Below are 71,170 nucleotides of genomic sequence, written 5' to 3' on the forward strand. Positions count from 1 at the left end.
TCATCTTCATCTTTGGAAAAGTTTGCTTCATCCTTCTCATCTTTGTTCTAGCAATAACAATCTCTTTGAGAGTGGTTAGGATTTCTGCATCTCTTGCATTTGTAGAAGCAATCATTTGTTTCATGATTTGATTTTCTGCAAATTTTGCAAAAAATATTTGCATTTCCAGCTTGACGATTTGGATTTCCGTCATAGTTTTTTGATTGGTTGCCTTGTGCTCTTCCTTTTCCTCTTCCTCAAAATGATCCTCCTCGTCCTCGTGATAATTCTCCTCTTCGTTGGAAAGAACCTCCTCTTCCTTGGGAAGATACTCTTATGTCTTCTTGCCGCTGTTTAGAATTTGAATTATAAAATTTCATTTTGGACTCAAATGCTTGCTGAAGTGGCTGATTTGAGAACCTGCCAATTCTTTCTTCGTGTACTTGCAGGGAACTCATCAAATCGTTAAAAGTATATTTAGACAAATCTTTTGATTCTTCAATAGCGGCGACAATATAATCATATTTCGCGGGAAGGCTTCGAAGGACTTTTTGAACAACTTTTTTTTCTTCAATTGTGTCGCCAAGGCTTCTGATTTGATTTACTATTTCGGAGATTCGAGTTAGATAGAATTGCATAATTTCATTATCTTTTTTTGATAAATTGTCGAACTCCCTCCAAAGAGATTGAAGCTTTAGAGATGTCACCTTGTCATTGCCATGAAATCCCTCATTTAAGATATTCCAAGCTTGCTTGGCTCTCTTGACACCGTGAATTCGAGGATATATGGTCTTACTTAATCCTTGTTGTATAAATCTAAGAGCACTTGGATCTCTCCGTAAATTTTTCTTGTAATCTTTTTGTTGAGCCTCCGTCCATTCTTCTTCTTCTTCTTCATTATCATCAGGTTCCGAAAATCCATCTTCAACAACTTCCCACAAATCTTGCGAAATGAAGTGTGTCTCCATTTGACTACTCCAATAATCAAAATGCTCTCCTTCAAATATGGGAACTTGGTTAGGAGTATAGGAAAACATGGATGTAGAAACATGATTTGCTGCCATGCTTTGGAGAGGGGAAATAAAATTTGAGATACGTATAGAGAACTAAGCTCTGATACCAAAAATTTGTTGGGGATTGATTAAAAACCGAATGAAAAAGAAGGAATATCGAATGCTCGAAATTATACGTAATATAGCACTGCTGCACTTTTTTATGATTGTAGAAGAGAAGATATTATATTGTAAATTTTTGTGACTTCGATACTTTTAATGGCTTGAGTTACATGGGTATTTATAGATAAGATTTAACATGTATCTAGCCTAACTCATGAACCAACATTGAATAGATACATTTCTCCTCCTCTAGTACATTAATGGACAAATGCATGTATAATTATAATTCATGAATCTAGATAATAATTGCAAATTACGTTTCCAACAATATCTACATCCTTTTATCTACTCAATTAATACCATTTGGGTATCTACTCTAATGGAATAGTTTGTTGTTCCCAGCTGATTTCTGTTTCCTCGTATTGTTCGTCCTCCACAGTGCCAAATCTATTGATTCTGGTACAAATTTAAGACTAGTCAATTTTTATTAGTAAAATAGTCATGTTTCTTGAGCCTGAATTTTCATCTTGAAATTTCTTTTACTTGTCAGTGCAATGATCTCCTCATACCGTTCGTCATCTACAATGCCAAATCTATTGATTCTTCTACAAATTTAAGACGAGTGAAGTTTTAGTTGTCAATTGTCATGTTTCTTGCGCCTGAATTTTCATCTTTATATTTCTTTTACTTATCAGTGCAATGATGCAGGTGGATATCTTAAATGGGATTACTATGGGCGGTGGTGCTGGAATTTCAATCCCCTGGGTCATTCCGAGTTGCTACTGATAAAACTGTATTAAACTTCCATGAAATTTAACAATCTCGATTTCTTCTTTAATTTCATCTACTAAGAGATACTTCCTATGCGTTTCGAGTTAATGCAATTATTTTGCAGAACTACTGATAGATGTGAAAGTGCCGTTCTGCTCTTAATTAGTTAAGAAACAATGTGAATATATATCAATTAAACAGTATAAAGAACTACTTATTTATTTCTTCCATTGATTTAAAAGGTTGAAAAGAGAGGAGATTGAATGTGAAGTTTTTAGGAGGACCAGCATATTTAGTACAATTGGTTCAGGACACTGTTTAGATATTTACCTCTGTTTCTCACCCCTGAGTATGCTGCTAAGTGACACCCAATGCTTCTGATTTGAAATTCAAGATCCAAACTCCCTCTGTCTCTTATGTCTACTGCTTATTTTTAATGCCTTGTTACCCAAAAAATTTCTTTGCTACACACAAATTGCCGACGACAGCAATTTCTTTTAATAAAATCCTCAACATTTCTGATCTACCCATTGCGTTTGCCATGGTCAAGAAGTTCAAGCTTCTTGTATGGTTAATGATTAGTTTTGTGCAAATAAATTTGCCTTCTTATAATGGCCGACTGCGTGTGTTTAATCTTGAGAGAATGTTGCCAATAGTATTGGATAACATGTTTTTTTTCTTTGGAAAAATTTAAACGTCAATTGCTATACTTACAATTCGAAGTTAAAATTTTGCTAGAAAAATGAGGTTGCCAAAAAAATGATGCGTGGTGCACGTCAACTTTGATGAAACTTAAAGAGCTGCACCGTTAAGTTTGAGGGTTTCCTTGACATCGGTAAGTTCATAGAACACCACTATGATTTCATTTGAGCTCACCTCATGTTTGGTCCAGATACTATACTAGAAGGGAGATTTCAAACTCTTGACCAGTGCCTTATTCGTGAGTACAGAATGTCCCGACAAGGAATATCCGTGACGTATAAAATGTTTCTCTGTTTCACACTTTCACTTGTTTATTTATTAGCTGCTCCAAATTTGAAATTGTTTATAATCCACTAATGATTTTGGAAAACGAATAGTGGGACCCTCCAACCTTGGAACAAGTATCTCAAGACATGATAGATCAGTACTTTGCTCCGATCACGGCACTTGAGCCTGAACTCGAACTACCCACAAAGCAGCGAGAAGCATTTGCTTAGTTTTGGGTGAAATGTTGGAATGCATTTATTCCCCCCAGATGCAGAACTTGCACTGAGCTTATGGTGGACAGATACACAGGCTGAATAAACAATTTCACCAGCTAACGACAATGAAAGATTTAAGGAGTATATCACACGAAGTTATGACTTCTTTAGGAATAATGAAATCTTGGAAGTATGTTTATGTGCAGTATTTTGCATTTGCTGCATCCCCCTTGTAAACCCAGTTTTTACTGGTTTTTGGGCGTATAATATTTTCTATATTTTTCTCTTCACTGAATAGGTCATAATTGAATCTAGCTATTTTGATCCTGGTCATGATCATCTTGTCTGGCCAATCAGTTCATTCACAGTCGTCAACCGCTTAATACGATGCTAAGGATGCCTACTTTTTACAAGCCTATTCGTTCGGAGAGGACTATACAGATCCACCAAAGGTGCACCACGTATTATGACACGACAGGACCTGGCTTCCTCATCCTATTTAGCTGAATTTTCACAAAAAAATTACATTTGACTTGCTCGCAGCTAAAAGCCCACCAACTGCAAATTACACATCTTCGCTACAAAGATTGTGCGTTCCTCGTGAACCACGAGGGACAAGGCAAACATTCCTAATTCCACTGCGACTATGGTCAGTGAAGATTAATATGATAAATAAAGCATTAGCAGAGCAATTTCGAGAATATATTACTTTAAATCATACAAGTTTTTTGGAGTAATAGTTCAATCAATACAGAGAACTTATTCTTGTGGAAAAATATTAATTTATGGTACCTTATTTCAGGATTTTCAAAATTGGATGACTAAATATGGAATCAATAAATATGTATAACCTATTGCCTTGCCTAAGTGAAAGAAATAATACAAGTGGGTTTCCACATGGAAATAAATAAATAAAAGAAGCCCCGTGTTTCAAAAACATACCAGCTATTCGACACCCTTTGAAGCCTTGTACGTGTTCACCAGTTGCATCTGCACATCTTGAGAAACTTGTGCATGCTGCAAATATTCCATTGTGAATTCACCTTTCCCCTGCAAAATCAAAAGAAGAGTAACTTGTATTGGTGACTTCAATTTCAGAAATGTGGAACTCCATGATTTACACATTCAGATTTCACTTCACATAAACCATATTTTTTTATTATTTATGAAATAAGTATAGAGTAGTCTGTTATCTCACCTGAGTCATTGAACGAAGAGCTGTCGAGTATCCAAACATATTGTTGAGAGGTACCTGAGAAGCCAATACAATGATCAATGAACTTGCACACCAGCGTGGGAGGGGAAGATTGAAAGAAAGTGCACAGATTTCAAAGGACAAATCTCCGTGCCACTAGTGGTATTAGATGCACCAGGCAAGTTATTTGTAGCGGAGACTAACCGGTCATCATTTAACAGAACTTTATACATCTGGTGTAGCTGGGAATGATAAATACAGATGTCCCTCCATTGATACAATATTGTATTTTAAATTTCCATTGAAGGAAACTTAAGAAAATAATATTAAATGGAATGGTGATCATCATAGGACAATAAAGATTGTAGCTTTTTTCCCAACAGAAATCATGCTGTATAAGTAGAGAAAGTCCCTAGAAAGAGTTACGAGAAAGAATAAGGAAAAACAGCACACTAATGTTAAAAGTCCTGTAAAGATGCATTATTCTCAATATACCTTCATATGCATTTGTAAACCATGTATTTTAAAAGGCCTTCTCACAATGGTCACGGTGAAAATAGCTTACTTTGTAATTGTTAGTTTAAGGGACCTCGCACTGTAGAATAAATCTGAAATAATCTTATTGGAAAATGGCTTTTTGGATTGGTCAAAATCAACCCGTCCAAGTAAAGGTCAGGGGTCACAACAAATGCACCTCACTTCGGGTCTACCCCAACTCGAGCACGATTGTCCCCAATTAAAAATGAACAAGTTAATTTACCAAGGCTTACAAGGTTTGGAATAGAATCAGAAAGGCATTTTTGTTCTCACCTTGAACATAACTTCTTAGGGAAATTCCTCCCTGTAAACTAACTTGATTGTCTTCTTCAATTGGGGTTCAATAGGGGTACTTGACCTGCAGTCAGCTTGACCCGGATAGGGTACATATCCCCCTCCATCCTACTTTATTTTTATCATTAATCTACAGGTAGAGGTCCACCAAGCCCCCCACTCAGGCACAAGTGGTGTTAGACGAAAAAGAGAACAATGCAAGGGGAAGACCAAGCGGTTGATAGAAAGAATCTTTATAAAACAGAAACCTGCAATAAATTTTGAAAAACAACCAAGCTACATACGAGACTGAGTAACTAAAACCGACAGGAACAAAACTGAACTTTCAATTTCACTTTACTTCAACCTTCACCAATGTGCACTATTATTAGAGCACTAATCATTTAGTAGACTGCTCATCAGGTATCCTGTAGTGTTCTAAGCTTTTCTTTAAAAATGAAATCCTACTTTAAAATGCTAAGCCCCACATTCATATATAGCCTATTTACTTGCAATAGAGCAGCTGCTTTTGCTAACTGCATATGTTCACCAAAAGTATAGTTCGTACACTGCACACAACCAAAGTTCCCGACAAGATCAGAAAAGAATGATTATATCATATGACCTATAAACACAAGCATACAATGTATAAGATATGAGAAGTGAATGAGGGAAAACCCCAAATTCCGCTGTGAGATGCGAATTGAAACCAAACTCAGCAATTGTCACAATCTGTAACCAATTCAATCAAGATGGCCATCTGATGCTCAAACTCAAGCAAACAAGAAAAAGGGGGGGGAGCTACGAGTAGAAGTGATACTTACGTGAGCAGTAATAACACAATCATCTCCCTCCTGGTCATTCCCAACAATCATTCCTTTCCTCCTATAACATGTTAAATATAAGAATTAAACCCATATTGCTCTTTAGAACCAGGTCTCAATTTCCAAAGAATAATGACAGAAAAATAATAATAACCATAACCAAATGAAGTACTGACTTGTTGATATCACCAGTGACAGTGCCCTGAAATTCTGTGGGGGCCTTTAATTCCACCATCATCACAGGCTCCAATATAACAGGCTTGGCAGGTGCATAACACTGTTTAACATAATGAAGACTATGAAAATCTGATAAAGATGAAATATATTAAGAGTAAAAAAGAAAAAAAAAAAACCTTTCAGTCCCATTAGTAAAGAACGGTAAAAATTGGAAGAAAGCTTTTCAGCCTGTACAGTATGCAAGACGCACCTGTCTGAAAGCATATATTGCAGCTAACTTAAAAGCAAGTTCACTGGAATCCACAGTATGGGCTGCACCATCATTGAGAACAATACGGATATTTTCAACAGGGTGGCCAATAAGAGAGCCCCTACACAAACACATCCGCATTTTGGTTATATATCTCATGCGCACACACTAACAAAGAGCAAGAAAGAAGAAATTAATGAGTGTCACAAAACTCATCTGTGCAAAGACTTCGACTATCAAGTGTTGATAGTAGAACTCATGCAGTGTTAAAAGTTTTTACGTAACAGAAAAGAAATTAGGGTTTCTTTGCTTCCTATATTGTAGTTTTCAGTTTAATTAATTGAAAAGGTTGTTCCTGCAAAGCTTTACATGTTGGATACTTAATTTATGTGACAACAGAAACACAAGAAATGATCAAAGAATCAGTGGGAAGGGGGGAAGAGGAGGGAGGGGGGGAGCTCTTGCAAATTTATTCATTAATAATGTGTTGATGAATATAAAGCATATAGGCTTAACACGTTAGTTAAGCTGGGAAATATGGGGTCACTTTCCTGAGGTGTGAATTAGTCAAAAATAAAACATTTCTCCCCATTCCCCAGTGAATTAAGAACACTGGGCTGTCCATTTCTCTGCTATTCGAATTTCTGAGCCATATCTAAATACATTGTAAGTCCAGTAATTTTTATCTTTTTATTGTGAGAGAACAATTTGTTACAGGAAACTCTTCAAGTGAAATAACTAAGGAATTTTCTTAGATGGTTCTTCCTTTAGAAAATTTTCTCTTTATCATTGAACTGGAACAAGGTCAACAGTCTCGCAGCACATGCAATCTCATAGAAATTCATTTATAAGCATAACTGAATTCTATTTAAATGAAAACATACATACATACATATATATACACACACACATACAGAGAGAGAGAGAGAGAGAGAACAATCTGGATAACTCTCAACTGAGATGATATAAAAGCTCCACTTACGAGTTTGCAGCTTCTTTAAATCCCTTCTCAATAGCTGGTACGAAATTTGAAGGTATAGCTTGTCCTACAAGCATGTTTTGGAATTCAAACTTAGTTGGTGAGCCTGGAGGAAGTGGTTCCACATACCTGTCAACAGATGAGATTAGGATGGTGTAAAACCATGGAGGATGCTAGTGCAGAAAATTCCAAATATTTTGAACGTCAAAACTCTTCCCCATTTTATGTCTTGTTCTTTTCTATGTATATGGTGCAATTGTTCGTTGCAACTTCTTGCAACAGAAATAAAAAAATTTAATTTCTCTTTTTGGCCCAAAGGAAAAAAATAAAAATCTTTCATTTTCCTCTTATCATTAACCACTAAGGTAAAACTTCAGTACACCAACTCTTTGCAACTAAAAAATAAATGTAAAACAATATGAATGAGGTAATAAGCCTAGCACCAGATTTGAGAACTTCAGTAAGGATTATTGTCATGACATAAGAAAAAAATGTTATGGAAACCATTAAAACATTTACCATGGCAGTTGCTTCTAAGCTAAAAAAGCTGACTAAGATCCATCAAACACCAATCAAAACAATGTCCTAACTGGAAAAAAGGGTGGGTAAGACAGTACTGCATTTTGGCCTGCTAGTGGCAAAGCGGAAACAAGTAAAATTTGCCAACTAAAAGCCAAAAGTACACTTACCCAATAACCCTTCCATATTGACCTTGTCCTCCACTCTGCTTCTTATGTAAATAATCAAATTCAGCACGCTGAGTGATCGTTTCTCTGAAGTTGACACGAGGTTTCCCAACTGTCGCATCAACCTTTACAATGGCAAATAAGGTTAGAATGGTCATTGAAAAGATTGCATATTTCATAGCTGAAGGTTCAAACTCTGTACTACAATTAAAAGGAGGAAATACCTTGTATTCCCTTCGCATGCGCTCAACATATATATCCAAATGGAGCTCTCCCATCCCAGAGATTATTGTCTGCACAAGATATCATTCGATGACTGGACAAAGATTCTTTGAAATGAAATCCAACATCAAGGTGCAGTGAGGAATGCAAGAACTACCAAAAGTGAGGGACAAGTATAAGAAAGTCAAACCTGGCCACTCTCGGGGTCTAATCCCACACGGAAAGTTGGATCCTCCCTCTGAAAGCGATTCAAGGCTTTTGAAAACTGTCAATCAACGAAACCAAATATCACTATGTAAGAATCCAAACACCACTGCTTACAACCATCTAGCTGAAGCAGACCAAAGAGAAGATTTTTCATTGATCACTCACACTGCCTCCAGAATCCTTTGAAACAGCTGAAACAGCTAATGACATCACTGGCTCAGGTACACTCATAGATGTCATGGTATATCTAACTGACCCATCAGTAAATGTATCCCCTAGAAAATAGAAGTCGTCAAAATTTGCAAGAAAGAATGTACACTTCATGTGTTCATACAGTTGAAGCAAAGATCGCAAAATTTCATGTCCATTTGCATGTGATACCTGAAGCACAATCAACACCAAATACAGCCACTATCTGTCCAGCATGTGCCTGTTGAATGTCCTGTAATATAAAATAAGGAGAAAAGGGATTAATTACCAAAATATTCTAAGCTGTCAGAACAAAATTGAAAAGTACATAAGAACTGAAAAAGACAGAGTATGCCCCTCTTTGGGCTCCATTAAAATGTGTTTTGAGGGAAAATGTATTTTGAAATAGTTATTTTAGGAAGAATGTGTAGTTAAAAAAGAAAGAAAACTTTTGAGTTTATGTGTAATATTATTTTATCGAATAATGTGTGGTAAAAGAGAGGAAAGAGAAAATTGCATTTTGGATAAAATGGAATCCAAACAGGGGCTATGTTTGGCAACACTTGATAAAAGTCAAACTACTTTTATCTACATATTTCGTGGGATCCACGATACTATCCATTTATTCATCACTCCTTTCTACCAGTGTATAAACAGTTGCCAAACATTTGCTAAAGTATAAACAAGGATAGAGGCGGTCCAGTTAGGGATGCTTCTTTCATGGAGGAGAGAGAAAGTTGAAACTGGCCGAACCTGTCTATTCAGGAGTTAAGCATTTAGAAATTTTAATCAAATTTAGAAAATCAAGACTGCTTGCTCTATAATTAAATTACCTAACACTAGATATCCTATATTTATTCAAAAAGAACAAAAAACTGATCAGGTTTTCAGTTTTTCCTACTAAACCTGAGAAGCGAATAGTCCTGTTTTAGTGAATTTTGCTAACCCTAGGTTATGCAGAAACAAAAAGTCATCAGAATAAAAATAAAAAGCATGCTAACAGAAGGGAAAGGGGGGCACTTGACTAACCTCCATTTCATTTGAATGCATCCTAACTAGGCGAGGAACCTGTAATACAAATAATATGGAATCATATCTGAATAACCCAAGAGAACAAAAGCTACCTAATGGTTTTTTTCAAGTTCCCCACAAGCATCCTAATATAGACTACATTTATACCAGATCGAAACAGTCTGAAAATAATTTTGGTAAGCAGCATAGACAACACAAGGATGTCCAGATCAGGTCACTGGAATTCTATATGCATATCCATGAATTGTTTAACAGCTATTATTAAGATATTTAAGCGAAATTAAGAACAATGTCCATATTTTATTTTCATCTTCTTCGACAAAAAGGGAGGAGTAATAATAATGATGGTCAAACTATTTTAGCATCATAACTCACCTTAACCTTCTTGCCTGTGTTCACATTGATAATAAAATCACCCTTCTTGACGATGCCTTCATAGATTCTTCAGCAAACACGGAAGTTAGTACAACAATTCGATCAAATGTGATTATTGATACATAAATTATGGCAAATGAACTAAAAATATTATTCAGAACTTTTAAAATACCTTAGAAATGTTAACTGACCAAAACGCCCTTCTTCCAATTTGAAAGCAAGGGCAACCAGAGGACCAGCAGGACTTCCAGATAACATAACCTGGTAAAAGTTTCAAGCCATTGAAAAATAGTTCCTTGATTGGTTACAATATAAGAAGTACTAACACGCTGATGTAGAAGAAAGCGATAGAAAAGAGACGAACACAAGAACAATCCTGAAAACGCATTGCTTCACAAAGAATTCCGCTAGTTTTGGAATCAATTATTTATTGAGTGGTGCACAAATACTAAATAATTGATGTTGAACAACAAAATTGTCAATTCCATAGAATGCTGATATTGGACCGAAATTGGATTTAGAAAAACCAAGTTCTACAATTTTTATTTCAATAACAACCAAAAGACAACTAAGTTCTTATGAGATTAATTGGTAAAAAAGGCCAAAAAAACCCTACAAATCAATATTCACTAAGATACTCCCAACAATAATTACCAAATGACGACGATACCCCTTTTTGGCCCTCGTTTTCTAAAAATTATTTTTCGTCACACTTCTATTTTTATTTTTTATTTTTTTGGGTTAAGGTGGTCAAATATTTTATCAATCAATAGAAAATACACATGAAGTGGATTATCAATTTAAACCAGAAAGCAACAACATGAACTTGGACAACCCGTCTATATGCCTAGTTGTCGGAGTATTAAACCAAATATACATTGTCAAATAAAACAATTCTCTAATCTGCTATATTGTTCGTGTTTGATTATTAAAACAGTGGTTGTTACTTTCTCTCCACATACCATACGATGTAACTCAAAATAAGGTCCAATACAAGTTTGCCATCTTTATCGCGAAACTTTCCCCTCCATGCCTTTAACACGTCCTCCATACGCCTCAGCAACACCCAATCCAAGTGTTGAGACACCAAATTATTGTTCTACGTCAAACGAGCAGCATTACAATGAAGGAAAAAGAAGTAAATCAACTCCTCATCCTTCCTACACATATAGCACCACTCTTGAATATCTGCCACTAACACCTATCCCCTGACAACCGTCCATAATAAGTGTCAACTTTGGAGGCAATTTACATTTCCATACTATCTTCCAATTGAATGAACTCTCCACAGGTCGCAATAAGGATCTCAAATAAGTGCGGACTGAGAAGATACCATCTCGTGTCAACCTATACCTGTTACAATCACCATCTCCTACCCTAATGTGCACCTCATACAAAAATGTCAGAAGCAGCGCATAATCATCCACTGCCCAGTTTGCAACCAAAAACATTGTTCCAACTGAAACTTCCATTATGTATATCTAAGCCCTCATTCACAGCATTAAACAACGTCAAAGCAATATGATACAAAGAAGGAATCTCCACCCTGATTAGTTGCTCTCTGCACCAACAATTATCCCAAAAACTAATAGTATTACTATTCCCACCACAAAAATCAATCTACCCCGAAAATCATTCCACCCTCATCGAATATACCGCCACAAACTCACCCCATAAGAACCACGACCCTCGACTGAGCAACCCTGTAACCCAATATAGCAACGACCTCCTCCCCGTTCTCGACCTCTCCTATTCTAGTATCCTCATATTTCCTCAAATTTATCTTCAATTCATATACAGCCTCAAAGCACAGAAGTAAACGATGTAGTTCCTGAATTGCTCATCATCAGCATCACAGAAGATCAACGTATCATCCACAAACAACAAATGAGATACCTGCAACTGATGAATCATAAAGCTCCTAAACAAACTCTCCGCCATAGCCTTCTCAAGTATCTTGCTGAAAGCCTCCATGGCTCCATCACAATAATAAACAGCAATGGAGACAAAGGATGCCCTTACCTTAATCCTCTGCTATTCTGAAAATGAAAATAACCCTCAGGAGTACCATTCACTATAACTGATAAGGAAACTGTAGAGACAAAATTGAATCAACTAGTACCATCTATCCATGAAGCCATATTGCCTGAGCATGTACAAAAGAAATCCCCAATTTACATGATCATAAACCTTTTGAATGTCAAGCTAACATAACATCCCTGGAACCCCTAGACGCATTATTAAGTCGATGCATTCATTTGCTATAAGTACGGAATCCAAAAATTGATGCCCTTCGACAAAAGTATTCTGAAATTTAGATACCACTTTTCTCAGCACCTCCTTTAATTTGTTTTAGCTTTGTAATGATCTTGTACACCCCACTAACTAAACTAATGGGACAAAAATCCTTAATATCTGTCACTCCCGATTTCATAGGAATCAGCACACTCATTTACAACTATTCATTTCATAGAATCCACAACTTTTATCAATTTTTCAACCATATATTTCACGAACTTTTATCAAAATCTACTAAATTTCTGGCTAAACCAAACAGGTGTTTAAAATAAAATTAAAAGCAATCAATCACTTTTATCAATCTTCATCACAAGCCGACAAGTTATTTTAAAAAGTAGTACAAAGACACGTCGAGTAATCAGAATTAAATTCTTTAAAATTTTATATTTATTTATTATATCTTTATTTATATAGTTTATACTTTTTAATATAGGAAACAGATGTAGGAATTCCAGAGGACTGCCCCTAAAGCATCCCTCGAGCGTCAAAAATTTAGAAAATATATAAAGGATTGGACACAACACGTGACATGTCGAACACGTCCTAGAGTGTCTGAAGAGTGCCAGTGTTCGGCTAAGTACCTTCTCTTCATTCTTGGTTTGGTCAAGAGCATAGTTGCTAACTTCAGTGGGACTAGGCAAATAGCTCAGAACACCATCAAGAAGTGGTTGAACACCCTGTTATCATTTAGTGAAGAAGTCATTGATTGCAAATCAAAGTAAAGAACAGAGCAACAAGAATAATTTTGAAAATCATCCCAACTGACAAAAGAAGAAAAAACAGATCGGAGATAAGAGTGTAAGATCATTCAGAAAGTTGCCCACTAAAGGCATACTTAGGAAACAAATGGAATAATTAGAAGAAACAAAGGTCAACAAACTAACTCCTGTTCACTCAAGCATATAAAAAAGTTACACAATAGATTATTAGTAACTTTTTGGGAGGAATACTAGTTGCAACAATGAATTGTGTTGTTAATTAGTAGTAATTTTAATTGTGTAGTTGAAAATAACTAATACAATCATATCTGGCACAGAGGTGAATATATAGTTAACAAATGAGGCCATTAGTCAATCATCAAAATGTAGAGTAAACCAAAGTAGGAATGCAGGCGAACTAAAAGCAACAATATCGTAAACGTATACTCAATACAAGAGACCCCACCTTGTTCTTGAAGGCGCTACCCATGAACACAGGCACAAATTTCTGTGCTATAGTGGCCCTTCGGATAGCCTCCTGTACATGGACCAAAAATAGTGCAGAAAATTGATAAACTGGGCATAAAGTGGCAGTCACAAGGTTGTGCAATAATTAAAAAATGCAACCAAAATCTCGCAAAGTCAAAACCAAGATGGAAGATGGAAAACATTGGTTAAGTGCTAAATACTTATAAAGAATCAGGCCATGTTTGATCCACATTATTCGGAAAAAAGATACATTCTTAAACAGTAATTTAACATCATTTCAACCACACATTCTTTAATAAAATAATATTACATACAAATCCAAAACTTTTTCTAATTTTTTAACCACACATTTCCCATCCATAAACTGTTCAAAAATGCATTTTTATGAAAATAATGTGGCTCAAACAAGGGCTAAATTAGATCCTATAAACCTAACAATTCACGGATAGCCAATAGTAGATTGAAATTGTTAAAAAAATGGCACAAGTCATGAAAAATTAATACTAATATATAGAGATTGCAATGAAGGGAATTGTTATTGTCTCTTTATTCTCACGCTTTGTTCTCTGTGTTCTCTAATATTTTGTGCATTGACGCATTTCTTCATTTGTCGACAAATGGTACGCGGTTGTTTGTTCTCTTTCATTCTTATTTACAAAGAAACAGGGGCTGGTTCTATTTCTCGTAAGAATTCGTACTCATTTGCCCATTACAGTAGCAAATATCTTACCTTGTGATTCATGATACCCAAAATCCTACTAAAGGAATTGAGATAATGAAAATACATTCTAGCCCCACAACACCTTTACAGCTTAATAATATAAATGCATAACGTGTGTGAGAATCCGCATATACAGAGTCATGCCTTCCCTCACATACTAAATCAGCAATTTAAACAGCTGCTCTTATCTTGAAAAAAAATAAATACAAAAAAGCAATTCAACTTAACAGGTAGTAGAAATGGGCCTGAAGTTAGATTTTTTTCTGTTGCAAACAAAATTTAAATAAATGAATTTGTTGCCACTCTGAGAACTTAAGTTTTACATGTGGTAGCTATGGTTCAAAGTGATATCAAAGTTGATAAAAGTTTTAGGTTCAAGTCCTGCCGCCACCAGTTTTGAAAAAATTGTGCACATATTCGACCTTTGAAGATAAAATGAATTTACCCTGTATGTGTGTGGGTGTTGAAGATAAAATTTAAATAAATAAATTTGTTCTCTTCTAACAACTCAAGCAATTCGATGAGAAGATTCAATAATTTTCATCAATCTTCGTGCAAGTTGGAAGATAAAATACATTGTTACATAAAAAAGAAAAAAGCAATTTGACTTGATAAGGAATTCAAAAAAGACCTAAAGTTAAATGATACCCTTCAATCTTCATGGAAGTTGGAATATAAAAAATTCAAATTGTTTATAATCAAGGTGCTAACAAAGGGAAATGTTGTAACTGAAAAAACCAAAGAGACTCCATGGCCAATTTCAAGGAGATAGTGAAATATCACTAAAAAAAATCTGCCATCATTATTTTGTATAGCTAGATGGATTATGATTTATGCGAACCTCAAGATCGATAGGTGAAATAGGTTCATCACTAAGAAATGCTTCCGCCAGTTTATCGTCAACCTCTGAGACTGCTTCAATAAGTTCACGACGTTTTTCAAGAGCCAACGCTTCAATATTAGCAGGAATATCTTCAATTACAATTTTCTCTCTACAAAGGTAAACAATCAAAATAAGCTGCATTGTATAAGTGTAGAATATTCATTAGCCATCAGCGGTTACACACACCCATTGGAACCATGAAAGTAGTGAGCTTTCATATTGACAAGGTCAATAAGGCCCTTGAAGTCATCCTCTAAACCAATCGGAACTTGCACGGCAGCACTGTGGTGTCGAAGCTTGGATCTTGCCTATATAGAAATAACAAAAAAGAGGAGGCTTCAGCTCATTGGTGTCATATTTCAAACTGCAATGATTGATATTTTTACTCTGTGACCATTCAAAGGAAGATGATAAGGCAATTCAGAAGCATGATGCAAAATACTACGTGAACTGGTTAATGATGAAGACTCCACGACATATTGAATGTCAGCGGCAAGTACAAAGAGAAAACTAATAAAGACCATCTTATCTGAATGCATACCATGACAATGAACTGAAGTGTGGGAAATACTGAGATTAAAGAATTCCAGGGAGGAATCCAGTCCTCTACGAAGAATCTTATTTTCGTGTAAGTTGGAAACTTAAATGCTCAGACGCTCTGAGAAACAACAGATGCATAACAAAACAAAAATTTCTGCTACAGTTAGTATTATTATCTAATTTGGGGGTAATATAATCACCCCACAACTCCATTTTCTCCAGAAGCCTAGCACCCTTGGTTTTCCAGAAGTTAAGGCCCTGTTCTCTTTACCATTTTCGAGCCGTTTTCTGTTTTCGATTTTTCAAAACGGTGAAAACGTGTTCTTTTTCCCATTTTCGAAAACGAATTTTCGAAAACGAAAAAAAAAATTGTGAAGAAAGCACAAAACGACTTTTTTTGTCGTTTTGGGCATTTTCAGTGTAAAACTTGAAAAAATTGAAAACGCGGGAAACACCTTTTTTTATTTATTTATTATATATATATATTTTTTTTTTTTGGTGTTTTGAGGTGGTGTTGTGGCGATTCTCAAAATTTAAAAAAAAAAAAATTTATTTTTTTTGAGAAACTAACAAAAAAAACGCATTTTCAACAATTTCAAAACAAACACTCAAAACACAAAACTCAAAATGAATTCAAAACTCAAAACACAAAACTGAAACACAAAGAGAACACCCCCTAATTGTCATACTATTTACACTTTCTGCAAAACTCAAGTCTTTATTTTGTTTCAGATTTTGAAAAGGGAGGCTAAATTTTTAAGTAGTTTCGATTTCCTGTCTTAACATGGTAACATTTGTTTCGGGATATATTTTATACCAAAATTAATTCTATAGATTATAAAACATGATAGACATGAAAAGGAGAAAATGGTAATCTGGGAGACAAAACAAATTAACCTGGTTAAGTACTTTCCATGGATCGGCCCCCATGCGGTCTAGTTTGTTTATAAAAGCAAGTCTTGGAACCTCGTATCTTCGCATTTGTCTGTCAACAGTGATTGATTGACTCTGTACACCGCCAACACTACAGAGAACAAGAACGGCACCATCAAGTACACGCAAAGCTCTCTCAACTTCAATGGTGAAATCTACGTGACCTGGAGTGTCGATAATGTTAACCTGCAGCAGCATGCACAACAAATAAATGAATACTGAAACTGCTACCGTTTCATACCACATTCACGAAGAAGTATAATTGTAGTTGATATTGATTTCATTACAATTTTTTAATAAAAAATTTGGGGATTTAAATTCTTAATTTTTTGTGATCAACATTTTATTAAAGCCAGAAAAAGTAAATACATTTGGTCTAATTACCATTTGTCCAGCTCCAATTTTTCTTCAGCTTATAAAAACAGGAAAGAAGGTACCTTTTTTCAATTAATCTTAAAGGCAATGTTGTATGAAAAGAAAAGAACTACCAGCCTCTGCATCATGTAATCAATGCCTACAAGTAAGACAAATACAAAATTTTTATTATTTAGCCATTTTTACTTTCCTCATAAATACTAATTCCAATAACACCATAACTTCCTCAACAACTAAAGACTTTATCATATAGAGTTTGCTATTCCTTTTCACACCTTGTCACAACTTTCTCGCTAAATAAACAAACCTCGAATAACATGCTCAATAACTAACCAATAGAACGTAAATAAGCAAGAAAATTGTTCACACTGAAACCACACCTGAACCTGAAATATTACCCAAACCAGAACCAAATATACTTTGGTTTGAATTCTGTGGTCAAAGAGTTATTCCTCAAAGAATGATAGCTCCATAATCTCTTTCATTTTTTATGATAGAAATGGCTTGGAGGGAAAATTCTCAAATCAGATTTTATTAATTTGTAACTGTTCCTTAACTAAAAAAGCAAAACACAAATGATTATTATAGCACTTGGCTTGAAAAGACAGTCCATTTAATAGCTCAAGCCAAGCCGGGGAGGCAAGTTATTTAACCCTCGTTTGGCCCCCATTAATTTTCATTCCATTACATTCCATTTTTCACACGCCTATTTTCAACCACGCAATCTTCCATAAAATAATATTACACTTAAAACTTTTCATTATTTTCACCCACTCATTTTTTAAAAAAAAAAATACTATTCCACCCATTTTCATTACTACAAAATGGGGGCATTTGGCTTAATCCAATGATGGGTATGAGTAATGAATTGACAACTAAGCACAACAACGAAACTTGTCCAATTGAATTGAAATATTTAAAAAGAACCTGATAATCTTTCCAGCTACAGTAAGTGGCAGCAGACTGTATAGTAATTCCTTTTTCTCTTTCTAAATCCATGGAATCCATTTTCGCACCTACTCCATCTTTTCCCCGAACCTCGTGGATCTCGTGGATCCTACCCGTGTAGTAAAGTACCCGCTCCGTTAGTGTCGTCTTGCCCGAATCGATGTGAGCCGAAATCCCGATGTTTCGGAGCTTCTGCAACGACTCCTTCCACCATGCCTCTTTCTCCTCCTTCTGCCGAAGGGCAGCGGCGCTGCCTGCTGAGTACTGGCGGAGCTGGAAACTCCCAGCAAGCAGAGCAGCGGTTGAGATTTGGGTTGGGGGTTTGAGTGAGGATGAACAGAGGGTGTAGAGTAAGCGCATCGTAGAGGATCGGGCACAGCGTGCCATTTTTGTGAGGGTTTTGGGATAAACCCTTGGCTAGAGCAGGCGGGTTGAGAAAGAGATGGACTCCCCGAGCCACGCAACCCTCTTTTTCCACTACCATTTTCGCTAGGGGTCCCCACCATTTTGCAACGATGGCACCCATGTCCTAATCTATCATTTATTGTATCCATGTCCCAGATCTTTTAAAACAGTGACATCCTTGTCCCTAACTAACAGAAAAGCATTTATCCAAATAAAATGGCCACGTGACACCCATTTAATATGAGGAATGGATTGAAACAAGAGGATAATATTTCACCAACGCAGAATACTTTTACCATATTTGATTTTTTTAATTGATGTTGAAGTAACCATTTAATTTTAGTTTGACGTGACTTTTGAACACTGAAAAGCTGTTGTTATGATCCAATAATGTTAATCATAGTTAGCGATAGTAGTCATCCGACATAATTTTAATAATTTAAAATTGAATAACATTTAATAATGCTACGGCACATAAGAGATGATTACTGCATTATCTGACTATGAATAACACTACTCATTATTATCAAATAAATCCTTATTATATTGTTTTGGAATAAAGAAAATTATTTTAGACAATTTTACCCTTTCATTCTGCAATCACGTGAGTGCCGCATGGTCATTTTTTTATTTTTATGCTCGAATGCTTTTAGTCTAACAACTCTTAACTAATGGTTCGTTATTAACATTCTATTATATGGTAATTTTACTTTAAGGGTTCGTTTGATTGCAAAATAAATTTTGGGTGGAAAGAAAATGAATTTTAGGGAATTGAATTATCTAAAAATTATTTTATTGAGAATTGTCAATTAATTGTGTTTGATTAGTATATTTTTCATCTCGAAAATGTTGAAATAAAAGTGTCTTTTAGTGTTCGTTTGGCTTTATTTTTTATGAAAAATGTCAATTTAAGGGATATTCACTTCTACAATTGTTCCTATAATTTGTTTCCATTGTTAAAAAAAAAAATCCGAAATTCATTATATTTTGGTGTTCGTTTAACTTTATTTTACATGAAAATTGTCAATTTAAGGGGTATCATCTTTTAAATTGTTTTTAAATTTTGTTCTCATTGTCCAAAAAAAAAAAAAATTAACCCACAAAAAAAAGGTGAAAACCCAATTCTTACAGTTTTTATGAGAATTGATTTTCCACCAAAATAAGGAAAATGCACGTGTGTGAGAAAAATATGGAAGATGAATTCCATGGAAAATTTTTGCAATCAAATACCAAAAAAGTTGAAAAATGGATTCCATGGAAAATATCCCCAATCGAACAGGGCCTAAGGGTCCTTTAGATTGCAAAAGTGAAAAAGACAAGTCAATTTCACGTAAGTTGGAAAAGATAAAATCGTCAAAACCATAGAAATTTGATTTCCACCCAAAACATGCTTTAAATGTTTGTACCTTGAAATTCAAACCCTATTTTTACTTTCGTATCAAACAGTCAAGGTAAAAAACGAATTCCTCGAATATGACATTTTTCATGAAATTTAATGCTATCAAACGGACTCTAACTACTTTTTATCCCTTTAATGTTGCAAGTACTCTACCAAATGCTTGCACAATTATTTTCTATAAAAATTTTATTAGATGGGTATCCTTTGCATGACACAAATATTCGTACTTGATCAACTTATGAGAGAAAATACTGCACCAAAAACAACTTTGTCGAGCCTCTTTATGCTGCAGCAGTACATAACATGCTAACACCAAGGCAAATCATGAAATAATTTCCTTCTGACCATATATTTAAAGAAGTTGAAGCAAGATAACATTCAAAATGCCAAGAATTCACTTTTTCTCCATGTAGAATAATAAAAACATTTAGGATTCTTCATCTGAGATTAGAAAAAATCTCAATGCATATCTTACGTAACACAGGCTATAGCTGCAAGTTACTTTCTCAAACATCATTCTCTTTGACAGCTTCCTCGCTGACATTCATTTCTTAGATTCTGAGTGTAAATTTTCGCCAAAAATCTTAGAAAGTACTCACAAAAATTACTTCTTATATTATGGCAATCTGGAACAATTTCATTAATCACAGACAAGATTATTAAAAATCATCGATAACACAAAATGAATAGAACGGGTTGGTTAGTTTCCAAGAAAAACGAAAATAATCAATAACGATACATAAAATTTCATGTAATAGCTACCTTATCGACGTCATTGGGTTTATTAAGTTCACCACGAATGATATTTTGCAAGGAAGCCTAATCCTTGGTAAGTTGTACATATGCACCCTTCCGCCATCTTTGATCGTAACCCTATACACATTCAAATTCACATAAAATGCACATCACCCTCGAAATTCTACATATACATTTCAAATTCATATGACTATAAAAAAAAGCATCTCATAGAAGTGTTGACAATTAAAGAGAAAGGCCTGTTCTTGTTTTTCTTCTCGGTTCTCGGAATTGTCAAATTAAACAAATAGGATCTTGTTGTGGCGTGATGTAAAGGACATGAGTTAATTGAAAATTAATATTAATAATAAGGACAAATTAGAGAGAAAATACCCAATTTTGACGCACGTTGTTTTTGTACCTTCAATCTTTAAGAATAGATGGATGGTCCCAACTTAAATAACATTGTGAATTTAGGTCCTTAAATGTCGAAAGTGGTCGATTTGCCCATTAAAAAGTCAAAAATATGTGTTAAAAAGACTATTTAACCCTTGTTTGATCCCCATTCTTTGAAAAAAAAAATTCTTCTACAGTATTTTGACATCATTTGAATCATACATTTTTCAATAAAATAATATTACACGTAATTTTAAAACTTCTCTGATTTTTAATCACACATTTTCCATCAATACACTATGAAAAAATTCATTTTCCCCTCAAAATGGGGCTCAAACAAGGGCTAACCTTTCTTTACATAACATAAACAAATAAAATAAGAAAAGGAAAAGGGAAAATAAAACATCATATTCACATTCCCAAATGGCCACCTACATTGCCTTTATAACCTTGTTTAGTGTAAGTTAAAATAACATTTTTAGTAAATTTTGATAAAAATTGATGAAATTTACGGTTAAAAAAGTTGTGAGTCGCGTGAATGTATAATTAAAATTAATTGTTGATTTTGACTTAAAATTTTTGGTAAATTTTAATCTAAACTAAACAAAGGCATAGTCTTCACTGAATGACAATCATCGATGTCACCACGTCACAAGCCACGAAAACATAGTGGCAACCATCGGATGTAAATACTCAAAGTCACAATCCAAATCACACATACATAAGGCTAAACTTCGTAAATTAAAGACTTAACATAAATTAAAGACATAAAGTCACATGTTATATTAAATGGGGCCCCATGTCCTCAGTTTTGAAGGTTGACATGGCAACCACAATAAATTACGACAACTAACAATGCTCAACTTGTAAACGAGTATTGACCAACTGATTACAAGGTGTTTGATTAAAACCCACACTGAAATTTGAGGCTACACAACTGCAATTTCACAAATTATGCAGTGGTATCCACCAAAAAAGAAAATAATAATAATCTAAAAACTGAAAATAAAATAAGAAAATAATAATCTTAAAGCCCACATAAATTCATGCAACTCAATGGAAGCCACGGCGTTTCTTGATAGCACAAAGCTGCACAAGTTCTTGCACAACCTCATCAATTTCTTCATCGCCCTTGATCCTGATCTTCTCACTCATTTTTCTCGCGTTCGTCCGAATAGATTCTCCACCAGTGTCGACCACCACGTGGCGGATCACGGCTGCCACCTCCTTCCTCTGAAGATCTCCAAAATGATCCCTCACTACCTCCATTCCAACCCCTACATCTTCCATCAGCCTGGCATTGAGTGGCTGGTCTAGGTGCATTGGCATGGCAATGATTGGAACACCAAACTTCATACCCTCCATCACAGAACTGCATCCACAGTGGCTAACAAAGCCACCGATACTTGGATGGTTCAATATTTTAGCCTGTGGAGCCCAACCCTCTACCACCAGTCCTCTCTCCCTTACCCTTTGAAGAAACCCTAATGGCAAAGCATCTTCGAGTATGGTTTTCTTTCCCTTGGGAAACCTAACAACCCATATGAAATTGACATTGCTAAGTTCTAAACCATAAGCCAGTTCCACCATATCTTCTCTTGTAAGAAAATATTCAGTCCCAAAAGAAACAAAAACAGTGGAATTTTTATCCTTTTTATCTAGCCATTCTATGATATCTGAACTGTCATTTTCATGTGTGGGATCTTGAACCAATGCCCCAACAGGAACAATTTTCTTCCCTACTAAACTGGAAAGATAATCACTATATTTAGCCTCAATCTCCCTAAAGCCCTTTACCAGAACAATCTTAGATGACCTTTGAATACCTTGAAAAGCATGTTCTTTTACCTGTTTATCGGTAGCAGACTCCAGCAATTTGGCTCGATGAACAAGCTCGTATTCACGATAGAACAGTGTCGGAAAGGGGAATTCGATGCCGGGGTGCTTAAAGAAATGGAACATGTAAGCAGTCATACTGGAACTGCTAGTGATGAACTCCACCGCAGGTATATTAAGGAGTGCAGCAGCCAATGGCGCCCATGGCTGAAGAAAATCATAAATTAGCAAATCAGGCTTAATGGTGCTCAAAATATAAGCAAAATTAGGGGCTGCCATTTCAAATGCTCTTTTGAGGGTTGGCATGAGGTTGGGAGGGAGACCATTGGTGGTGTGGTAACGAGGAGGAAGTTCAGGCAATTTTGGGAGATGAAGTTCTACTAGTCGAATCGAACGTGCAAACTTTTCACCAATTTTGTGCTTAATGGAACTCAAATTTGCTGGGGTTGAACACAAATGGATTACGAAGTTTCTCTTCGTAAGTCTTTTGGCCAACTCTAGATAGGGAGATATGTGTCCATGAGCCAACCATGGGAACATAAGAACATGAAGTGTTTTTCGGTTAACATTCATTAAAGACTCCATGGATTTTTGTCTTAAAAAAAGCTTTCTTTCTGAGCTTTTGAGGTTCTTTCTTGGATAAAATTGGCAGTTAGATAAGGTCATTTTATAATGGTTTTTACTGTAGTCTAAACGGAAATGTCCTTCGAAAATGCGGAAATAAAAGGAATGATAATTGAATTCTTTACTTGTTGTATAATTTCCTTTTTAAAATAGAATCAGTTTTCATAGTTATTCAACCTTCCTTAAACAAAATAGAAAGAAAAATCAACTGAAAAAGGAAAATTGATCTTCAATTATATTACCTATAATGAAAAACATAAAACTTTCCGTGCGAAACAGGGTCAGTTTATTTAGTTACTCAGTCTTCCTTATAAAAACAGAACTAAAAAAGAAAAGGTGATCCTCATTCCTCAATTAACATAATTAATTAAAGTAATTAAAGACAAAATGAAAGAATGAAAACATAATTATCCCGAGTTTAAATCATGAATTAAAATTTTTTAGTCCATAAAATGGGAATATGATATTGTATTTTTTCTAGAGAGAATATGATATTTCTTAGTACTTAAAATGAAGATTTTATTTTTGTTTTGTGAATTTATTTTTAGCTTGTTCATGACTGAATAGAATTAGACATTATTACATCGTTTGATACTCTCCGTTTTATAATTGGCATGGAAAAATTCTTTTCTTTTCTTTATCCAGAGGAAATTCTTGATTATGTATTGATTATTAGTCAATGTTTGTGTTGTATTTTGATTGCTCAATCTTGTAACGGATTGTAATATGATTGTGCTAGTGAAAGAGAGATTCACTCCAACATATAAGTCAAGATTTATTTTAGAAAACATACCAATAAGAAGTAAATAAACTGAATATTTAATTAAATGCTATATTTAATCGTTAAGTACAAGGTCGATGAATTAGATCTGACCAAAAGTTGTCCTACACTTGCAAAACAAATGTGATTATTTCTTTTATTGAGAAGTTTCATAGTATTTTCTAGAATTGACTCGGTCAGTGACTTGGTCGAAATTTTGGATGATTATTGGTTGAATTGATGGATCAACTGTTCAAAAGTAAGTCAAATTGAAAGTCCAGTTAAAGTGTATTTATAAAGTATTATAAAAAAAAATATAAAGTAAATGTAAAAATTAACAAGAAATTATTCATTATATTTAGTCAAATAAAAGATTATTATGAGTTTTAAGTATTCTTTTGCCTCTATAATTCGTGTTTAATAAGTAAAGGTTGGGAGGGAGACCATTGGTGGTGTGGTAACGAGGAGGAAGTTCAGGCAATTTTGGGAGATGAAGTTCTACTAGTCGAATCGAACGTGCAAACTTTTCACCAATTTTGTGCTTAATGGAACTCAAATTTGCTGGGGTTGAACACAAATGGATTACGAAGTTTCTCTTCGTAAGTCTTTTGGCCAACTCTAGATAGGGAGATATGTGTCCATGAGCCAACCATGGGAACATAAGAACATGAAGTGTTTTTCGGTTAACATTCATTAAAGACTCCATGGATTTTTGTCTTAAAAAAAGCTTTCTTTCTGAGCTTTTGAGGTTCTTTCTTGGATAAAATTGGCAGTTAGATAAGGTCATTTTATAATGGTTTTTACTGTAGTCTAAACGGAAATGTCCTTCGAAAATGCGGAAATAAAAGGAATGATAATTGATTTCTTTACTTGTTGTATAATTTCCTTTTTAAAATAGAATCAGTTTTCATAGTTATTCAACCTTCCTTAAACAAAAAAGAAAGAAAAATCAACTTAAAAAAAAGAAAATTGATCTCCAATTATATTACCTATAATGAAAAACATAAAACTTTCCGTGCGAAACAGGGTCAGTTTTTTTAGTTACTCAGTCTTCCTTATAAAAACAGAACTAAAAAAGAAAAGGTGATCCTCATTCCTCAATTAACATAATTAATTAAAGTAATTAAAGACAAAATGAAAGAATGAAAACATAATTGTCCCGAGTTTAAATCATGAATTAAAATTTTTTAGTCCATAAAATGGGAATATGATATTGTATTTTTTTCTTTTTCTTTTTCTTTTTTCGAGAGAGAATATGATATTTCTTAGTACTTAAAATAAGGATTTTATTTTTGTTTTGTGAATTTATTTTTAGCTTGTTCATGATTGAATAGAACTAGACATTATTACATCGTTTGATACTCTCCGTGTTATAATTGGCATGGAAAAATTCTTTTCTTTTCTTTATCCAGAGGAAATTCTTGATTATGTATTGATTATTAGTCAATGTTTGTGTTGTATTTTGATTGCTCAATCTTGTAACGGATTGTAATATGATTATGCTAGTGAAAGAGAGATTCACTCCAACATATAAGTCAAGATTTATTTTAGAAAACATACCAATAAGAAGTAAATAAACTGAATATTTAATTAAATGCTATATTTAATCGTTAAGTACAAGGTCGATGAATTAGATCTGACCAAAAGTTGTCCTACACTTGCAAAACAAATGTGATTATTTCTTTTATTGAGAAGTTTCATAGTATTTTCTAGAATTGACTCGGTCAGTGACTTGGTCGAAATTTTGGATGATTATTGGTTGAATTGATGGATCAACTGTTCAAAAGTAAGTCAAATTGAAAGTCCAGTTAAAGTGTATTTATAAAGTATTATAAAAATATATATATAAAGTAAATGTAAAAATTAACAAGAAATTATTCATTATATTTAGTCAAATAAAAGATTATTATGAGTTTTAAGTATTCTTTTGCCTCTATAATTCGTGTTTAATAAGTATTGATTTTTGCCTTTTAGCCCCTTAAAGTTGCATTTTATATTGGAGTATTGACTGGTTATAATATTATCGAGTAGTAGTTGAATTGTTGTGGTGCACTATTTTTGGATCCTATTTCCTAGGGATCTTTAAGTGATTTTTTTTTTATTTTTTTTTTGTATTTTTCAAAAAGGAAAAAAAAATGAAACACGTAAAAAAAAAGGTAATTCGTAACAAAATTGATGATGATTTTATTGGTGATTATATGACGTTCTACATCTGGCAACGTCCTTTCATTGGTGATATATTTTTTTTTTCTCTCTCTCCTCGTGTTTAAAAACACTACAATCGTTCATTGCTTATATAGGCAGTCATGGCAATTGGAGTGACAAGGCAAGATTACAAATAATGTTGGGTGCACATCACTAATTTTATCGACAGTATTGCACTCGAAAGAAATTTTTAAGTCTATGCCATGATCAAAGCCATCGTTGGTGAATTTCTAACCAATATTTGGTTACTGGATTAAATAAAAATAATGGTTCTTCTTTGCAGCGACTTAAGTTTTTACTGCAAAATTGCCATTGCCAGAACCAAGAAGCCCACCAGCTCTTGCTATAAACTCTACACAATTCTAAGGGGCGGATGAAACATATGTCAAGCAATTAACGCATGAATGAAGCTCTAGTTTATCGTTGTACCTTCAACATGAATATTGTTAAATCAAGAAATATTTATCTTTTCTGGGTAATTTTTTTGTGAAAAATTAGTTGCCACAGCGGGACAATACAAAGATGGCAAACCTTTGGATTTGCGTCGAATTTGTTATGATTAATAGTGGGAAAATAATTATCAGAAAATTTCTATTTTTCGAATAAATCATTCATGCATTCAAAATTTAAAATCATGTTAATACAAATTAATTATGTAACATTTCTAAAAAGGGGATTCTCAATTGAGATTTTATTAATGAAGTTGGAAAACCCTTCTAAATTTAGATATCCCCAACTGAAATTTTTAGTGAAATTCATTAAAATTTCATTAAAAGAGAGATTTTAAAAGATTTGGATGGATTTCAATATTAAAAATGCGTATAACAAAATATTTTGAAAATTCACCATTTTGGAAATCTATTCAAATCCACGAAATTATTCAAAATCTTAGTTGATGATATTCCTAATTTGTAGTCAGGATGGATGTCATATTAGTAGAAGATAAACTGCAAAGAAAACGAAGAAGTGACATTTCTAAAGAAAGATAGACTATTACACGATAAACAAGATGCACTCGAGCCTAAGTTTCAACATGCTCAAATTATTGCATGAAGAGAAATGTTTCTTCTAATAAACGATAGAGAGCTTACAACTTTCCACGAAGCAACAAAAATAGTCCATCAAACTCATTTCTTTAAAAACGAGAAATGTAGGAAAAAAAATTAAACTCACAAGCCACACTTTGATTGAGCTAAGGGCTCACCAACCGACACTTGGTGATCATAGCTCCAGTCGACTCGTCCTATATAACACCCCTACATTTTTATGTAGTCATTATAATTTTATATTCACACAGCACCGCATTCTTATTGCAATAAACATTCCCAATCTTTTTTTATTTGTTATTTATATGTATTAAAGTATTATATCGAGGTATTAGTGTAAGGTCACTAGTAAAGAAATGGATATACAAGGTCAAGCAAGACCAGATATATTCCAAGAAATTATCGATCGACAGTCCTTAAAATTATTTAATTAATATTTCACAAGATAATATCGGTATTTTATAATTTATTTAAGCAAATTGATTTGGGATTTCGCAATATCGTCCCCGGGATTTTTTTCATGACGGACCATACAAAGTTGTCAACACTTCGAAGTTGCTTACAATTTAAGAACATATTTGTTTTAATTAGCGGAAAACTACTTAGTAAATTACCACAATATTTTTTAAATAAATTATTTATAAATTAAAAATTAAACATATGAATGAAATTTCAGATCATGCAAATAAAAATTAATTAACTAAATCAATTATCCAAATTACATCAAATACAACTAAACAAATGTTGCAAATGCAACTGCTTCCATACACAACGAGTACATATTACCTGATTTTGTGTAAATTGTCCCTTCAGGAACTATGACAACCAAAGCTTAGGGGTCAATGATTCACGGTCACGAGCAGAGCCTCGACTTGCAAGCTCTTGAATTCGTGAAGAGAATTCTTCAGCCTGTACAGTTCAAAAGATTAGCATAGAGAGGAAAGAAATATTTCGGGGATTTTACTATTTGTACAAAAACATATGCCAGAAGCAACAACCGAAAATGATGTGGACGGAAATAATCAGATGAAAAGGCTAACTATATTTTAAATAGTCCAATGATAAGTTATCATATGACATTATATCAAGGATTATATTAACCATTATGTCTATGTAGCATCTCCCATATTTCAGTATGCTGAACAAAAGGTGTAGCCTATATTCATTAGCATTTGTGTTACAAATCAGAGACATATCGTTGGATAAGGTTCAAAGGTCTAAATGCTACATGGGAGCTATTGGTGAGAAATATCAGAAAAGAATTGGGAGATATGATCTTAAGATTAGATGAATACAGATAATAGCATTCTCAAATCAAGAGCTTAGATACCCTGATACACCCATAAGGATTTGTACTAACAAACAATAATTAGCATTAAATATTAATGAAGCTAATAGTTCAACCAGGACCATCTCTGGCTTCCACTTTGACTTACTCATCAGGTTATTGAGTCTTTCAGCTTATTTCCATTTCAATGATGTTTAGGGTCAGAATTAATATCACCAGCAAAGATTTCTTAATTCGCACGCTCTTTCTTTAGGTAACATGATTATATGCCTTCATTAAGACTCCATCCACAAGAAAAAGTCTTAGAGGGTGTTTGAAAGCCATTTTTATATAAAAATGCATTTTGGAATAGTAAAGTGATGAGAAATGTGTGGTTGAAAAATAAGGAAAAGTTCTTGATTTACATGTAATATTATTTTGATGAAGAATGTGTGGTGGAAAAGAAGATAGAGAAAAATGCATTTTGAAAAAAATGGGTACCAAACAGGGTCTTATCATATTTCTTCAGAAGAGAGAGCAATCACGTTCACTCTCAAAGGTTTGCCCATCTATTTGTGCGTATCCTATCAATGTGTGGATGGAATTGATTATAACTTTGACATTGAAAAACCTTATAGCTCATTCACAAAGAAACAAAAAATCAAAAACACATTATAGCATCGTGATTTCACTGACTTCTCTCCCAACGAATTACGTACATTAAGGCCAGTGCCAAAGGCAAACCACTGACCCAGAGAGCAAAGAAGAAATTGATAAATTTGATAACAGCAGATTAAAAGAAGGGCGGGAAGCATACAGTGCTAGCAGGGATGGTACAACGATAGGTTGGTAAAAAGTTTTTGCAAAAGATTTGAGTAAAGCAATATTCAAGGTTCAACAAGGTCTCCACAGAAAATTTTTGCTACAAAGTCAGCCTCTGTTTGAGCCCCAATTCTTTAAAAACTCGTTTTTCACCCAACTCAATATCAGCCACACATTCTTCCAGTAAAAAAAAAAAAACTTGTTTTTCACCTAACTCAATTTCAGCCATACATTCTTCCAGTAAAATAATTTTACACGTAAATCTAAAAAAAATTCTACTTTTTTTTTTTTTTTAACTACATATTCTCCAAAATTTTATTAATACAAAATTTATTCTCCAAACTAATGGAGCTCAAACAAACCCTTGATGTTTTAATATAGAAAATTTTTGCTACAAAGTCAGCCTCTGTTTGAGCCCCAATTCTTTAAAAACTCGTTTTTCACCCAACTCAACTTCAGCCACACATTCTTCCAGTAAAAAAAAAAAACTCGTTTTTCACCTAACTCAATTTCAGCCACACATTCTTCCAGTAAAATAATTTTACACGTAAATCTAAAAAAAATTCTACTTTTTTTTTTTTTTTTAACTATATATTCTCCAAAATTTTATTAATACAAAATTTATTCTCCAAACTAATGGAGCTCAAACAAACCCTTGATGTTTTAATATGAATATTTTGCCTTTGTTTGGTTTCTTTTTTAGTTGTTAAAAAGCTACTTTTCAAAGTCAAACAATTTTAACCACACATTTCCTAGGATTCACAAGTATTACCCACTTATCCACTACTCATTTATACCAACATCAAATTCTGGTAACTAAAATGGAAACCCAAACAAGGCTCAATTCAAAACAAGAGCACGATTTATTTTCATCGTGTTTTAACCCATTGACAGCTATGCCCATGAAAAGGCAAAAGCAACTACGACGCACAAATTTCCATGCAAGAATGAAAATGAATTGGAGTCCTAACCTTCTCATCCACCCAAAGCAATGAACTCAATTGGTTGTTTAAGACACGAACAACAATATCCAGTGGAGTCATCCCATCAGTTGCCTCAAGCCCTCCACCCTGATTGAAACGTAAGTAACAATCATCAACTTTTGAGCTCAATAAACAAAAACCAAAAGATTTCACATTGAGTAACCTGATTGGCATTAAGAGTATTAATGATCGATTTGATCTGTTCTGTCATGTGCTCCAGCTCCCGCTCTATCAATTCAGCCTGCTCATACCTAAATTCAGAAGATAAGAAAATAATTGATGATATAAAAAAGTGTTGTAAATGAATTGTTATTCACTTAAAAAAATCAGACGACATGAAACAGAGCTACAAAAAATAATAATAATAATAATAATAATAATAAAAATAAAAAAATTCAAACAGCTGCAGCAGGAAATGTGATCCCCATTGATTCAAGAGTCCATCACAAAATAGAACTGCTGATCAATCTAACAACTATCAACAAAATATTTTCAGAGCACGGTAATGTATTTAAAGGCTGACCATATTAAATATTTTGAGATCATAATCACAAAATCTTACATCCTCCAGAGATATTCTGAAGTTTTGTGCAAATGAAATAGTGCATGTGGCCATGAAGCTAACACCAATCATCAGTCAAAGGATACCAACAAGAACAAAAGAGGTTAACTAATATAGTCCGGTGCTCACATTGTGTCTCTTATCGATGCAGTTTCGTCCTCAAGGAGTGATCCTCGCTCATTTTTGTATATTCGCTCTGCTTCATCTTCCATACTTTGTAAGGCTTTGTCGACCTAACCAATGCAAACAAAATCATTGATGAAACTCATTCAAACAATATACGTCAACACTTTTAACATGATATAATTTGTACATAACAACAAAGACCGATTAACAAAAACTGGAATCCTTCACTCTACGATTTTTACATAATAGTTAATTTTATATTAGATATTTAAGATGATGTCACGTGAAAACTGTAATCTGATCTAGGTGCCAAGTTACATTCCAATTAACAACTTGAACCTAAACAGTAAGTAATTGATGAATAGTTTACCAAGTGCTAACTGAAAGTCAACATATACATCTTCACAAAGAAAACAATAATCAAAACACTGTTTAAAAAATAAAAAATTGCAGCGTGCATTACTGCAATTAACCCCATGCAGCCAATAGATGAACTCAGACCTCAAAAGTCTTGATTACACACCTCGTCTTGATGAGTTTCAATTAGCTCCAGCTGCCGCTCCAAACTACCTTGCGTCTCAACCACTTTAGCAACTTCACTCTGATCAAGAATTTTAACACAATAATGTGAGATAGTGAGATTGTTCTATAAATTTGGTATATATGCTCAAGAAACCATAAGAAAAAATCTGAACATCTACGCCTAGTAGAAATTGTCCACTTGAGAGTTTTGAACAGAAATTTGATGCCAAGACCAGGAATTCAGTCTTGACAAAATATTTTTATTGGTGATAAATTTCATAAATGTTGATAGGCTTTGATTCTGTCATGATATGTATACTACTTTTAAATGCAGCTTTCAAAATAAAAGAAAACATATATACATGCATATACCTCTTTCACAGACAAGAAAAAGTTTATATAAATCTATAATACTGCCCTAGCTCCTTCGATGATGGTAAAAGAATTGTTAATCGGTCAATCTAACAAATCCTTTGAGGTAAAAACAACTAACTAAGCCACAATGGAAGTTAGGCAAATGCCATTCAAGAGACTTGGCGAGATAATACGCTCTAGAAAATAAAAAGAAAAGAAAATGGGGAGATACAGAAAAAGGACATTTCCTATGCACACACCCATAACATTAGCAAGCCCACAACCACATCAGCTAGAAAGATTTTTTTTTTTTTTTTTTTTTTTTTTTTTTTTTTTTTTTTTTTTTTTTTTTTTTTCAGCAAGTAATGTGATACCTCAAGCTGTAGAAGTATGTCACGATTCCGTAAAATCTTGCGGTCCCACTCAGCTATCGCATTAGCCTGCTTCCGAAATTTTCCAGTACGCTCTTGTAGCTCGGCATTCCATTCCTTAATGATCTGCGATAATGTACTCATATAAATTCAGTTCAAACTGATAATGAAGAAAGGTATGGCAATGGTATAAGGAAGATGCAAACTTTAGCATCATCTAGAATCAGGTATTCTAATCACGGTATGTTACATGAGAAAAAATATCCAGAACTCCAATCGGGGGAAATGAGGGCAGGGTTATTGGTGAAGTTGATTGGTTACTTTCTACCAAGCACCCATTTTACTTTTCTAAATATTGACTTGATTCGGTATAAAGAAGATGAAGAAACATGCATCATGTTCTCCATGAGGAGAATAATATGACGAATCTTTTGCATGCTCTGCGTGTAATGAAGTATGTACCAATGTCACTCAACAAGGAAACCGTAAATATACAACACTATCAATTCGAATTTCTGTAGGCAAGTTTAATTACCTCTTCAACAGTTTTCCCAGTGATTTCAGATGGTAACTTTGGTGCAGAAGGTACCACAGTTGAAGTGGTCCTATAGGGCAAGCGCAGAGTTAGCATTCCAAACCTCGACTTCGCGTACAGAAAAATGTTCAATCCTATTTACAAAAGGAATCTTCAAGCAACTATTTAATATAAAGCAAAACTACCAGAATGTCTTTTCCATGTTATATCATCCCAACCCAACGAGTGATTGTTTTAGATATTTGGTTTTGACTATCAACGAGAAAAATGACTTCAAGATGATATGATACAAGAGTTACACTGAGTTGGATTAAATGGAGAAATGCTAGAAGGAATCCATGTGATTTAGAGATCCCTATAAGGCCAGATCTACAAAAGTTAATAGAACTACCAAACCCTATCCAAATTATTACTAGGCTATTAAGATCACAAACTATCAATTTCATAAGAGAAGAAGCATAGAAAAGAAAGGTTTTGATTCAAGGTTCACTAGATCTTTGCCTAAGCAAACAAATAAAAAAATGGTCTCTTTTCTTCCTTTACTTCCTTCTCCAAGAAGCGAACTGTAAATAGAGTCCAAAAATCCAGGTATTCGAATACAATTTTTATTTTTATTTTTTGTTCATTTCACCCCTCACTTGGTATTGCATGCTTCTCTTATTATGTCATAGCGTACTCCATCCGTAAAGCTGCCTGCATCCTTTCTTCAAATATCTCATTTTTCAGTCTTGACTACCTTGGGCACAACGTGTAATAGAACGGAAAATGAAAGAAAAGGCAGTGTCCATGTAGAGCTGAATTAGGTTTTTTTGATATTCTCGTTGAAACACTTTAACAAGATAAAAGCAGCAGAAATGAAAATGTTAAAGTTGGTATGTGGCCATTCTAGAATAGATAATATTAAAAAAATAAAAAAAATAATTAACAATATATGCCAACAATTGAAACAATTGGATGTAGCTCAAATTGATAATAAAATAAGGGGTATTAGAATTTTGGTAGAGAAGCTCCCATTGATAATGTTGATACAATCCCAGGAAAAAAAATCAACAGATGAGCACCACATGCTCTGGCTTGGTTGCAAAGGATTACAGAGACAAGCCATAGCTTGTTATTGTTTGTCGTTTTCACAATCTGGACTAAGTGCAAATGTGTCTCATTAATAGCAATTCTAGACACAAAGTAGATAAAGGAATCCAATTTCTAATATCCTACTCTTCTATCTTTGCTTTTGAGGCAGGGAAACCACGTGCTAGCACCCTGTGTCTAATTTCCTCATAATAAGATCCCACGCTAGAACTCAAGTACAAGTACAAGCAATAACTTTCATATATCATTGTAATCAAAACCCTCAAATTTTAATTTTCTACCGAACAAAAAAAATAGAAGAAAATTTATATATCAGGAGGCATACGTACCCACTACTGGAAGCTGGAACCAAAGATGAAGATATTTGAGCAGCAGAACTGGAACTCGAGGTTGTTGCAGTTGATGAACTTGAAGTAGGGACACCTAAAGAAACATTAGCAAAACATTCATCAACCAGCTATAATAGCATTCTCATAAAAACAGGCACCTTCAGATAAAAGTTAAAGAATGATGCATCAAAACTCTACAAGCCTAAATGGTAAAATAAAAAAATTTGTGATTGGGACATGATCGTGTTTTATGAAATTACCAGTCAAATTAAGGGGAACACTAAGAAAGTAACGAAAAAGTCTATCAAGCTTTACTGTCAGCATTTTGGCATATAGTACATAAAGAAAGCCAGTCAAAACACTTGCGAAAAGGAGAAGCTTAAAAAGTTAGAAGTAAATTAAAAATGTAATTTGCCTGCATTTCCATAACCATACGAATATTAAGAGCACGTTTGGTTTTCCTTAACAATTCTTTTCAAGAAAGCAGTTACTTCAGAAAAAGTAAGTTTTGTTAGTTAAAAAATGGCTGTAAAAAAAATATGTTTGGCAAAATAAGTAGCTTAAACTTAACTTTGACTTACGCATAACTTGTAAGCACAGTCAAACATGCTCCAAGTTGCTTGTGCAAAATATCCGACACTATTTGACACCAATATTATCAATACTGACCTATGAAATTGATAACCCATCTTTATGCATTATATGCTTTACACTCTATATCAGAGGACCCTCAGCCCCTGTCACTGGGGCCTGTCCCAGCCCGAGTTTGAGTAGCATAATACATATCAAAATAGCATAAGACATGCAACCGCCAACCAATGATGTTAACATTGTCTTGTCAACCTGGAACAAGGATCATTTTCAAGTAGGCGAGAATCAAAGAAGCTACTTCATCGAAATACCAGAGGAATTGCTTTATAAGATTGAAAGGCACAAAGAATGATACCAATACCTATTCGAGTACATAAACAATTACAGTCGCATGCATAATACTTCAAGACCCTGATGGAGTATGTCCCTGAAGATGCTACAATTACAATATCTCATAATTACTCCAACACAATACTTCAAACTAAGCCATCATAGGCCATCTTTACAAAGTCCAAGTACCGCTTGAAAAAATTCATTGAAGACCACTTCACAGCAAGCTTTCAATTACCATCGCAATCATAGGAAAGAAAATCTCTATCAAGTGTTACGTGAAATGTTGTACGATGCCACAGAGGTATGACAAGGATCCATCGCAATGCCAAATTAGTCGGCTAACAACAACGGTCCATAATCCATACACATATTCCAGTTTCAATTGTCCAACACAGGCACTTGAGATTACTAGAGGAGCTAAATTAATAGAATCTTGGAGATTTGATAATCAATGTTCTGAGTAGCAAAAACTGACTCATATACCAACCTCACCTAATATTAATATACGACTTCATGGCATGGTACACATGATACAACTCAAAAGTATCAAGTTGAAGACATTGTACATTCCAAAATATAAGAGAAGAATACGTTTCAGGGAAATCAACAGAAGTTAATATATAAAGCCCGGAACAATAACACAAAATAAGGATGCATCTAGATATTACGACTTTAAAAGCTGTATATATGGCTTTCACATATCTATGAACCAATATACAAAATAACCAGTGAAGAACGGGAAAGGAAAATCTCACCAAAAGAAGGCATAGCAGCAGTTGATTGCAATTGAGATGCTGACGAAGCTAAGGATGTGGGTGTTTTAATGGAGAAAGAGCTCATAGTTCCAGCGGAAGAGGATTGCAATTGAGATGCTGATGAAGCTGAGGATGTGGGTGTTTTAATGAAGAAAGAGCTCATAGTTCCAGCAGAAGAGGATTGCAATTGAGATGTTGATGAAGCTGAGGATGTGGGTGTTTTATTGGAGAAAAAGCTCACAGTTCCAGTGGAAGAGAATTGCAATTGAGATGCTGATGAAGCCGAGGATATGGGTGTTTTAACGGAGAAAGAGCTCATAGTTTCAGCCGAAGAGGCTGGAGCGCTAGTGGTACTGAAACCTGTGAAGCCCGACAAAGGAGCAGATGCATTGATAGTAGATGCTGCAGACGCACCAGAATAGGCAGGGCTCAATGCAGGAAAGGACGAACCAGAACTGGAACTGATACCAACCAAAGCAGAAGAAGAATGGGTTGTTGCAGCTGGAGAAGAAGCACTGCCAGGCGCAGTGGTTGTTACTGTGGAGAAAAGAGTAGAAGCAGCAGTTCCAATTGCAGGTTTTGAAGCAGGTCCACTGGAAACTGACGGTGCTGAAGATTGAAACCCAGAAGTCACAAATGAAAAACTGGATGAGGATCCAGATAAAGATGAGAATGAAACTGTGCCAGATGCTGAACTTGTGGTGTTGTTTAGAAATGAAAAACCTGAAGATGACGCAGAGCTGGAAGATGTAGGAAATGAAAATGCTGGGCCCAAAGCAGAGCCAAGGCCAGTAGTAGATGCCGCGAGGGACGAGATTTCAGGGGCAGAAGCAACAGAGGTTGAAGAATTGGGGAATGAAATTGAAAGTGCAGAAGTAGCAGGGCTTGAAGCAGTGGTAGGCAATGAGAATGCCGGTGCTGCAGAAGTGAAGCTAGAGGATCCAAACATTGGTGCTGCCGAAGTTGACCCTGATAATGATGGGGACACACCAAACAGACCAGGGGTAGACCCAAAACCCGACACGGATGAGGGTGTAGAGCCAGTGGTTGCTGCAACTCGAGTTGTGAATGAGGATGTCGATGATCCAAATAGGCCAGTGGATGAAGTAGAACCCGATCCAAAAGGGCTGGAAGTAAGAGCAGAAGCCGACCCAAACAAGGGACTAGCAGTATTTCCAGTAGAAGCTCCTGAAGAGAATCCAAAAAGGCTGGATGTGGGAGCGGAACTCAATCCAGATGAGAGACTAGTGGTAGTTCCAGTAGAGGATCCTATAGAGGATCCAAAAAGGCTGGAAAACGGAGCGGAACCTGACCCCAATAATGGAATGGTGGTACTTCCATTAGAAGTTCCCGAAGAGGATTCAAAAAGACCGGGTGTGGGAGCTGAACTTGACAAGAAAATGCCAGAAAAGCCCGGAGCAGGGGACTCGAGTAGGGGGGAGGTGCCAAGGGGGGATAGAGCAGCAGATGACGTGCCAGCTGAAGAACTTGATCCGAAGAGGCCCGACGTAGGATTCACACCAAAAGACATGGATCCGAAAATGCTCGTGGTTGGACCCGAATCACTGGAGGGTAATTCAAACGGACTAGGCGTAGTAGAAGTTGCGCTAGAAGAAGATCCAAATGAATTTATAACTGGACCCGCATTTGAGAATCCGGAAGTGTTTGAAGTACTAGTCGCTGCAGACGATGAGGATCCGAAAAAGTTAGACACAGAGCCCGAACCGGATGCTAAGGATCCAAATGGATTAGCAGTGGGTGAAAAACTCGAAGAGGGCCCAACAAGAGAGGCGCCACCAAAGGGGGATGAAGCGGTGGTGGTGCTGAATGATGAAGTTCCAGATGAAGAGGCAGGACTGAAGGCGAATGAAGGGACGGAAGTGAAGCTAGGGTTAGAGAAGCTGAAAGTGGACGATGAAGATGCCGGAGCGGAGGAAGATGAGAAGCCTGTGCTGGCCATGGTGGGGGTGGAGAAGAATGTTAATCGTGTGCGGCGGAGGCGGAATTCCTGTCGGCGGTGTGTGATACAGACGTTAAATGGAAAATTGGGGGAAAGGTGAAGAGTGCTTGTTTTGCTGGGATTCTGTTAATTATTTTTTGACCGATGGATATAAAATGATTCTTGATTCAATTTGCAAGATAAGAATTTAAAAATAACGGTTAAAATAATGAAATAACGATAAAAAAAATTAATGTTAATTGAATTAAAATATCTACCAAACATGCTCTGGGTTCGATGGTTTTGAAAATTGGGAATTTTGAGGGGTTTAAGCACGGTAAGGGTTTGAGCGCAAGACCGGATTGAACTGCTTCTCAATTTTTCGTAATAAAAATATGACAGCCCCATTGATTTTCGTCTTTAAGGTTCCAAATATTGATTGCCTGTTTATGACTACAAAAAAAAATGTTTTCCAGGAACCGAAAAAATTGGTCGCTAAAAGCAAATTCTTGCTTGCTAACAGCGACCAAAATTGTACGGTCACTGCTTGGTTGCTAATTCACCGTCGGTGAATTTCTTTAGCAACCAATGTTGTTTGGCCGTTAATTCTATAACATTAGCAACCAAATATTTGTTCAATAATGGTCTCTATTTGGTGGCTGATAATAGCAAAAAAAATTGGTTGGTATATACCCTTTTGCAACCAAGAGTTTGGTCTGTAAAGGTGTATGTTAATGAAAGTGTACAATTTTTATTTATTTATTATTATTTTTACCAATGTTTTAGTTGGCATTTCAGCAGCCACAAGTTAGGCTGTTGTATCTTATTAATTTTTCTAATTAATAAATTTAATAAATAATGCATGAGAAAATAATACAAAAATATACAACTACAAAAAAATAATTGTGATTGCATACATAACAATTACTGATAGTTGATATATAAATTAAAATGTCATTGTATATTTATCCACAATATATCATAGACCCTAATATAGAATGTGTCATATACCTCACCAAAACTATCCTATACCTTACCAAAGATATCTTATATCTTAGTAACAACAGTGTCCTACACTTTAAGAACAAAACGTATGCGTCGACTAAAAAAAAACAAATGTTATATACTTCTCTTCCATTCACACTAAATCTTGCATCATCAACATCATCGGATCAATGAATTTGCAGAATTTGATGCATGTAAAAATGGACACAAGTCACCTTTTAAACAGTATCCTTTCCGAAAGAATATGCAGGGCATCCCTTGTTTATTAGAAACATTTGGAACATGAGAAGGTGTAGAGACAACCTACAATTGAGGTATAGAAGATGAAGCAGAAGTTCGTTCTTGTGTTCCCAGTAGTCCATCCATCCAGCGACTGAAGAACAAAAGAAGATCAATACCCACTTCGCTAATAATAAAAACTAATAGTTAGGAATAGTGGTATCACCGAAAATAATATTATTCTATGTTTGCATCATATCAGTCTACTTAAGCAAAAAGTTGATAGAATAATACTATCTACGTTAAGAAAGAGAAGACTCACCAGATGATAGAACCCATACTTGGGATTCAGGCAATTACCATCAATTCTATCAGTACTTAAAAATTAAATGCATTAGTATTAAGTGCACATAAAGAAGATTAAGCCCTACAATGATATAGTTCTTACTTTATGTATTCTCAAAATATAAGGAATGCTAAGTTTTCCTTTTGTAAGGATCCATATAATAGAACTTCACATGGGTGCAAATAGAAGGTGTGTCTGTAGATAAAAAAGGACTTCATATACATTACGAACTATAGAACATAAAAAAAAGAAAATAGTAGAAGAAATACCAGGTATAATAAAGATCATAACACTGTTGAACTAAACTCTGTACAACAAACCTTCCAATTGAATCCAATAGCAATGCTCTTATATCATCATTGTGTCCTCTAAGCTTCATAGTCTTAGAACCAGCTATTGGGTACCACACACCCACAACCTATAAGATATCAAAAATTTGTAGCACAATTATAAGGCAAACCATCGATCATTATATCATAACTGTGTTGAAACCATTACATTTGAACATTTGAAAAAACATGATACTCTTCAGTAGTCTTTCACAATGAAGCAATACATGAAACAGAAGTAATAGGATACTCCAAAGATGACTAGTATTATATTTGGCTGAAAGAGGCTACACCTAATAACAACCATCATGCCTGTACACAAACTTCTCTTCCTTGAACCCCGAGTGGATCTGCAAGCAGAAATAAGGTATTACTAGGTTGAATGGCTTTAAATGATCTCTCAAATCCATCTAAATGAAAATACAAGGGCAAAGCCTGAACAACGACTGGTTTAGTTCATCTTATTGATTGGGCTCATAAGAATTAATGTATCTTTCAAATAGATATAATGATCTAAACTAATCTAGCAACATCCATTTCCTTTTCATTTTATTGTTTCATTTCATTTTATTATCCGTTCTTTGTTAAACCTTCTGTCCACACACAAAATGAAGTATTTTACCTTGATTTACAACAATAACTTTCTCATTGCTTACAACTTCAAATGTCCCCTGAGTCATGTTTCTTACATCACAACCAATGAAAAGAGGAGCATGCACATTCAACAAAACGCCAATTAATTCATGGAGGATTGAGAAGGCGAATGTTATTTTACGTTGATTACTAGAATACCTCATTGTTTGACAATGGTTCCGATGAACGATTCATGCTTTTAAGCTGGTGGATGACAAGTTATTAAAAGGAAGACACTGACAAAGTATAGTATTATATTTGGTTGAAATCTATGTCTTATCAAAACCAAAAGTACAGTTGAGAGGATTGCATTATCGATAGCAATAGAATACCGATCTTTGTTTAACAGGCCCATCAGAAAAACATTAACTTCCAGAGGAGATATAGAGATTCACAAAAGAGTTAATCGAAGAAGAGAGAAAGCATACCCAATCCACAAGCGACTCGAATGTAGCAGAATAGGCAACATCATCTTCAGCCAATGCCCATCTCTTTAATGTGTCATCACAACTTGTAGTGAAGAGATAACTACACTCGTCTGGTCCAGTGACTTCAATAGAGATGAGCAATTTATAGCAATTTATACGAGTAGTATAAATAAAGGAACTGCCCAACAGAAGGAATGGCAAAGATTAGTACTCAATCTATAGTAGTATATACTTGTAGGGACAATTACGAAGACTCATAATTGGTTGAAAGATAGAAGCACTCATACCTCTCCAGTTTTGGGCAATTACTGTGTGAATTGCGGGTAGGGAGAGGCGAAATGTCGAAGGGAGTGTGGTTGAAAATTTAGGGCCGTTTGTTTCACATTTTTTCAACAAAAATGCATTTTAAACATCATACCATGGATCCTATTTTAGAGTTTTAAAGTCAAATATTTTAGTCTGATTTGATGGAAAAAATATATTATTTTCTCAAATAATGTGCACCAAACAGGGGCTTAATTTAGGGTTTGAAATGGGATAGGCCTCGATTTCATCATATCTCAAAATTGTGTTAGAAATATATTATTTTTTATTTATTACTTTAAATTAATTATAAATTAGTATTAAAAATGATACTTTTCTTAGGAAACTAATAATTTTATATATAATTTATTTTAATATTTCACGATAAAAATCAATGTTGGTAGCTAAAACCAATTATCGATCAATTCTTGATCGCTGACGCTAATTACTTCTTCAAAAATATCACTAGCCAAAAAAACCTATACGACATCCTTTAGCAACCACATCAGAATTGGTTGATAATACGTATAATCAGCAACCAACCCTCGTTTGGTTGATGAAATGAAACATTCTTCTATCGACAAAATATTGGTCGTTGCATCATCATTAATACAGACCAAACAAATTGGTCGCTATAACTCCAAATTAAAAATGTCTATTTCTACTCCCGTTAGAGGTTTTAGCGACCAATCTCCGCATGGTTGCTGAAACATTCCTCCAAAGACTATATATTGGTCGTTAAATCATTACTTATTTCCAACTATATCATGGTGGTTGCAAAACCCCAATAAAAATGGCGGGATCTATTCTCTCCAAGGGCTTTAGCGACCATTCTGTGTATGGTTGCTAAAATAATCCTCCAGTGACCAAATATTGGTTGTTAAAAGTGCTTGCCGCGCAAAAGAATTTTGAGTGCTTTTTCCCGCCTATTTATTAGCGACCAAAACAGTGTTAGGTCGCTAATACATCGAATCACCAACCATTTTGTGTTTGCAATAGGACACAAGAAACATAATACAATCCTATCCGACCAAAATTTTTACCAACCAACAATTGGTCGGTAGAGGTGACTTATAGCAACCAATTTCGTTTGGTCGCTAAATCATTGGTTGGTGGAGCCCTTTTTTTTGTAGTATCAATAGAATTTATTTGAGAATTATGAGTTATTAAATAATATTTTTTGAAGAATGTTTAATTAAAATTTTTTTAAAAATTGAATTTACATAAAAAAAATATTTTATTGTAAGAATGTATGATTAAAAATAAGTACGAAAAAACAGAGTTTTTGAATAATAAATTTCAAATAGGGGATTAAACTTGTTATGTAAATCTTTATTTTCGTGCTTTATATAAATGAAATCTATTTATTTCCTTCACTTCTTTATAGTCTTATTAAGCTTCTATTCGTGCTCTATTAAAATTAAATTGTGGAATAGTAATTTTTGAAAAAATAAATGATTAAAAAATAAGATAAAATTTGAATTTACATGTAACATTATTTACGAGAGAATGAATGGTTGAAATGAGTTTTGAAAAAATGTAGCCCAAATAGGGGCTAAGAGAGTCATGTCAATCAATGTGAGTCAATGTTACACCTTTTAGTTACGGTTTCTTCGATGTTCTAAATTTATAATGAAACTAGTCACTGTTGTGTGTGTTGCACGAATTTTGTATTTATTGTATTTTTATTAACGTATAAATTTTAGTTTTTAGGAATTTTTTGAAGCAATATTGAGAAATATTTCCATGATATAAGAAAATAATTGCAAATTATTTTTACAATTGTAACAGTAAAAAAATATGCTTGTATATTTCATGTTTGAATAAGAAATATACGAGGTTATACAAACTATTTTGTCTGTATTCTCTGATAGTGTTCATATGATTGAGTTGGATGTGAATATTATATTTCTAAATTTTGTGCAATTCAATATTGAAAAATTGAAGATTGATCACAAAGTTATAAATCGACTTGCATATTCATACGTGTTTATAGTTTGTCCTTCATATATTTTAATATTTATTTTATGCTTATGTTGAAAAAATAAAAATCTGAAATTTTTTTCTACATTTGGTTTGGTAAGTGAATGTATAGTGTTTGGTAAGTGAATGTACAGTGTTTGCATTATCGGTATTTGTAAATGTAAAAATCGATATATACAGTAAATTGCAAATACGGTAGGCAATATATACTTACTGCAAATATGTTGGGTAAGCTACAAATATGATAATTTTCTTACAAATACGGTAGGTAGCATTTACAGTAAACTGTAAATATGGTAAGTTACTTGTAAATATGGTAGGTTGCAAATACAGTAAGATGCAAATACAATAAGGTGCAAATACGGTAGGCAACATATACGGTAAGCTACAAATATCGTATTTACAACATACCTATAGTTGCATCATACCATATTTACAACATACCGTATATGCTGTCGGTAAGCTACAAATACGGTACATACGGTATGTTTGCATATACGGTTGCATTGCTGCTAATTTGTTATAAATGTATAAAATTTATTTAATATTGAATTTCTTGGTACTAAATGTTGTTTCTTTTTTTATAATTGTATTTCTGGGAATCAAAAAAAAGATGGTTATGAAATTGTTAATTTTTAAATGCGTTTTTTGTTGAAGATAAAAATAATTTTTTTAAACTATTTGTAAAAAAAAAAAAAATTACTATAATTTTATTAATGTAGTAATAAGAAGATTTATTATGATTATTTTAAAAAAAAAATTAACAACACACAATAAATCCATACTAGTGACTGATTTTCCATTCGAAGAAAAATGACAAATTTTCACAAGTTTTATTTTTTCATTTTTGTTTTCTGCATAAGCTTTTTTTAGAATTTTTTTTTGTTTTTTGTATTGTATAGAAGTTAAATATTTCTTTGTTTGAAAAATGATGATTATTTTTTTTAGATTCTTGTAATTATATTTTTTTATTATATTTAATACATATTTTTAACTAATAAAATAACAAACAAAACAAAATCAAGTGGCATAATTAAATTTAAAAAAAAAAAGTTCAAAAACCCGCCCACTTCGCAGCAATTTTTTTGAGGCAACAGAAGCAGCGACTTGGAGTCTGGCCTGATGCTGAATGATATTAGCAGTTGTACCAATTGAGCCATGAGATGTATTGGCTGCACTTGTACCTGTGTCCCACAACAAAGTTAGTTTGCTGTTTTATACAAGTATGCTCACCAGTTCATCAATTTGAACCAAAACAATCAAAATAAATGCATGTTTGGCAAAACTTAAATTATAATTTAAGTTGCTCAAACATAATTTGAAGCAAACCCATCAAATTAAGTGCATGTTTGGCAAATCTTAAATTATAATTTCAGTTGGTTAAAAATACTTTTACTCACACAATTTGTAAAATCGTAACTTATAATCACTTATAAGCATTCCCAAGCACGCTTTAAGTCAACTTTATGTGTGCATATATTAGACTGTAGCATGTTTTGTATTCAGAAAGGACATAAAAAGTAAAATTGTTAGAAATACACAAGTGCCATTTTCACTTAAATTGAATAGAAAACAAACATGCATAAAAAATCAAGAAACTCAATCACTTGGAATAATTTTTGAATCTCCAGGAAGATAGTGGTGAATAGTTTTGATCTCCAAAAAAAAAAAAAAAATCCTCTCCGAACTGTGTGGAGAGACCACTCTTCCCTCCGCACACCATCTCTCCCCATTGTTACATAGCATTTGGAACTAGAGATGAAAAACTACAACAAATATGAGCACAAAAAAAAAAAGAAAAAGAAAAAATAATATGAAAAAGGAAGTTGTAAGCAAAAAAACATTCTATATAAATAAACTAAACATAATTATATATAAAAAAATGGACCAAATTTAGTTTATAACAAACACTCTCAAACAACTGCTAAAAAAATTCTCCAGACAGTTCGGAGAGATCAATTGATCTCTCCGAACTCTGCACTGTTCGGTGATTTTTTTCCTACGAAATCTTAATACATATTATTTACCAAAATTGGGATCAAAGTTAAAACAAATACAGGCACCAAAAACATAAGTGAGATAAAAAACAAATACAAGTACAAAAAAATATAGCATAAGCACTATTAAACTTAAGGTCCTTAAATATCTATCAGAATGAAGTGCAAAATGAGGTTGCACTTCTTGCAACAGATTTTTCAGTTGAGGGTTCTCAATGCATATATGCTTTCTCTTTCTTTCACAAGCTCGCATATTCTTAAACGAATCACCAACATTTTTTTCAGAAATAATAGGATTATGTAGTGATAAGGTGGAGACTATAATTTCTGCATTGTTTGAACTTTTATTTCCTCCATCAAATATGCACCGAAGAAAATCAGCCTTTGTAGATGTAGGTATCCAACGTTTTCTTCCCAAAACCTTTTTGACCTACAGCAAGCAAAGAAAAGAGAGAGAGAGAGAGAGAGAGAATGAAACAAACCACACTTGTTGAAAGCGCGAAGATGAAGTTTGAGAGTAGTATATAAAAGAAGAGATTGGGAATGGGGTCGAAGAAAAACAGATGATCAACCGAAATTCCACAGAAGTAAATACTAAATGTCACAGCACAAAAACGAAAAAAAAAATGGAAATGAAGATATCAATTAACGGAAAATAAGGAGTATGGTTGTGAGCATAAGGAATACGATTAGTATGGTTGTCAGCATAGTCGTAAGTATGGACATGGTCGAGGCAAAGTATAAAAAAGGAAGGGGAAAAAAATAATAAATAAGCATGAACAGTAAGATGAGATTACTTTATTGTCGTGTCTACAGTGCCATCTCATTCACGTTTTTAATAGAAGTTAGATCTACAAAAAATTATTTTTTGCAAAACGTGTGATTCAAAAATATAAAGAAAAAAAATTATAGATTCACTTGAAACATTTTATATATGTTTTGTTTCAATAAAAATTAAATTTTTTAAAATAAATTTGATAAAAATTGATGAAATATGTGGTTGAAAATTTATAAAAATTGTATGTTCTACGAAACTAGTGGTTGAAAATGAGCTTCACAAAAAATTAAGTTTCTAAAAATGGGCCCTATTTGGTATAAATTTGTTAAAATTTATTTTCTTCAAATTCATTTTCAATTACACATTTTCCCCAAAGAAACTCTTTTTGGCCAGCATTTGTTAAAAATTCAACTTTTTCTCAAAACTCATTTTCAATCACATATTTTTTAGCACCACAATTTTTATAAATTTTCAGCTGTAGATTTCTCCAACTTTTATCAAAACTTACTAAAAATGAGATTTTTATCTAAATCTAAGAAGGGTATAGTGTAATGATTATAATTTCATTGCTAACAAACCAAACAAATTCAAATTTGTCTCGCGTCCTTGCGATGACTTTGACCATGGCAAGCATAACATTGAGGGAGAAATTAATTGCACTTTAGTAATATATCGCATATTATATTTCATATTCGAGTTAAGTCGGTGTATTATCACATACGACATGTTTCTTAATTTTAGCGTAGTAGGTATCTAGAATGAATTCATTTAAGTATGTAGAAATTTACAATCCAAACACGTATTCGACAATAAATTATAATTGAGATCAAAAGATTGTTTCAACAAAAGATCTTACACACGCTCCAGCCTCCAAGAACACAAAAATTGTTCACATTTAAAGTATGTGCATTATTCATTTGCATCATGCTACTGTTCCTTGATACCAACCTCCCTCCAAAAAAAATATAGCCTCCTCCTATTTATAGTCACCAAACTCAATGCACTCTTCAACTTGAATTTCACCATAACAAAACTACTTTGAAATTAGCCATGTCGCAAATCAACAACAATATTGTTGTAACTAAGCAATACCATTCTTCTAGACGCGCACCAACTCCAGGGAAGGCCACAATACTTGCCATTGGAAAGGCATTCCCGAGACAACTCGTTCTTCAAGATCGCTTGGTGGAGGGTTACATTCGAGATACTAAATGCAGTGATTTAGCTATTAAAGAGAAACTTGAGCGCCTATGTAAGACAAACTAAGTTTATTAATGTATATGATTTTTTTTTTTAAAGTTATATGGAACACAAATTTTACCGTCATTTTGCAATAAGAGAGCAACTTGGCACGATACTTTTTCAATTGCGCTATGCTGCCAGAGAGGGTGTCACACCACACTCACGAGAGGGGAAGGGGAGCACTTTTTTGGCATTTTTTATTCATGGTTCCTATGCGCATGTGAATGCATGTCAATCAAAGTGTCAAACATTTTCTGAAAAATAGCATAATTGATACTTTTTACTCGTGGACTTGAAATGGGTGTCTAGTATTCGAGCTCAACATTCGAACGACTGTCTAAGAAAATGATCATTTTGATATTTTTTTCTTTCATTTTTTTATATATCCTTTCGCAGGCGAAACTACTACTGTGAAAACCAGATATACAGTCATGTCGAAAGAAATATTAGAAAAATATCCCGAACTTGCTACAGAAGGCTCTCCAACAATCAAACAAAGACTTGAAATAGCGAATCCTGCAGTAGTCGAGATGGCAAAGGAAGCAAGCCTAGCTTGCCTAAAAGAATGGGGAAGGCCAGTTGAAGATATCACCCACATTGTCTATGTTTCCTCGAGCGAGATACGTTTACCCGGCGGTGATCTTTACCTTGCTAGTGAACTTAGCCTCAGAAACGACGTTGGACGTGTAATGCTATACTTCTTAGGCTGTTATGGAGGAGTCACAGGCCTTAGAGTCGCCAAGGATATTGCTGAGAACAATCCAGGAAGTCGAGTTTTGCTAACAACATCGGAAACAACCATTCTTGGATTTAGACCTCCGAGCAAAGATCGCCCTTACGACTTAGTTGGAGCAGCCCTTTTTGGAGATGGTGCAGCATCTGTCGTTATTGGCGCTGATCCGATACTAGGCAGAGAGTTTCCATTTATGGAACTGAATCATGCAATTCAGCAATTCTTGCCCGGAACCCACGATGTGATCGATGGACGCCTTTTTGAAGAGGGCATAAATTTCAAGCTAGGTAGAGACTTGCCTCAGAAGATTGAAGACAACATTGAGGAATTTTGCAAAAAACTCATGGCGAAAGCTGGTTTGAAGGAGTATAACGATCTGTTTTGGGCTGTGCATCCTGGAGGGCCGGCTATCCTAAACCGACTAGAATGTATCCTTAATCTGAAAGACGGGAAACTCGAATGCAGCAGAAGGGCATTGATGGATTTTGGGAATGTTAGCAGTAACACTATATTTTATGTGATGGAATATATGAGGGAGGAGTTGAATAAAGAAAATGGAGAAGAATGGGGTTTGGCTTTGGCATTTGGACCTGGCATAACATTTGAAGGCATCCTCATTCGAAGCCTGTAATGGAATTTGGGAAGAGAGAGAGAGAGAGAGAGAGATAGAGAATCCTGTGTGTATCAACTTTTTATCGAGAAAATGTATTGGAACTTTGAAGTGTGGTCAATAATAATGGAATTAAAAAAAAAAAATATGTGTTTCAAATCTTTGGTTTTTAACTCGCCTTGATATTTCCAATAATTAATGATAGAACAATTTTATTAATTTGATATTTGTCTTGATATTTTTTAGCTCCCCTTAATATTAATTTGATATTTGATATCTATGGTCCTATTTAAGCCCCATTTTTTGGGAATAAATTTTGTAAAAAGCTATTTTTCGAAGAAAATAGTGGTTAAACAACTGAAAAAAGTTTTTATGTACAAAATTATTTTATTGTAAGAGTATGTGGTTAACAGTGACTTTGAAGAAAAATGCATATTAAAGAATGTGATTCAAGCGAGATATAATTTGTCTAAAAATTAAAAGTCATGCGTCAGTTATTAAGCTTATTATAGATACGCAATCAAACCTGCGTGAGTTCACTCTTTTGACGAACTTGCGACTATAATGCGATTTGTTTTTATATCTTATTGATCCTTATACAACGTGATTGGAAGTTGAAACAACATTAAAGTTACCTCTCTAAATTATATGAACATTATGCATGCTCATGTCAAATAAACTAGGTGAAAGTTAAGTTTACCTATTCTTTTATACTTAGCCAAACATCCCCTAAGTCACCTACTTTTTTAGCCCCCGTTTGGATACATGTTTAGCTTTCGTTTGAAAAAATTTTCAAACAGAAGCTTAAAGTTTGTCTGGAAGAGATTGTTTTAGGTGAAAATTAATCTTTTATTTAGAATTTCTGTTTAAAATGTAAGAAAAAGTTACGACGAATGATTTCATGAGAATTGCTTGACAAATTTCGTCATTGAGAATTTCTGTTGTAGAATTATAGTAAAAGGTTATCAACCAACTTATTGATTTTTAAATGTCAAAGACTGACCTGCGACTAAAGCAACATCTTGGTGACCAAATACATTTTTCTCCACTCTCTCTCTCTCTATTGATATCGATGTTTTGTATATTTTTGGAGATGTCCTCAATTGAGATCTTATTGGATCTTAATTAAATTCATTAAAATTCCTTAATAATTCATCAATTTAAAATAGTTTCATTACTAAAGATTCACATGGTGTCCTCAATTGAGATTATAATGTTTTTAGAAATTCTTTTAAAATCAAGTGCCTCTAATTGAGATTTTAATGATTTCCATTAAAATCTAGCTATCTTCAATTGAGATTTTAATGAATTTCAATAAAAATATATAAAATTTATGTATCTTCAATAACTCATGAATTTATAATGATTTCATTAGTGACGGATTTTAAAATTTTTTGATGAATTTCAAACTTAAAAATACATATAAAAAACAATTTCGTTTCACTGTTATTAGTGAGATTCTTGTAAATTTGTAAAAACATATTCAAATTCACAAAATTCATTAGAATATACAATCGTTTAAAATCCAACGAAATATAAGTTGAAGACGGATCCCTTTAGATTTTGAAAAATTCCAAACTTAAAAATAAAATAACAAATTTCTTTTGAAATTTCAAAAATTTTAATGAGATTCTTATGAATTATGTGAAAATATGTTCTAATTTACACAGTTCATTAATTTTTTTAAATTTATTAAAATTTCAATTGAGATACATATATATATACGTGTGCGCGCACGCGCACTATGTGTAAGTTATATACGTCTTTCTAATGATTGAATAAACAAAAAAAAATGTCAAATCGAATATTAAGAAGTATAAATTCCAAAGTTTTTAAGATAGCACGACACGTGTAAATTACTTATTTCAAATTTGAAGTTTTTCAAGATAAATACAACGTGTGAAAGTCACATTCCTTTACAACTACTGGACGAAAAAAATCATTAGATTGAATATTAACTTACTATAATTATAGTTTTTAAGAGAAGTAGGATGTGTGTATACTACTTGTTTTTTCAACCGTCGAACGAATAAAATTCATTAGATCGAATAACTTGATATAAATTTATAGCATTCAGGATGATTACATCACGGACAAGTTCTTGCTTTTTCAACTGTCCAATAAACAAAACCCGCTAGGTCAAATATTAAATTGCTATTGCATTTTCTAAGATAAATACGATAGGCGTACATTATATAGCTTTTAATTTGCAAAACAAAAAAAAAATGTTAGATTGTATATTAACTTGCAATAAATTTACCATATTCAGGATAACTAATTTCTAAGATAAATATAACATATGTAGATTATATAACTTTTCATCCGTAAAACACAAAAAAAATATATTAGATAGAATATTAGCTTGCTATAAATTTAGTCTCTGTTTGGTTCTCATTATTTTTTCATTAAAATGAAAAATATGACTGTTATTCATTACATAATTTAAATTTTTATCTTTAATATGAAGTTCGTAACAACTATATTTTTAATTTTTATTTTTTTAAAAAATGAGAAATAAATGGGGGCTTAATAATTAAGATTTATGGAATAAGGATTATTTCAACACAAAAATCAGGTAATCTGCTGCCACGGCACCCTAATTATTGTAACAATCAGATTACCGCGAGTAAAATGCTATGTGTATACAAAAGTGAGGGACCCTCACACGATGAAATAAAATATTCATGATCCTTTTTTGTGTGACGGGTGTAATGTATTGTGTACACACTTCTATAAACTGCCAGTATACGGCAAGTTATGAAATGACTAAATCACCCTCGTAAGATTTCTCAAATTTCCACCTTTCTCCATTAATTTCCTCAATCGAAAAAATTCCACCTCTCCAACCATGCTGTATACAGAGGAGATCGTGTTTGTGTCTGCTTGTGCGCGTATGTGCGTGTAAGGGAGAGTTCTATCAGCCTGTTCTTCAGTTTACAGGGAAAAAGAGGAGATAAAAAATTCAAGGATTGATTACAAATTGACTCCATTGAAACCCAGATTCTGTGCCAGTATAAAACTGTACAATTCTTTTAATTTTTCCTGAATTAATGTTTACTTGAAGGAAAAACAATCTAATTTTGTATATACGGATTGTTTAGTGTGTATGGGTGTTTAACTTTTAGAATTTGTTATGGTATATTGGCTGCAAAATTTTATGTGGTTTAGAGAATAATTGATAGTTTTAGGGTTTTGTTTTGGGAGGGCGGGTTACCGATGGGGAGCACAGGTGAAGCTGGCAGAAAGCGACGTCATTTTAGCTCTATATCACCTACTGCCGCTACTGTGAAGAAACATTCCCTCGTGCCCTTATCCGAGGATAAAAAGGTGAAATTTTTAGTCTATTTATATATTTTTAATTTATCAAGATTTATATCTTCTCTAAACATGATGTGCAGAATGGGTTTATGATTGGCTCCATTTTCTTTCCGATAGTTATTTGCACTAGTAGCTAATTTCTGAACTGGGTATGGATTCTATCCTGAAGGCTTGGCCTGGTCTGAAGGTGGGCCTTGTAGAAAAGGAAATTGGGGAGGTAGCTTATAGGCATGAGAAGATATGTCATGGTGATAATTGATATCATCTTTGACCGTACCACTCCCCACCGTGTAGATCTTGCATTTAGAATAGCCAGATTTCAGCCATTTGCGGCTATTTTACATTTTCTTCTTCTTTCAGTATTATATTTTTATCCTTATTAAATTGCATTAACTACCTAAAGTGCTCACTAGCTGTAATGGAAGGAGTTGGTCGTGATTCGTGGCATGACGACACCTATACCATTGAAATAGTTAGAGTTCGGGGGTCTTAAAAAGGTTGTGTAGGGGGTTCTATTAAGAATGAAGAAGAGGAATAGATTGTTATCCATTTTACATTAATAGAATTCTTGGATACGATACCAAGATGACCTAACATAATGCAATAGTCATCGCATTTTCTAATCTTGAATTAACTTTTTCCTTTTCTTATTTTGACCTTTTTGGGTTCTTGTTACATATTAATATATTTTCCACAGTTGCAATGTGAGTTATTCTTTTTCTATATTTATTCCTGCTTCTGCTCTTTACGGAAGGCAGAGTGGAATGGTGCATCCTTTTCTTCATTCAAAGTCAAGATCAAAACACTGGCTGCATGTTACCTAGCATTCCTACTCTCACTATGCTTAGGACATCTGATTCGTGCATTCTAGTGCATCGTTGCTTCTTTAATTTTGTGGATTTCTGTACCTGCGGCCTACCAAGCTGGTGGAGCGCTCGTTGTCTTTACTTTTCTTTCTGCTGGGGCCTTCCCATTGCTCTAGCCATAAGCTAAGGCAGCTCCAGCTCGCATAAATAGAAAATTCTTACAATGAAAGAAGTTATCAAGAATTTGTGCTTGTGAAAATTATCGAGTAATCAGAGATGAAAAAGAAGACCCGAAATTTTATATGATTTGTGTTATATTCACCATCTCTTGTTTGAAGGAATCTTGATTTGGGACGCGTAATAAATCTGGATTACCCATACTCTTGAATATATGTTACAGAGAGGAATTGTCCAAAGGAATCTTGATTTGAGGTGCGTAATATAGTCGGATTACCCATAGTCAAGAATATATGTTAACAGTGAGGAATACTGTTTTCAGAAGAAAGAGTTTATGAAGAATTAGAACTTTATACTAGAAACCAAAATTCTTATCTTTAGAATTCTAGAAATATTGAGACGAAATTCTTAATAGGACATGTGGAGATGCTCTAAGCCATGCAGTCTGCAGATATTGAACTCTCTGCTTATGCTACTTATGGGTTCTTTATGTGCTTTGCATATGTTGAACTCGATAATGTGCCTGTTGTTTCTAAAATTGGGTCATGAGCAGGTTCATCTTACCACTGAGCTGCCTGGGAATCTGAGAATTTGCTTGACCCGGGATATCACCTGATATGTGACATTTTACTCCCTTTTGGTCTCTTTAGCATGCCGCTGTGACTCTCTACATCCTGAAAAGAACATTCATAATTTTAAAACTTGGCCAGTCACGATTGCCAATGCTCTTATAAATTAGACAATATAAAGGAGTTATATCACTGGCATCAACACGGACCCGTATAAGTTGTTATTAGAACTGAGAAGAAAGGAAGTGGGTAACTTTGTATAAAATATCGTTCAGGGAGCACATTTCAAGGCATTATGTTTCCACTTTATGTTAGTCTTTTTACAGTCCTAATTTCTAAACAATCAGTTCTCTTTGTTTCTTATTTTTCCTTTTTTCTTTTGTTCCTTCCTTTTGAGCACCCCTCTTGTTAAATTTTATTTACTAAGATAATATTTACTTTGATTTTGTGTTTTCTCTTTCTCTCTGTACGGAAAGAATTCCAAAAAAGCACAGTCCCACCCTCCCCGCTCAAGAAGGGGAAAAATAATATTTTTAACTCTATTATTAGTTAGTCTGATTACCAATATGCATAATGCAGAGCATTTGTATTACATTAAAATGAGGACTGTTCTGAACAATAAACTGGAGTGATATATAATTTTGATTTACTCTCAGTTTAATGTGGAGGATAAAAAGTCTTTATTTTGTTGTAACGCTTTCAACACATTTAATCCATCTCGACTTGCGCAGACATTTGGATGGATTTTGGCAATTGTGTTTCACTGGAGCAGATTGGTAATACTTTTTTCAGTTTCTTTATGTATACTGCTTCTTAGTGAAGCTTCACCTTGACTCTTTTTCACCAAAAATGTTATTTAGTGCACAGAAGTGGGCCTATGTAGGCATCTTTGTGTTAGAGCTTTGATTATTTCAAAGTGATGTGGTTTTCCTTTAATAGATTTATACCATAATTAGAGCATATTTCAAAAGGTACGATGAACAAATCATTGTATGGTGACTAGTAGAGTTACAACGTTTAAGAAGTCAAGTGTCCTTTTCTAGAGTTCTCTACAAATGATTGCTGAAGAAATGATTATCTTATATTCATATGTGCTCGACAAATTTCCCTTGCATATTGAACTTTAATTAATATGAGCCGCTAGTGTACCAATTTTCAGGATGCTTTTACATATTCACTTGTTATTGGGTTTTAATGCTACTTGACGGGCAATTAATGTGTTGAACATATCTGCTCTACAGAGGAAAGAAATTTGTCCCGAAAGGATTTGCCCACTCTGTTTAGCTGTAAACTTTCTATCAAACAGTATTCCTACATCGTTTTTGGAGTTTGTTCGCATGAAAGTATTACTAAGGCTAAATTTGGAATTTTCTTATTATATTTGAGTAAGTTGTTGCATCATTTCCTTAAAATTAAATTTTCCGTTGCTGTAGCTTGACGCGGCAGTACTTCAATTTCAAAATCAGAAACTTACCCAGAAGTTAGAAGCTCAAAAGATTGAGATCCGTGCTCTGCAATACAAGTTGTGTCAATTAAAGGAGAAACAACAGTCAAATGAGAAGTCTTTGACTGTGGTTAATAATTCATGGGAAGAGGTATATAATTTTGACGTGAATATTTTTTTCGATATCGTTCTATTACTTTTGCTTGTGTGTGTGTGTGTATATACACACACATTAACTGCCTCATGGACAATGTTCTGGACCTAATGATTTTGGTTCCACTTTTATACCAGCTCATTGATGACTTAGAATCACATTCTACTCGTGTAAAAGATTTGGTGACAAGTGGACGAGGTTTTGAACACCAAATTGTCAAAGATGGTGAGAGATGCCTTGACTTACACAGCATCCTCCCCCTTTATTTATTTTCTGTCCTGATTCCTCTTAGGCACATTTTCATTTTGAAACACGTCCTATGTACGGTAATTTATATATCACATGTATTCACCCAATGTGCTGATATGTGGCAGATCGACATTTTTAATTTGTACGATTTTGACCACTTACCAAGATTAAAGAGTTTTCCCTTGTATTCGGCAAATTGATATCATATAAATTTCCTTATACCTGCATCTTTGTTTTATCCATCAGGATCTATTTCTTCATTTCCAGTTATTTCTTTCACTTCGGTTCCTATTTTTACTTCAAGATGATGCACGATCTGAGTTTTAACTCTTAAAACCTGAGTTTGATATCAAGTAAGATCAGTCTACTGGATATTTCTTTGTGTGATACACATGGCATGCTATATCTTCATTTTTCATAGTATTTGATTGATGATTTCTGATTTGAGTTTCCATGAATTTTCGATTTTATTATTTGAGCGTGTTATGTTTGAACAACATACAAAATGTGTTTTTGAACTTTTAGTTAAGTGCAATTAGTTTCCTTTTCTTGGTTTATATTAGTTCCCAAAATCGATCCCTCATCAGGCCAGGAAATGTGTTCAGTTTACGAGATAGATAAGTGTTAGATCCTGACGTTTCATGTTCCTTTTTTCTTAAATCTATATCTGGCATGTCCTCTGCTGTAATTCCACTTACATCTTTTAGCCCTTTATTTATCTTTATTCACCTCCCATCTCTTCATTATTTAAAATCCAGTTTGTCTATTAATGATTTCCCCTGATGTGGACTTGTGAATTTTACTCGAGAAAAGAAAGTGGCGAATATCATGGGTAAAATTGAATTGAATTTAATCTTTAGGATTTTCTATATAAGAGCCAACTCCCTTAGAAAAAAGTCAAACTACAAGTTGAAAGCAAGTGGCTTATGTCTTTGTCTTTAGGTTTAGGGCTTCCACTTGAAGTTTCCAATCTTCAAGCCCTATCGTACCTGTTATAGATTGTGCGGATAGTTTTGGTTGTTAGAGTCTGTGAAGATTTATCTGTTCGGCGTTTGATTTAATCCTACTGAAATTTTATGTTTAAAGTCTTTAAACGATCTTTTAAATTACATTACTTTCATAAGTTCCTCTCTAATATCTTCTCTGCTATAGCTCCACAGTGTTAATGCTATTACTTTGAGATTCCTGGGTTATTTAACCTTAAAAAACTGCTTCATTGAGTATAAAGCAAGTTGTGAAACAGATGACTCTCCAGCATTTTTTTTTTTCATTTTGAACTACTTTGAGTTGATGGGTGAACTCTAGATGCATGAAATTTATGTTTGCTGATGTTTAATTATTTGCTTCTTAGATGGTGATTTTCATCCTGAGAAAGCTTTTTTAAGCCGACTCTTAGAAAAGGGCGCAACTGAAAGTAGCTCAGCCGGCACAACTACAATTCTGTCTGAAGAAGATAGACAAATTGATGGTGAAAAGAGAAAGAGCATACTGCATAACACAGTCAATGCATGTGAAGATTTGAGTAATTTGAAGAGTAGCATGTCTGCTGCATGTTTAAATGTGCTTCTGTCTGATGGTAAGGCCATGCAAGGAACATGGATACAGCGTTGAAGCTTTTGAATATAGATCACCAGTTTCTTATCAGCAGTCTGGGTGCTCTGCCTTTGAAATTGATTGCTTTGTTTTCTTGTTCTGTCGTTTTCTTTTCTCCTACCATAGGATGGAGCCAGCAGGGGGTATCCTGTGATTTGCAGGCGGAAGTTAAGAAACTGAGACTGGCAGTGGGCAATCTTCACTTGAAGCACAAATCACTGGCTGCTGAATTTCAGGGCAATCGAGACACCGACACTAAGAATAAAGCTGACCTTAAAGGTTTGAAAGGTATTTGATTATTCCCACTATAATCTTTACTTTTATAGGTATATACCAGATCATTATGTTTCGGTTGAGCATATTAATGTTCTTTTAGGATGCAATTCTCTTCAACGTCTTTGACTAATATCTTTCAGCTCAAGCTACATGGGGCTAAGTACTCAGCTAAAATTTACCTAGGGTCCAGGGTCCAGTTGGTGGAAGTATTTGTTGCTCACAATGAATCTTCATCAATGTGTGTATTTGGTTTCAGGAATTTTTTTGGGTGCATCTGCTTTCATGAAGTTGTTTAAGTATGCGATAATCATTGCGTATTTGTTTTGTGAAGTTGCTTAAGTATAACATCTTCCTTTCTTTTCTATTAAATTCAGTCTTGTTGCCTGCTTACATTCTCTTTAATTGTTTTTGCACTCTTAAAGATGTAACAACTCTTGAAGTAGGTAGAACATTTGGATTGGAGTATCCATCAAGTTGATTTTGAAGCCATGCAAGTTGTCTTTTGCAAACTTCATATGAAATAAGTTCTTTCTGAAGTGTGCTTCCACATCTGCAACATCAAGTATATATACCCATCAGGAGTTATTAATTCAAATGTTTTTGCCTAATTGTTCAGGGAGCAAAAATGGAATGTTTAACTTATAGGAAAAAAGAATCAGATGAACTTGGGGAAGTCTGAAGGCTGGGTTATTAAAGTGCTTGAGCAAACTGAATTTAGAACATTTAGTTTCTGATGCTCTTGGTAGCTTTCTCTATTCAGTCTGGTGTCTCTCTTTTGTTACAGTTGTTTGTGTTGATATTTTCTTCACGGTTTTTGAAGAGGTAAAATGTAAATGGTATCTCTGTAATCATCCCCCAAAATTAAAAGAATACAATTTTTTTCACGTAGCACTTAGTTGCCAACAGTCTTTTGCCGCAACACTCTTCCTGTATGCATGCTCCGAATCTTCTTAGTAGTTTCTATGCTCATGAATCTAGTTTGCATCACTTGCATTGTGCTATTGAATGATTTGAAGCATCATGCTCAAGATTTTCTTGCATATAGAGGACTAATTTCAAGTTTGCTTTTTGAATGTTATTTGGAGTGGCGAAAAATATTCATGTAGCCAATCCTAATTTTTTTTTGATTTAGTCTTAGGTGTAGTTCTGCTGTTGTCTTGCATCTTATTTGGAAAATCCATTACATCTGCTGGGGAATTCTGAAGTATGCTGCCATACTGAAAAAAATATCAGTTTCCTTGATCGTATTCACCACTTGCTTGATGCATGTACATTATACTGGTGTCACTAAAAGTGTGATTGTTTTTCTCAGAAATGATACTGTCTGTTTGAGGCCTTTTTTATAATTTTCTTTAAAATGTACCAGCCTTGCATGTTCTCCAAATTATTTGGTATGCTTCATGTATGCCTGAAAAATCCTCGTGGGAGGTACTGTAACTGACATATTTTGGTTGTCCATCTATAGGAGAGTTGGAGAATGCAATTTCAGAATTGGAAGACAGCAACCGTAATTTGGCCATCATAAAAGTGGAGATAGATCTGGCAAAAGGAGCATCTTTTCCTGTCCTAAATCGACAAAACAAGCATGTCATCACTGATGAGACCAGAGACAAACAAGATGATTTGCAAGAGATGGAGTTGGCATTGAAGGAGTTATTGGTATTCACCTGCACTCTGTTTCCTCTAGCTTATGTCAATTGTGTTTCCTCAGGTAAAATGGTCTAAGCTAATTTGTGCACTTTTGCAGAACCAATCCTCTTCTCGACTACAGGAACTCAAACATCTTCATGAAGATAGGATAAAGATATTGAGACAGTTATCAAATTTGCAGGTTAATTCTTTTAATTGCTTTCTCTCGTGTTCAGATTGTCGTTCGTCTTATATGGTGTTTTCTGACTGCATTTTTTCTCGTACTCCTTTCACTAGTCCACAAATTGGGTTTTTGTTTGACAGAACAATCTGAAGAATGTGAAGGGAATTTGTTCTTCTCGACCATATCTCCTACTTAAAGATCAACTTGCAAAGTCGAAAGCAGATGTAGTTCAATATCAAGCTCTTTATGAGAAACTACAGGTTGTTACTGGTTGGTAGTTTCAATTTTAACTTCATTTTTGGTTTTTGAAGAATATTTATTCTCTATGCTGACTCATCAACTTAATTCAGGTTCAGAAAGACAGGCTTGCTTGGCGGGAAAAAGAAATTCACATGAAAAATGAATTGGCTGATGTTTTATGTCAATCTTCGATGGTGGCCAAGTCTAGAATAGCTAATCTGGAAACAGAGATAAAAAAATGCATCGAAGAAAAAAGGGTTATTGAAGCCAATCTGGAAGAAGCATCTAGAGATCCTGGTATTCCCTCATATCTCACGGCATCCTTGTCGCTTCTCTGTCTAAGTGTCACACGGCTATATTGATTTTATTAACTTCAGGTAGGAAAGAAATCATTGCGGAGTTCAAAGCTTTAGTTTCTTCATTTCCTGAGAAAATGGGTAACATGCAGAATCAGTTGCTTCAACACAAGGAGACTGCTTCTCACATTCATTGTTTGTGCGCTGATGTTCAATCTGTTACCGACATTCTCGATGGCAAGGTGGAATTTGTTATACTTGCAGTCATTTTCATAAAAATTATTTGTGATGCTGGTTAAAACCATTCCTTAAATATGTATAGGTTAAGGAATTCGACTTTTCGTCCTCCAGATCTGCTCAGCAAAATGCTGAAAAACAGAAATTACAAGCTGTGGTATGATTTTTGCTTTCTGTTACATAAGCGTATGGTGACAAATCCCATGTTATTTTAAGTTTACTTGTCAAACAATCGTTTTTCGAGACCTAAGGTGCAAATAAGAATGTTACTCTTATATGTGATTTGTACTTGCTGCTCTTGGCTCAAAAAAGAAGTTATTCTTATATCTCTTGTAGGTTATCTAACATTTATGGCCCAAACCCACTTTAACCCATTTACATGTAATGTAAGTGGACAATATATATAGCATTCTGATGCATTATCTAGGCATACTGTAAGATGATCTGCCAAATTCTCTTTTCATGATTTGTGGTTTTGTTTTCACACTGAAATAATTGTAATAGCTATCATATATCCCTGTAGCGGAGGTCTACCTTTTGACATGGACAGCAAAATTTCTGCAGATGAATTTTTAAAATAAGGATGAATTAATTCAAAGGTTTTGTAATTTTGATTTCTTGCTGTAGCTCCATGATTTAAAGGAAGCTGATTCAGACTTGAAGCTTTTTTTGGAAATGTATAGACGTGAATCGACTGATTCAAGGTTAGCATTTTATTAGAAAGTTCTCGTTCTGATTGTATTCAAATGACTTCTGGTTCTTTCCGTAATGTATCGGAAGATTAGAAACTTGACTTGGTTGTCCTATCTCAATTTGAAATCCGCTCGCCTCCGAAAAAACTTGTATACATTAATTAAGAATTAAAAGATTTGAATGTGAAAAAATCAGCGTATTCTCTTTTGCACTTGTATCAAAATATGAAGGCTTTTTGAGGTAAGAAATGCGAAACTGCTTAATTTTGTGATTACACCACTTATATATATGGCTGTGGAATCCATGTATTATTCAATATATTCGAAGAAAGAGTTTGTGAAATGGTAAATTTGCCACTCTACGAAATGCTCATGTTATCGCCTGTCTTCATAGATAGTTATATCTTTCAGGATGTGTTTTATTTTGTAACTGATACTTTTCTGAATCAACTATCTTGAAGTTGAGTGCTTTCTAACCTTGACATGTTGAGTGTAGGGAAGTTGGTGAAGCCAGAAGTTCTGAGATCAAGGCATGGGCACACGTTCAGAGCCTGAAGACTTCTCTTGATGAACACAATTTGGAGTTGCGAGTTAAAGCTGCCATTGAAGCTGAGGCAAAAGCCCAGCAAAGGTTAGCCGCTAGAGAAGCTGAGATTGCTGATCTGAGACAGAAGTTAGTGGCCTCTAGAAGGTCTGTTCCATATTATGCTGGTTTTTGTCTAGTATCCTACTATACTTTCTTGTCAGTTGAGACGTGGTTTAAGGTTGTGTTGCCACCTTCACATTTCCATCTTTGGCTGCTTTTGCAGCTTTTCCATTTGCTTCCCTTTTCTCTAAGTCTTTCTTCAACGAGTAATGAATGCTTGAATAATTGTTGCATTTTCTATGGTGTAATTCTGCTAAAGAATTGACATGATTTATCTGCTTCACAAGAGTTTATATCTTCTAATTACTGGTTACCGTTGGGAAATAACTCATTTTTTAACTTCAACTGGATAGTTTTTACCATTTCATATCACATGCTTTAATTTGAGATTTGATTTTTGGTATTAATGCACGTGTATATAAGATTTTGATCTCTTTTTGTTCCTATTTTGATGCCTGCTTTCTGTGTTTCATGGACACATGGGGTGACATGAGATCTTGAATGGACATAAATGGTTCATGGCTGTAGACCTAAGTTGAAGGAGCATAAAAGAAGTAACAACCATAAACTTCATTAATACAATTGGATTATGCAAGGCAAAGAGGATAGAAGAAAAAGGCCTTAATAAACAAGATGAGAACTGAAATAGAGAGATTAAGACTTGGGAGTAAAGTTATCAGGAGCTGATTTTGATGAGAAACTGGGAGTTGCAATATTGGATGGGGTGGGGTGGGGGGGCTTGGTGATCATGTGTTGACAATATGGAAGATTATTTCGTTTGCACCTTTTGGTCAACTGATCCTGTCAAAAAGTGCAGCGCATTAATTTGTAGCTTACCATCTTAAGTTCTACACTTGTGTATATTTCCTTTGATCCCGCATCTTTGATCCCAAAAATTACGTCTGTATACTAAAAATTTTGGGTCATTTCTATTGCTTGTGTCCAAATCATGTCTGATTTCTGTTATGGGCTGTCTGACACACGTTGAAGCTGTGTCAAGTGTGGGTTAGTGTCTGAGACTTAACAGCTAGATATCCTCTGTTCTGGCATTAATCGTATATGAAAGTTAAAGGAACAAGAATAATTACTGAAAACTTATATATAATGTCTGTCGGTATTCACTTTAGCAGGCCTAAGTTGCTTCTTTTGCCTTCTGATCATTCTGAATGATTTTTCATCTACGGGTATTTCAGGGAAAAATCCGGGCTTTCTGATGTCCTAAACTCCAAACAAGAGGAAACTGAGGCCTATCTTTCTGAGATTGAGGTTTCTATTCTACCAAATTTTTTCAGATGGATGACTCCTTATTTAAATTTCTGAAACTGGCCTAAAATTGTTGGCATTATTTTCCAACAGACCATTGGACAGGCATATGATGATATGCAGACTCAAAACCAAAAACTTTTGCAGGAAATCAGCGAAAGGGATGACTATAACATGAAGGTAAGTAATAAGCCAGGTTTCAACTAAATGGAAATATTTCCAACATCAATTTGTTTGATCTTAAATAAATTTTCATAGAAAGTTTTTCCATCTGTTTCTCCCATTTGATTAATGGATTGGCAATAGACCTTGAAGGCACCTCTTAAAGTTTCCAGTATGTCAAAACCTGTCCAGATAATTAGTTAGTAAAATAGTAAAATATTTGGAAGTGCAGGTACACATATCACGTGCCGTACATTTTGGACGACTTATGCTAGACATGGGTTGCAATGTAGAAAACTTGTTTATTGCATGGTTTATTGTAAGATCTTTTTGTGCATTGATTTCACCTGTTAATATTGTAATATTTTATTGTGCTTTGACTTCACTTGTTAATTTTGCTCTTTTTCTGAAATATGTATTTTGATTCACTTAGTTTTATACTTCTCTGCCTCTGTTATTTTTCATTGCCTGTCCCAAGCCCAGGTAATGGAGAAGGGTTGCATTAGGTTGACAGTTAATGTAAAATCTTTTCAACTCTTGTGATGAAGGTCCACTTAATTTTGTGCGTGACATAATATTGAATACTTCACTGAGTACCTGCTTCCTATCATGATGGTCTCAGTAATTGTTCAGTCTCAATAGCTGAATGTGCAATATACTAGATAGTCCAGTTACAGATTGTTTTCTATGTTTTCCATTGGCCTGTCTTAGCTGTTTCATGTCCTTTATTTTTATGTAGAATTGTCATACCATGTGATGTGACTGTCAGCGCCATTCATGTTGCCATGTCCATGTCTGTGCAAACATAACCTGGGGTTATGATGCAACTAAGATCTATGATTTTTACTGTGAAACTATTGTGATCTTGTTCTTTAGAATATGTTTCAAATGTATAGTTTTGCTTTTGCTGTTCAAACTCGTTTCAGCTGCTGAGAGTTTCTACATTCAACAATAACGACTTAGAGCAGTTTTTAGATTGCACTGCCCCCTGGCTGTTACCTTAGGTCATTTCTTATGTCTGTTGATACTGGATAATATTCAATGGCTTACAGAGTGCTTTGTCTCCTCCAGTTATTATTGAGAAGTCTTGTTCTCTTTACCTGGAGATTTATATACTTCTTTATTATCTCATACTCCTTAAATTGTTACCTGGTCATAATCAGCACCTTGATATTAGAGATCAATATCAGATATTTCCTACAATTCTTTAATTTGTTTTTGGTTAGGCTGAAATTTGAGCAACGTCATTGCTGGCAGTCACAAACTATGGTAACATATACAGTTCAGCATTTTAAACCTAGCTACACAGAATTGCATCTTTCTTTATTTGGAGAAAGATCCCCCAAACAAATATATATTGCTGTTCAGCGTTCGGCTGGCTGGTGGCCCTTTTAAGTGAAACAGGACTAGAGTCCTTGTATAATGTTTTTAACTTCCTGGGCACTATAGTGCCTGCAAAGCTCTGAGGAGAAAGCTCTTTAAGCTTCCTTTATTCATTTCCTGCCAATGTCTCAGGCCTTTTCTGAAGAATTATGGCCTGGCAGGCCTTCCTTCTCCAATGGCCTCTCTCAAGATGTCAATTTTGTAATGACATTCTTACCAAAACTAATCGATTACCTATTTGAATTTTGAAGATAGCAGGGTAAAGAAATTGCAAGGAAAAGGAAAACAGAATCCAAAATAGTTGAAATTCCAGGCTTGTTTAGTTGTCCAAGTATAACAGGAAGGAAAATGATTTTCCAAGTGGCTTTCATTTGGTTGGTTTTAAAAAGGAGAAGACAAATTTGAAATGCAATAAGAACATAGAGAAATTTAAGTGGGCTATGTTATTTTGTTGTGATTTCGCACTTCTCCTGATCTTTTACGTGGTACTTGTTCTCCTCAAAACAATAGAAGTGTTTGAGATTTTCCCAAAGTTGCTTTTCCTTGCTAATTTGTCTCACAAATATGGAAAACTTTGACATGGTATTGGCACTTGTTTTCCTCACTAGAATCCTCATTTCGAATAAAGCATCGTCTGTATTTATAAATGTTAACATGTGACAGAAGAATTCCTGTTATAATTTTGTCTGACTTGCTGTCTGATTTGTTGCTTATAAGAACTACAACAATCCTTGCTTGATTATCTCTCAACATCTTACCCCATGAAATAGGAAACAAAAATGGATTTTTGCATTCAGTTGATTTTAATTTTGTACTGTCATCTACTCAGTTTTACTTCTGTTGCAGCTTGTTTCTGAGGGGGTGCAATCAAGGCAGATGGGAGATGATCTACTTATGGAAAAGCGTTCCCTGGAGAGAGCCATACAACAAACCAAGACATCTGTTGATTTTTATGACACTAAAGCCCCTAGAATTGAAGATCAGGTAATATGAGTTGCTCAGTTGTATATAAACTTTCTAACACTGTCTAGTCGAATCAGAATCATCATTATTTATATTTAGAGCTTATTATTGTAATATTTCTTCACAGTTGAAAGTGTGCTTGGATCAAATTCAGAGACTCAAAGAAGATAGGGTCCAAAAGATAGCTACTTCAGAAAATACCCAAAAGAGATGGTTAGATGTGAGAAAGTCCTTGCAGCAATTGATTGACACTCTTGAAGAAGCACAAGACAAGGTTGACATGGGTCGAGTGGATCTTGCTGAGATGCAGATATTCCTAGAGAAAGAGAGGTGGCTGGAATTTCTCTATCGTGCTTTTCAGTTTTACATAAAACTAGAGAAAGAAACTTGGTTGAAGTCTCTATTGCACTTTTCCTGTTTTATGGAGGTGCTTTTTATTTCTTTGACTTGGTTTGTTTTTATGTTTCGTAATAACTTTTTATCCTTACTAGGTTTGAGAGAAAGAGAGTAGAAGAAGATCTAGAAACTTTGAAAAGGAAAGCTGAACAATTGAAGTCACTTGCTGACGGTTCATCTGAAGCTGAAAAGCTTAAGCAGGAACTCGGGGAATACAAGGAAATACTTAAGTGCAGTGTTTGCCTTGATAAGAGAAAAGAGGTATGGCTTCAATTCTCTTCATTATATCTTCCATTATCAACCACATTTTGAGTCGTGGAAGAAAGTAGCATATGCAACATTATTTTAAGTTGCGAGTGGGTCCAAGATTCAAATTACATGTTCCCCCCATCTTTTGTTGAGTAACTAGGTTGTTCAGGTCATTTGGTGTTTTGGGTTGGTAGGCCACTGGGTAATCATGCTCATAATGTTTTTTCCATATCTTTTTAAAAGCTTAAATTCTGTATATATCGGTGTACTCGCATGCTATATTCTTGAGCTTATTAATGTTATTTTCAGGTGGTTATCACAAAGTGCTTCCATCTGTTTTGCAATCCTTGTGTAAAAGGAATTCTTGAAACGCGTCACCGTAAGTGCCCAGTATGTTCAGCAAGTTTTGGGCCTAACGACGTCAAACCTGTATACATCTAACGGGGCATTGGAGCCTGGCAGTGATACTGCACTGCCTCAGATGCGTTTCAACTCAGGTAGCTGCCCTAGTGGATAATGTTCACATGTATTTAAGTACTTAGATATGCTGAGTCATAGCAGGAATTTCTATAAGCTCCTTTTCTATCATTGCAAATCAGCTTGGGATTACAAGGCTTCGGTTTAGATCATTGGTTTGACATTTCTCTTCATGTTTTCTATGGTGTCTATATTTACTGCTCAAGTGTTTAGATACTTTTAACTTGTTACTTCTCAGTGTTAGGCATGAAGTTTTGGGGGACCATTTCATTAATAAAAAATTCGACCCTAAGCCCCATAGAAGTTAAGATTTCTGGCCTTCGTGTGAGGGAGGACATTTCCAGACCTAAGGAGCATTAATTGATTTTGGCGCCACAGTTTTAGATGCCTTTGTGTACAGAAATATTTTCATATGAATGTTTTTTGATTGTTTTTAGTGTGATAGATGATTGAAATGTAACTTGGGATTCTTAATATATATATTCCCATTACATGAGATAGTAATTAGATTGGTTGTCTTTAGTCTTCTCTTAAGGTAATATTTTTTCCTCTTATGTCCTTGAATGTGTGATGTGGTTCCTCTTGCAGCAAGACTGAATCACCAACTTCTTGATTTGATTTATTCATACGGTTGCATTTAGACATTTGAAAAGTCAAAAGTTGCTTATGCTAAGAAATTACTTTTGGACTTATTTGAATAATTTTTTGGTAGTGCTTTCTAATAGCTTTTAGATGACGCTAGCTCAAGATTGTTTTCTCAAGAAGAATTTATATTTTATTTTTATGAGAAGTAGAAGCCTGCCAAACAGGCTCTTACTGCCCTCTATTTTGGGAAAGACTTCATTCACATTTGGTTCCAGCACTACAGTGGTACTAGATAACATTTTGGAAAAACTTTCATTTTGAAGAGTTTAATTGGGGCCGGGCCGGGCAGGGCAGGGCAAATGAAACCATGTATTAAATGTTGATATTCAAATAATAGAACTGGTCCCCGTTTTGTACTAATGATATGTCGCTTGTTTTGTGTGCTAGGCTATTAACCAGTTGGATCTTGATAGCAATGAACCAACTACTATTTAAGAATATGAAAACCATTTTCTTTGGCCCAACACCATTGACAAAGAAAGAGAAGGTGATGTATCCTGGTAGCAATATTTATGTTGATTCACAAATAATATCGTCGATTCTTTGTAATATTATCGAGTATTTAATTTGATCAAGAAATTATTGACTTATGCCAGAATATTAATTTGGATTAAAAATTGGTGAAGATTTCAATAATTAATATTCTATTTCAATTAGAAAAAACTTTTTTTTTTTTATCATTGAGGATACAATCCCTATTTATAATTAAAAAAATTGATTAGTTAACAACTAATCCTAATAAATGATTAAATCTAAGTAACAAAATTTAAAAATCCTAATCGAAATTAAAAATTTATTGATTCACAAAGAATAATGTAAAATATACATTGATTCTTTACATGAATACTAAATATTCGATTTGATCATTGAATTCATTCTATGTGCATTTTGTTCAGTGAGTATAGCGTATTGAGCAAGGCTGGTACCGCATATTTAAGGCATTGTTTGGATTGATGTGTTAAGTTAGTTGGCCAGTGCTTTCGTCTCATTTTCTGATGTCTATTCACAAATTAATTTGTTAATTAACCTTAAAAATAATTCAGCCATAACGAGTTGTGCAGTTGATTGGATTGCATGGTCTCGTCTCTCTTTCTTATTCTATCCAGTTGAGTCCTCGAAGTTTTCGACCATAGTGGAAGAAAGCACGACCACAACAGTCGAGTAGTGAGGATCTAAGCCTTCTCCATTAGAAGGTACCATGTTTTCGATTACAAAACACAATTCGAAGCCAAGCACAGAAGTGTTACTCTACTGGAAATTTCGTGGTTTTGAAAAGTAAACACTTGCACTATTAAAAGACAACCTCTGGACAAGACACTGGATTCTACAATCTTTGGGCGAAATTAGACTTGATATGTACAGCAGTTATATGTCCGGAATCTTGGCATTTTGCAAGCGTCCCAAATTAAATAAAAATTTATTTTCAGACAAAAATCTAGAGAATCACAAATTGTTTAGTTCTGTCTAATTCTATCTCCAATTCAACATGGTAAAAATTAAACGGAATATCAACTTAGTTTCAAACGTATACAAGCACACTCAAAACCGTGTTTGTCTACTTTAGGCAAATAATATAATTTGAGAATTAGTGTTTCTAAAAAGCGTCTAGGCATGAGGTTCGAGAAACTCTTTGTCTTGTTAACAGTTGACCACTTAATTCATGTCTAGTCACGTCAAGGTAATCTTTCAAAAAAAAAATTTTTTTAGTCCCCCATATTTTGGTTGTCCATCTATAGGAGAGTTGGAGAATGCAATTTCAGAATTGGAAGACAGCAACCGTAATTTGGCCATCATAAAAGTGGAGATAGATCTGGCAAAAGGAGCATCTTTTCCTGTCCTAAATCGACAAAACAAGCATGTCATCACTGATGAGACCAGAGACAAACAAGATGATTTGCAAGAGATGGAGTTGGCATTGAAGGAGTTATTGGTATTCACCTGCACTCTGTTTCCTCTAGCTTATGTCAATTGTGTTTCCTCAGGTAAAATGGTCTAAGCTAATTTGTGCACTTTTGCAGAACCAATCCTCTTCTCGACTACAGGAACTCAAACATCTTCATGAAGATAGGATAAAGATATTGAGACAGTTATCAAATTTGCAGGTTAATTCTTTTAATTGCTTTCTCTCGTGTTCAGATTGTCGTTCGTCTTATATGGTGTTTTCTGACTGCATTTTTTCTCGTACTCCTTTCACTAGTCCACAAATTGGGTTTTTGTTTGACAGAACAATCTGAAGAATGTGAAGGGAATTTGTTCTTCTCGACCATATCTCCTACTTAAAGATCAACTTGCAAAGTCGAAAGCAGATGTAGTTCAATATCAAGCTCTTTATGAGAAACTACAGGTTGTTACTGGTTGGTAGTTTCAATTTTAACTTCATTTTTGGTTTTTGAAGAATATTTATTCTCTATGCTGACTCATCAACTTAATTCAGGTTCAGAAAGACAGGCTTGCTTGGCGGGAAAAAGAAATTCACATGAAAAATGAATTGGCTGATGTTTTATGTCAATCTTCGATGGTGGCCAAGTCTAGAATAGCTAATCTGGAAACAGAGATAAAAAAATGCATCGAAGAAAAAAGGGTTATTGAAGCCAATCTGGAAGAAGCATCTAGAGATCCTGGTATTCCCTCATATCTCACGGCATCCTTGTCGCTTCTCTGTCTAAGTGTCACACGGCTATATTGATTTTATTAACTTCAGGTAGGAAAGAAATCATTGCGGAGTTCAAAGCTTTAGTTTCTTCATTTCCTGAGAAAATGGGTAACATGCAGAATCAGTTGCTTCAACACAAGGAGACTGCTTCTCACATTCATTGTTTGTGCGCTGATGTTCAATCTGTTACCGACATTCTCGATGGCAAGGTGGAATTTGTTATACTTGCAGTCATTTTCATAAAAATTATTTGTGATGCTGGTTAAAACCATTCCTTAAATATGTATAGGTTAAGGAATTCGACTTTTCGTCCTCCAGATCTGCTCAGCAAAATGCTGAAAAACAGAAATTACAAGCTGTGGTATGATTTTTGCTTTCTGTTACATAAGCGTATGGTGACAAATCCCATGTTATTTTAAGTTTACTTGTCAAACAATCGTTTTTCGAGACCTAAGGTGCAAATAAGAATGTTACTCTTATATGTGATTTGTACTTGCTGCTCTTGGCTCAAAAAAGAAGTTATTCTTATATCTCTTGTAGGTTATCTAACATTTATGGCCCAAACCCACTTTAACCCATTTACATGTAATGTAAGTGGACAATATATATAGCATTCTGATGCATTATCTAGGCATACTGTAAGATGATCTGCCAAATTCTCTTTTCATGATTTGTGGTTTTGTTTTCACACTGAAATAATTGTAATAGCTATCATATATCCCTGTAGCGGAGGTCTACCTTTTGACATGGACAGCAAAATTTCTGCAGATGAATTTTTAAAATAAGGATGAATTAATTCAAAGGTTTTGTAATTTTGATTTCTTGCTGTAGCTCCATGATTTAAAGGAAGCTGATTCAGACTTGAAGCTTTTTTTGGAAATGTATAGACGTGAATCGACTGATTCAAGGTTAGCATTTTATTAGAAAGTTCTCGTTCTGATTGTATTCAAATGACTTCTGGTTCTTTCCGTAATGTATCGGAAGATTAGAAACTTGACTTGGTTGTCCTATCTCAATTTGAAATCCGCTCGCCTCCGAAAAAACTTGTATACATTAATTAAGAATTAAAAGATTTGAATGTGAAAAAATCAGCGTATTCTCTTTTGCACTTGTATCAAAATATGAAGGCTTTTTGAGGTAAGAAATGCGAAACTGCTTAATTTTGTGATTACACCACTTATATATATGGCTGTGGAATCCATGTATTATTCAATATATTCGAAGAAAGAGTTTGTGAAATGGTAAATTTGCCACTCTACGAAATGCTCATGTTATCGCCTGTCTTCATAGATAGTTATATCTTTCAGGATGTGTTTTATTTTGTAACTGATACTTTTCTGAATCAACTATCTTGAAGTTGAGTGCTTTCTAACCTTGACATGTTGAGTGTAGGGAAGTTGGTGAAGCCAGAAGTTCTGAGATCAAGGCATGGGCACACGTTCAGAGCCTGAAGACTTCTCTTGATGAACACAATTTGGAGTTGCGAGTTAAAGCTGCCATTGAAGCTGAGGCAAAAGCCCAGCAAAGGTTAGCCGCTAGAGAAGCTGAGATTGCTGATCTGAGACAGAAGTTAGTGGCCTCTAGAAGGTCTGTTCCATATTATGCTGGTTTTTGTCTAGTATCCTACTATACTTTCTTGTCAGTTGAGACGTGGTTTAAGGTTGTGTTGCCACCTTCACATTTCCATCTTTGGCTGCTTTTGCAGCTTTTCCATTTGCTTCCCTTTTCTCTAAGTCTTTCTTCAACGAGTAATGAATGCTTGAATAATTGTTGCATTTTCTATGGTGTAATTCTGCTAAAGAATTGACATGATTTATCTGCTTCACAAGAGTTTATATCTTCTAATTACTGGTTACCGTTGGGAAATAACTCATTTTTTAACTTCAACTGGATAGTTTTTACCATTTCATATCACATGCTTTAATTTGAGATTTGATTTTTGGTATTAATGCACGTGTATATAAGATTTTGATCTCTTTTTGTTCCTATTTTGATGCCT

General features: G+C 34.3%; 6 protein-coding genes across 12 annotated transcripts in view; 3 read left to right on the forward strand and 3 right to left on the reverse strand.

Moving 5' to 3' along the window:
* Nucleotides 1-3,754: 3,754 nt before the first annotated feature.
* LOC111410863 (elongation factor G-2, mitochondrial) lies at nt 3,755-18,345 on the reverse strand. Of its 2 annotated transcripts, XM_023041445.1 has the most exons (21): nt 17,860-17,985; nt 16,995-17,071; nt 16,522-16,743; nt 15,271-15,392; nt 15,043-15,193; nt 13,458-13,529; nt 12,875-12,970; nt 10,168-10,256; nt 9,996-10,062; nt 9,618-9,656; nt 8,781-8,841; nt 8,565-8,674; nt 8,383-8,457; nt 8,195-8,263; nt 7,974-8,095; nt 7,288-7,413; nt 6,306-6,426; nt 6,055-6,155; nt 5,879-5,939; nt 4,248-4,301; nt 3,945-4,099 (listed from the first exon to the last, which is right to left on the reverse strand). In XM_023041445.1, exons 3-21 carry the CDS (start codon nt 16,603-16,605, stop codon nt 3,995-3,997), a joined length of 1,725 nt encoding a protein of 574 aa, XP_022897213.1. In that variant the 5' UTR covers nt 16,606-16,743; nt 16,995-17,071; nt 17,860-17,985; the 3' UTR covers nt 3,945-3,994. The 2 variants fall into 2 exon arrangements, with proteins under 2 accessions (XP_022897212.1, XP_022897213.1); XM_023041444.1 differs by lacking the exon at nt 16,995-17,071 and having other exon boundaries at nt 3,755-4,099; nt 17,860-18,345.
* Nucleotides 18,346-21,868: 3,523 nt separating this feature from the next.
* On the reverse strand, nt 21,869-23,236 carry LOC111411544 (beta-D-glucosyl crocetin beta-1,6-glucosyltransferase-like). Its single transcript, XM_023042064.1, has one exon. It carries the CDS (start codon nt 23,234-23,236, stop codon nt 21,869-21,871), a length of 1,368 nt encoding a protein of 455 aa, XP_022897832.1.
* Nucleotides 23,237-27,951: 4,715 nt separating this feature from the next.
* Nucleotides 27,952-38,014, reverse strand: LOC111410865 (nuclear pore complex protein NUP62-like). 3 transcript variants are annotated; one of them, XM_023041447.1, is made up of 10 exons: nt 36,649-38,013; nt 35,926-36,534; nt 34,247-34,340; nt 32,829-32,898; nt 32,297-32,419; nt 31,570-31,647; nt 31,050-31,153; nt 30,522-30,609; nt 30,347-30,445; nt 27,952-28,195 (listed from the first exon to the last, which is right to left on the reverse strand). In XM_023041447.1, exons 1-10 carry the CDS (start codon nt 37,883-37,885, stop codon nt 28,103-28,105), a joined length of 2,595 nt encoding a protein of 864 aa, XP_022897215.1. In that variant the 5' UTR covers nt 37,886-38,013; the 3' UTR covers nt 27,952-28,102. The 3 variants fall into 3 exon arrangements, 2 of the variants coding, with proteins under 2 accessions (XP_022897215.1, XP_022897214.1); XM_023041446.1 differs by having other exon boundaries at nt 35,926-38,013; XR_002705779.1 differs by lacking the exons at nt 27,952-28,195; nt 30,347-30,445; nt 30,522-30,609 and having other exon boundaries at nt 31,055-31,153; nt 32,829-32,962; nt 35,926-38,014.
* Nucleotides 38,015-46,878: 8,864 nt separating this feature from the next.
* On the forward strand, nt 46,879-48,594 carry LOC111411085 (type III polyketide synthase A-like). Its single transcript, XM_023041654.1, has 2 exons — nt 46,879-47,137; nt 47,524-48,594. The coding sequence occupies exons 1-2, from the start codon at nt 46,936-46,938 to the stop codon at nt 48,489-48,491; spliced, it is 1,170 nt and encodes a 389-aa protein (XP_022897422.1). The 5' UTR covers nt 46,879-46,935; the 3' UTR covers nt 48,492-48,594.
* A 2,645-nt stretch (nt 48,595-51,239) lies between these two features.
* On the forward strand, nt 51,240-66,395 carry LOC111410866 (E3 ubiquitin-protein ligase BRE1-like 1). 4 transcript variants are annotated; one of them, XM_023041449.1, is made up of 20 exons: nt 51,240-51,491; nt 51,659-51,797; nt 54,774-54,935; nt 55,076-55,163; nt 56,539-56,763; nt 56,907-57,068; nt 58,522-58,715; nt 58,804-58,887; nt 59,010-59,129; nt 59,220-59,406; nt 59,487-59,647; nt 59,728-59,799; nt 60,270-60,346; nt 60,831-61,025; nt 62,174-62,246; nt 62,337-62,423; nt 64,635-64,772; nt 64,879-65,081; nt 65,243-65,408; nt 65,706-66,395. In XM_023041449.1, exons 2-20 carry the CDS (start codon nt 51,687-51,689, stop codon nt 65,835-65,837), a joined length of 2,637 nt encoding a protein of 878 aa, XP_022897217.1. In that variant the 5' UTR covers nt 51,240-51,491; nt 51,659-51,686; the 3' UTR covers nt 65,838-66,395. The 4 variants fall into 4 exon arrangements, with proteins under 4 accessions (XP_022897217.1, XP_022897218.1, XP_022897219.1 ...); XM_023041450.1 differs by having other exon boundaries at nt 51,675-51,797; XM_023041451.1 differs by having other exon boundaries at nt 51,240-51,481.
* A 1,783-nt stretch (nt 66,396-68,178) lies between these two features.
* Nucleotides 68,179-71,170, forward strand: part of LOC111411545 (E3 ubiquitin-protein ligase BRE1-like 1) — a 7,935-nt gene continuing 4,943 nt past the window's right edge. Inside the window, exons 1-8 of the mRNA XM_023042065.1 lie at nt 68,179-68,448; nt 68,537-68,620; nt 68,743-68,862; nt 68,953-69,139; nt 69,220-69,380; nt 69,461-69,532; nt 70,003-70,079; nt 70,564-70,758. Coding sequence (XP_022897833.1) covers nt 68,179-68,448; nt 68,537-68,620; nt 68,743-68,862; nt 68,953-69,139; nt 69,220-69,380; nt 69,461-69,532; nt 70,003-70,079; nt 70,564-70,758 — 1,166 coding nt within the window. The remainder of the gene's footprint in view (nt 68,449-68,536; nt 68,621-68,742; nt 68,863-68,952; nt 69,140-69,219; nt 69,381-69,460; nt 69,533-70,002; nt 70,080-70,563; nt 70,759-71,170) is intronic.

The sequence above is a fragment of the Olea europaea genome, chromosome 15, assembly GCF_002742605.1.
Source record: "Olea europaea var. sylvestris chromosome 15, O_europaea_v1, whole genome shotgun sequence".
Classification (NCBI taxonomy): domain Eukaryota; kingdom Viridiplantae; phylum Streptophyta; class Magnoliopsida; order Lamiales; family Oleaceae; genus Olea; species Olea europaea.

Coding starts and splice junctions, on each gene's coding strand:
- LOC111410865 (XM_023041446.1), bottom strand. CDS start 37,885: ATGGCCAGCACAGGCTTCTCATCTTCCTCCGCTCCGGCATCTTCATCG. Junction 31,154..31,569: donor TTGAAACTCATCAAGACGAG/GTGTGTAATCAA, acceptor TGCATTGGTTAG/GTCGACAAAGCCTTACAAAG. Junction 30,446..30,521: donor ATACTCTTAATGCCAATCAG/GTTACTCAATGT, acceptor CGTTTCAATCAG/GGTGGAGGGCTTGAGGCAAC.
- LOC111411544 (XM_023042064.1), bottom strand. CDS start 23,236: ATGGAGTCTTTAATGAATGTTAACCGAAAAACACTTCATGTTCTTATG.
- LOC111410863 (XM_023041444.1), bottom strand. CDS start 18,267: ATGGCACGCTGTGCCCGATCCTCTACGATGCGCTTACTCTACACCCTC. Junction 15,393..16,521: donor CATGGAAAGTACTTAACCAG/GTTAATTTGTTT, acceptor ATTTCTATATAG/GCAAGATCCAAGCTTCGACA. Junction 8,842..9,617: donor TGCATTCAAATGAAATGGAG/GTTAGTCAAGTG, acceptor TTTATATTACAG/GACATTCAACAGGCACATGC.
- LOC111410866 (XM_023041449.1), top strand. CDS start 51,687: ATGGGGAGCACAGGTGAAGCTGGCAGAAAGCGACGTCATTTTAGCTCT. Junction 57,069..58,521: donor TGACCTTAAAGGTTTGAAAG/GTATTTGATTAT, acceptor GTCCATCTATAG/GAGAGTTGGAGAATGCAATT. Junction 58,888..59,009: donor GACAGTTATCAAATTTGCAG/GTTAATTCTTTT, acceptor TTTGTTTGACAG/AACAATCTGAAGAATGTGAA.
- LOC111411085 (XM_023041654.1), top strand. CDS start 46,936: ATGTCGCAAATCAACAACAATATTGTTGTAACTAAGCAATACCATTCT. Junction 47,138..47,523: donor AGAGAAACTTGAGCGCCTAT/GTAAGACAAACT, acceptor ATCCTTTCGCAG/GCGAAACTACTACTGTGAAA.